The 65,041-nt window shown below is 37.8% G+C and overlaps 7 protein-coding genes across 12 annotated transcripts in view; 5 read left to right on the forward strand and 2 right to left on the reverse strand.

Annotated features, from left to right (window-relative positions):
• Positions 1–1,698: 1,698 nt before the first annotated feature.
• LOC103707044 (large ribosomal subunit protein uL30y) lies at positions 1,699–3,668 on the forward strand. Its single transcript, XM_008791383.4, has 7 exons — positions 1,699–1,851; positions 2,070–2,267; positions 2,363–2,460; positions 2,724–2,781; positions 2,875–2,954; positions 3,052–3,154; positions 3,235–3,668. Exons 2-7 carry the CDS (start codon positions 2,088–2,090, stop codon positions 3,448–3,450), a joined length of 735 nt encoding a protein of 244 aa, XP_008789605.3. The 5' UTR covers positions 1,699–1,851; positions 2,070–2,087; the 3' UTR covers positions 3,451–3,668.
• A 1,836-nt stretch (positions 3,669–5,504) lies between these two features.
• On the reverse strand, positions 5,505–20,541 carry LOC103707043 (mannosyl-oligosaccharide 1,2-alpha-mannosidase MNS1-like). Its single transcript, XM_008791382.5, has 14 exons — positions 20,153–20,541; positions 19,564–19,611; positions 19,178–19,366; positions 18,973–19,085; positions 15,522–15,587; positions 15,141–15,312; positions 13,793–13,882; positions 12,319–12,443; positions 12,028–12,093; positions 11,694–11,802; positions 11,505–11,603; positions 9,234–9,314; positions 8,969–9,139; positions 5,505–6,136 (listed from the first exon to the last, which is right to left on the reverse strand). Exons 1-14 carry the CDS (start codon positions 20,306–20,308, stop codon positions 5,891–5,893), a joined length of 1,731 nt encoding a protein of 576 aa, XP_008789604.1. The 5' UTR covers positions 20,309–20,541; the 3' UTR covers positions 5,505–5,890.
• A 3,131-nt stretch (positions 20,542–23,672) lies between these two features.
• LOC103707042 (GATA transcription factor 20-like) lies at positions 23,673–34,578 on the reverse strand. 6 transcript variants are annotated; one of them, XM_088707398.1, is made up of 8 exons: positions 34,309–34,504; positions 33,759–34,200; positions 33,542–33,628; positions 33,338–33,450; positions 28,943–29,071; positions 28,324–28,429; positions 24,177–24,248; positions 23,673–24,007 (listed from the first exon to the last, which is right to left on the reverse strand). In XM_088707398.1, the coding sequence occupies exons 2-8, from the start codon at positions 34,182–34,184 to the stop codon at positions 23,945–23,947; spliced, it is 996 nt and encodes a 331-aa protein (XP_088563524.1). In that variant the 5' UTR covers positions 34,185–34,200; positions 34,309–34,504; the 3' UTR covers positions 23,673–23,944. The 6 variants fall into 6 exon arrangements, 5 of the variants coding, with proteins under 5 accessions (XP_088563524.1, XP_008789602.3, XP_038983996.2 ...); XM_008791380.6 differs by having other exon boundaries at positions 23,679–24,007; positions 33,759–34,196; positions 34,309–34,568; XR_015971409.2 differs by lacking the exon at positions 28,324–28,429 and having other exon boundaries at positions 23,930–24,007; positions 33,759–34,196; positions 34,309–34,574.
• Positions 34,579–38,301: 3,723 nt separating this feature from the next.
• LOC103707123 (transcription factor bHLH35-like) lies at positions 38,302–39,473 on the forward strand. Its single transcript, XM_088707920.2, has 3 exons — positions 38,302–38,512; positions 38,666–38,978; positions 39,114–39,473. Exons 1-3 carry the CDS (start codon positions 38,438–38,440, stop codon positions 39,323–39,325), a joined length of 600 nt encoding a protein of 199 aa, XP_088564046.1. The 5' UTR covers positions 38,302–38,437; the 3' UTR covers positions 39,326–39,473.
• A 5,895-nt stretch (positions 39,474–45,368) lies between these two features.
• On the forward strand, positions 45,369–50,117 carry LOC103707041 (ubiquitin-conjugating enzyme E2 22-like). The gene is made up of 7 exons (XM_008791377.5): positions 45,369–45,484; positions 48,074–48,236; positions 48,392–48,536; positions 48,625–48,702; positions 48,817–48,929; positions 49,328–49,431; positions 49,640–50,117. Exons 2-7 carry the CDS (start codon positions 48,231–48,233, stop codon positions 49,962–49,964), a joined length of 771 nt encoding a protein of 256 aa, XP_008789599.2. The 5' UTR covers positions 45,369–45,484; positions 48,074–48,230; the 3' UTR covers positions 49,965–50,117.
• Positions 50,118–51,737: 1,620 nt separating this feature from the next.
• On the forward strand, positions 51,738–60,306 carry LOC103707039 (uncharacterized). Its single transcript, XM_039128067.3, has 9 exons — positions 51,738–52,148; positions 53,830–54,030; positions 54,187–54,289; positions 54,373–54,452; positions 54,549–54,626; positions 56,714–56,805; positions 57,623–57,734; positions 57,909–58,034; positions 60,091–60,306. The coding sequence occupies exons 1-9, from the start codon at positions 51,858–51,860 to the stop codon at positions 60,205–60,207; spliced, it is 1,200 nt and encodes a 399-aa protein (XP_038983995.1). The 5' UTR covers positions 51,738–51,857; the 3' UTR covers positions 60,208–60,306.
• Positions 60,307–64,833: 4,527 nt separating this feature from the next.
• LOC103707064 (Kelch repeat-containing F-box family protein) overlaps positions 64,834–65,041 on the forward strand; it is a 7,973-nt gene continuing 7,765 nt past the window's right edge. Inside the window, exon 1 of the mRNA XM_039128066.3 lies at positions 64,834–65,041. This exon is cut by the window's right edge and continues 712 nt beyond it. The gene's annotated coding sequence lies outside the window, so the exon portion shown is untranslated.

Here is a 65,041-nt window from a genome sequence, read left to right on the forward strand (position 1 = left end):
CTGTTTTTCTCTACCAACCAAGTTCTTCACTTCATTCTATCCAAAGCAGATTCTGAAGAGAATCAGTGGTGACAGTCTTATTTAGCCCATCTTTTATGGATTGTGTGGAGGCGCAGGAATGAGTTCTTGTTTCAAGACCAAGATAGAGGGCCTGTGGAGTTTCTTATTACTACATACTGAATGGTTAGTGAACGGTTCAGCTTTATGAATGATAGAAAAGCTCTATGAATGGTTGTCTTATACTGCAGGACTTTGTGGAATCTTGTCAACAAATTCTTGTTCATCGCCAACTTCCATGACCGGCTTTCATTAAAATTAGCTTTGATGGCTCTTTCAATCAGAGCCGTGCAGAGGATTTGTTATTCGCAACAGTTTGGGAAGGATTCTTCTAGCTGGTTCTTGTCCACTTCAAGCTAGCTAGTTCAATTCCTGCTCAGATTGAAGGCAGGAATAGAACATCTTCAGACTCCAGAGCTTCTCTTGACACCACATTTTTAGGAAGGCTAATCACGAAAGAGGCTACTACAACTTAGAGGTGGACAACTAAAACGAATGAGTGTCCTTCAGCTATTGATCGATTGGTGATGGCCGATGCTTCTATCGTAGCGTTTGTTTGACTCTGAACTCTGTTCATGCACAACCAAGAAAAAAAAAAAAACATGCAGCAACAATGATATATAGCATTTGCACACTATTGATAAAAAGTTGAAAATATATAAATATAATTTTAATCATTAAAACAATAAAAAGCCCAATTCTAATCCCTCGCTTGTCTTTAGTTTGATGCCCCCCATCTCTCCCTCTTTTTTCATATCAAGTATGAGTTGAAGACGGAGAGATGGAGATACCAAGAGGAGACATAAAAGATCTTAAGTGGATCGGGCTTAAAGTTATTCTTTTTTAAAATATATATTTTAAAAAAGAATATATTGTGAAATTTTAAGAACTCTTGATTTGTGAACAAACATGATCTGGTTCATAAATTGTACTATATGCTCAACAAGTATGTCCGGCACTAAATACATTTGGATGCATCATGAAAATCAGAATACATGATGGATATCAAATCCTTATTTCAACATGACCCGCATGCATTTAACATAGGTTGTGAGAAAACATCAAATTAATGTGTGTACTCAGCTAGAAGTTCGTGTGAGGACAATATATATAACCGTGTACAGGGATAATCTAAGAATGAGCAAGAACCAATACAAGTGTACGTACAAGTTTTATATAAATATATGCAGGACTAAAAAATTAAATACTAATAAAAAATAGATATAAAATGATAATTATATATATATATATATATATTAGTATAAATATACTATACATATCACATATAAATATAGCCATAAGAGACAATATATAAAATTTTCAACAATAATAAAAAAAATGCTGAACGGACAAAGCAAAAATCTCATAAGATAATATTTGGCATGCATTCTTGATAGTAATGTAGCTGGTCGTACTTACATGAGAGCCGTTTAAACAGCCCACCAACTAAAAAAAGGAAGAAGAAGATGGCCACGACAAAACAAAAAAAAAAAAACCGGCACCCGGATAACCGAACCCTTGGAATCTTGGATCAGGTTGCCACGGCTAGAGCTCGTAACCGTGCCGCGGAATACACTTTCTTACGCTGGCTCGACAGAACATTATATCAGCGCCTTAATGGACGGACCAGATTCTTCTGGGAGCTTTCTCCAAGCACCAACCGTTGGATGCTCGACCCCTTTCGCTCATCCATACCCAAACTTCGAGAACAAAACCCTTGAAAACCAAGAGCCGAGCCGCGTGCCCCCCCGCCTCCTCGCGCTACAACCATTCGTAGATCCAAGAGCTCCAAAGGTAAGCGCCCAGAGGAGAACAAACCCCTCTTCCATTCTAGGGTTTCCATCCGGGTTCGCTTTCCGATCTCCCCCTACAGCGGCGATCGTTTCAATATATCCGAATCTAGGGTTTTGGGAGCCACGGGGAGCAGCGATTTCTTCGTTCTTTTCGTATCTAGGGTTTTGATTGCAGTCTAGAGATTCGCTGATTTGGGTTCTTGTGATCGGGCTTTGTAGAGAGAGGGAGAGAGAGAGATGGCGACGGAGGAAGCGAAGGCGGTGATCCCCGAATCGGTGCTGAAGAAGAGGAAGAGGGAGGAGGAATGGGCGCTAGCGAAGAAGAAGGCGCTCGAGGCCCAGAAGAAGAAGGACCGTGAGAACCGGAAGCTCATCTTTAACAGAGCCCAGCAATATGCCAAGGAGTACGAGACCCAGGTATTCTTTGGAATCAGTACCTCAAGCCATACTTTTAGAGATCCTTAAAATAATTTGATTTGTATATAACATGGGAACTGGTTCTGGTTTGGCAGGAGAAGGAGCTGATCCGTTTGAAGAGAGAGGCGAGGATGAAGGGAGGATTTTATGTTAGCCCCGAATCCAAGCTGCTCTTTATCATACGAATCCGAGGGTAAGCTATTTTCTTCTCATTTAATCATCCATCAATATATTCGACTTTTTTATAAGTTATTGCCGGTCTTGGACTAGAGATACATTAGCTTTGTTTCTTAGGAACCATTCAAGGGATTTTTTTTCTGTTTTCCCTTGGTGTATGCATTCCATTTTCCATCATTGAATTGTTATTTGTTGTGCACCAGATTTTTTAGCTATGCTTAGCAGTAACCGATCATGGTTTGGTGTTTCTTTTTTCCGTTCTTAATCTCATTCATACAGTATCAACGCCATTGACCCGAAAACCCGAAAGATTTTGCAGCTCCTTCGTCTCAGACAGGTAATGGCATCACTGTTTCATGGAAGATGATCATTAAATGTATGTTATGTTTTAAATATTCCTTTGACCTCAGTGATGCTAATTTTGCTGCAGATATTTAATGGAGTGTTCCTTAAAGTTAACAAGGCCACCATCAACATGCTGCGCAGGGTCGAGCCTTATGTCACATATGGGTATCGAATCCTTTCTTCTTCTTTTCTTGGTCTAACTTTAATTATTGTTGTTAATCTTGTGGAGATTGTTTTCACTTAGTGGGAATTAATCTTTTAGGTACCCTAACTTGAAGAGTGTCAGGGAGTTAATCTACAAGAGAGGATATGGGAAGTTGAACAAGCAAAGGATTCCCCTCTCCGACAATTCAATCATTGAACAGGTTTGTTAGGATACTTGTGGTGTTTATTTTTATGTGCTATTAGTGGTTTTATTTATGTGATGTTATTGTTTAATTGTCAGGCCTTGGGGAAGTACGGCATTATTTGCATCGAAGACCTTGTTCATGAGATCATGACTGTTGGGCCACACTTCAAGGAAGCAAACAACTTCCTGTGGCCATTCAAGCTTAAGGCACCCTTGGGTGGCCTGAAGAAGAAGAGGAAGCACTATGTTGAAGGAGGGGATGCTGGAAACCGCGAGGATTACATCAATGAGCTCATCAGAAGGATGAACTAGATATCTGAATGTCGAAATCACTGGATCCTTAGATCCAGCTTTTAGTAGGAATTGGACAACTGGGAACTGGACAAACATGAAAGCTCTGCAATTTTGGTGTTTTGAATCTAGCGTTGGACATGCTTTAATTACTGATGCTTTCCGTATTTTTGTTATTCATGGGATATTTTCTGTTGCATCCGAAGTTATGCTTATTATGAATTTAGTTGGCTGCAAAATTGGATGGTCATGTTTACGGCAGTTGATATAGTTTTTCAACACCTTATGTCCTGCTAGTGTATTGCTTTGTGATTGAAATCATGAATAACAGTGAGAATCGGCATATTGGCTCTAAGAGTAGTACTGAGAACTGGGAAGCATATTGGTGAATACACTTTGAGCTGCTTCTAAAAACTATGACACCAATGCTGTAAGGAAAGGAGTTTTTAAGGTAAAACGTGATTTTCTAGCTAGATACATGGCGTCCATCCATCTTCGTTGGTAAAAAATACGTTTGGCTTCGATTTTTCAATTCAGAATGGGTCAAACTGAAACTCTGAAAGCGACTTTATTCATGAACTTATCCTTGCGCCTGTTGGGACTTTGGGAGCAGAAGATTGGGAAGCCATATTGAACTCTTGGCAGAACTGTTGTCAAGGAATGCTTGGGTATCACTACCACTCTTGTGCAAGCTCTCTAATAGCCTATCTTTTTGAGTTCACAATTTAATTTCTATAAGATTACCTAAAATTGCTCACAATAGCGCATTTTTGTTTCATAATTTAGTCTAAAAGATAACTTTAAAATAGAGTAACATGCACGTCCACTTAAAATCTCTTGTTTTATTCGCTCAGGACAAAAATCTCATTTATATAAAATTATCTCTGCCGAGTTTCCAAGGATATATCGCTCAAGATACGATCAGTCGATCATTTAGAGTTAGTTGGCTTGCATTCTTTTAAGAGATATGCCACCGGTGCATCAATCCAGCAAGGTTTGCAAAAGATTAGGCGAAACTATCTTGCATTCTTTTAAGAGATAAGCCTCGTGGTGACGGAGCTCATCGGACGGCAAATATCCGGTGGAGGGAGCAGTAATCAGTATGAGAAAGACGGTGCTTATTTTAGTGCCCTCACCGAACCACAGAAATCACAAATAATTGAATAATTCTAAATTACCCAAGAATGACTAATAAAATCAATTACCAGGTTAAAAGCAATGAGAATATATTCAAGAATCATTTTTTAAATAATATGGAGATTGTCATGGGAAGCATGTGCGGAAGAAGACACTGCAACCAGTGTATGTATAACAGCATGGGAACATCAGCTCACCAAGGATGGAGCAAAATGCCAAGAAGATGAAATCCAGACCCCTAGAATCTCTGAGCTCGCCTTGTCAAGCTCCCCCTCTCTACATGGATTCTCTGTTGGAAAAAAAATTGGAAAAAAAAAATCTTCCATCAAAGACATGAACTCTGCGCTTCGGTTCAAGACAAGGTGTGCAGATGAGCATGAGCATGCCTTGCCTTTACAGAAAATGGAGTCACAAATAGAATAGACTATAAGCAAGTAGCAACGAATGCGCACGGACTGTATTCGTTGATAAGAGTCACAAGGCCATCTGATAGGAGGTTGTCCTTTTTTCGTTCTTACTTTTCTTTTTTCTTTTAAAGATTCACATTTTAGAAGGATTCTTCATCACGGGGTATAAGAATCTTCTTTATTAACCCCACCAGCCTCTACCACTTTATAGTAACATACCCATTTATTTGAAAGTACTGGATGGCACTTTACATTAAACCTTCCTTTGCCCAACTATAAATTAAACCATCACTAGAACTTGGATTACTCCAAATGAGGCTTCCCTTAATTGAGATTTACAAGGCTCTACGCTGAAACATAAGCTCACAATTTCTTGCTTTTCTCTAGGGAAACTACCGACTCCCTTTCGATTGAATTGTAGGTCTTCTCTCTTATCAAATGAAATAGGAAGCACCTGGCAAAATATTATACAGATCAAGATAGAACCAATAGGAACCAAGCAACCGAAAAGCATTTTCCCAAGTCAGCTAATAACCTGAAACGAAATGCATTCAAATGTAAATTTCGAGCTTAATTATTCTCGTATTTTGTTTGATTTTTATGTCTCTGAATGACAACATGGAATATATAAACGATAAGCATAGAAGAATCTAATGCTTGACCTAAACCTTGCATCAGAAGATTCACTTATCTCCTTCAAATGAAGTTGGACTATAAGCTTGATATCTAGTCATCGAGCATGATGCCATCCTCTTACAGTAAATATAACTATATAGTTACCATGTCCCGTAGCCCCTCATTCACCAGCTAGTTTGTCTTCCCGAGGTTATGGTCTTTGTCAGCTCGAAAACCACCCATCAAGGGGACAAAAACAAGCTAAAATGAAGGGTGCCCCTCAAAATTCTAGATGAAAATGCTCAATTATATCCAGTTCTTCCGTGCTTTCGGCCAAATGGATTGGGTCTTGAATTTGCTTTTCCATCTGCTCTGAGGCTCTCTTCTTTATCATTTCGCGGGATGATCCTCAGAGGATGGGCTTCTGTGTTGAAAACCCATTCATCAAAGGAGATTAATGATGGAGGAGAGAACAGGAGATAGAGATACTTGAGTGTCTCTGCAAGGAAGAAGCTCTGCATCATGTTGTCCTTTGCACCTGTATTAACCTGAAAGACACCAATATCAGAAACTATCTAATTCGATGCAAAAACTTGAACTTATCTCTTTCAGTACTTGTTGCAGTTAGGAAAATTGAGTAGTAATCTCAGTAAATTTTGGTCATGAATTTTTTTTTTTTTGGTGTTAAAGTTTTTCTTAAGCAGCAGCAAAATTAGATTAATAAGATGAATGAGGACGACAATATGATACAAGGGTGCTCTTAAAGCAAGAACTTATAAAAATGAAGCATGAAAAAAAAAATATGCTTATGATGCACCAGTCACTCTCTACCAAATGCAAGCGATGAGACAAAAATAAAATAAAATATAATAAGCCACTAGCTCCACCCCATTCTGACTTTCCCTGAGAGACTTAAGTCTGCGCTTTTGACAAATCAACCATCAAATAGTGACAGGGATCAGGCATCTTATTTGGTCTCACACCTTCAGCAGCTTTCAAGGGAGTCATGACAAGATCAAGGAGTGCCAGAGTAGGTCCAATTCTCTTCCATGTTTCAATTGAAAGTACAGGGATCAGTGAAATGCTGCTTAATCCTAAAATAATCTGCAAGTGCTATCAACCTCCTTCCCTCTTTTAATCAGATTGTCACAAGTGAGGACCTTCCTATGTATGAGAAGTGAGACAAACACCAGGATTTCATCAAGAAAAACCAGTGGATATTAAGCCAGCATCTAAATATCACAATTTAAACCTCATCCTCGAGGTTACTTTAGGAGATCATCCTTTAGCTTCACACCTCCGCAATTTTTACTCATTCTCGTAAGTAAACATGCGGTAGGCTTGTAAGAGCACAAACAGCAACAATGCTCCTCAATCTCCAATTCATCACATTAATTCTAAAAGAAAAGCACCATTACTTTTCAGCCCACAGCAACCATGGAACCCCTCATTAGCAGGAAGAATACATCTTGACAAGCAGTTTCCAGGACATCCACACAAACCTGAAACCTCCAATATTTAATATCACCTAGCAACCTTAAACCCTGGAATACACATTGAAATTATCCAACCTTTGATCTCGTCTTCTACAATGGGGACAATCTAAGTAATTTGCTCCAGACCTGACTCGAAAAACCTAGCCATCAAACACTTACCTCAAAAAAAAAGGAGCCCCACTTGGATTCACCAACATCCACAGTGATGTGCCAAGAAAAGGAATATCCACTTTCCTAGGTTTTGCTCACTCCAAGGTCGCTTTCCTTTTCAGCATTATCGCTCCAGGAACATAACAGAAAATAATGCAATATAATACCGGAAAATTATAATTCACCTTAGAAAATCAGATCCAGCCAGTCAATTGAAATGGTCAAGGTCACACCTTGGTAAATCATGATCATGAGAAAAAACCAGTAGATATTTCCTCAATATACCAAACTAAAATAAATAGAATAAAACTAGGCTGGATACCTTCCATCTCTGCTTAATGCTTTTTAACTGCTCATTTCACTGAGGAAGAAGAATCATCTGATAGAAGTAACTATTATGGGAGTGAGCCATTGAAGTCAGAGTCCGGGTGTGGGCCCGCTTACTAATACTTACTAATAAACAAACCGGATATACTTCATCAAAAAAGAAAAAAAAAACTTATATTTTCACAGAAGGGGGCTTATATAGTGAGGTATCAACATATCTAAACTTAAAAAATATACAATGAAATCAAACTGAAAAGCGCACAGCCAAAAGCAAAAGATTACACAGCATCCAGTGGTCCCAGTAATAGGAATTATGTAGAACAAACAAGTCAACATCATGTCTGGAGCATATGCTATGTAGTTTCAGAGGGTACAGGTTTATTTAGATAACACTATGTCCATGCTAGCTGATTGGATACAGGTGACAGTCATATGATCGCCAGCATTAAACTGGAAAATACAGGTCTCATAAGCCAGGGGATGCCAAGTAGGTTGAATGAGAGACGAGTCCACATGATGATGGCCTGGTCTCCAGATCGCATGAAGCAATCAAGCTAAGTACAAGGTCTACACATCCGATACACCATAAAATCTGCCATCCATCCAGATGTAATTAGAAGAAAATGTTGTGTCCCCAAAAGGTCCTTGAAAAGGCTGTTATCCCTTTTTGTAGGAATCACAAAGGGCAAAATTAAATTTTTTTTTTTGGCCCCAATTAACACGCAGACCCTAGCTCCACAAATCTCAACAAAAAAGAGATTCACCCTCTCCGGGGATGTTCTGGGTTGATATAGTAGCAGACTTAGCTAGGTAACTAGATAAAACCCTAAGTTAGATAACCGGATAAGTACCCATCGTGATTGCTTATAAGTAAGCTCGGCTGATCCATACATTTAAGTAATCAGGCTGGGTAACTATATGCAAGCACACAGCTCATAAAGTCCATCAGATTCATCCTGACGGTTTGAAATAGGCAAACTCTGCAACACAGTTACAGGTCTGGAATGCACTTAGTGGTGCTTGATTTATACAGGAAGCTGGATGTGCGTCCGGACTAATTTCTGGCCATCAACTCAATTGGATTAAGTTCCTCCAAGGTGCAAACCAATCATTTCATGGGATGAGTATAAACCACTGAAATCATTTTAAAGTTTTAAAAAATAGTGTCCACATTTATGAAGTTATAAGGAAGCATAGCAAGTGTCAGGCATATAGATAAAACTCAGCTGCTGGACATATAGCCTAATAAAAATAGACAAGTAATTCACTAGGTCAAAATTCATGTTGAGCGGCCACTCAGTATGGGTGAGTACCATCCAAAAAGAGCACATTTCTTTATGATAAACCATGCCACATCCAATATGAAAGCAGGTAGAATTTATGGCCAATGATAGGATGATTACTTACGTCCCTCAGTCCGACATAACCAGAATCTGTGCGAGAGTTCTTTTCAAATGCCTGGAATATGTTCCAGCCCCAATCTTGGTATGTTTTGTTCCCAGTGAAACGCCAGAGGTACACAAGTGACTCAACAGTCTCTGGTCTCAGTATGTTCCATGATGTGCCAACACTCATGTCCTGTAACGATGTACCAATATTATTAATAAAAAAAGCATCCTATCATGATTCTACTATATAAAAGAAAATATTTAAGGGCATAAAATTGTCTGACCGCTCCATTACGAAAATAATAGTTTTCTCCTGCTAACTTTGTTGGAGTTGATTGGTAGAAATTATAACAAGTCCAAGCAAGCTGCATGAGCAACCCTCTAATTAACGAAATAGTCAAGCCAATAAACTAGATTGAAACTGCAGTAACAGCATAACAAGATGCAGAGACATGCGGACATCACAAAAGGAGTAAAGCAGTGTGGATGAGACAGCTGCATATATGGACTTCTGCAATTGTCAAAAGGCATTCAAGACTCTGCAGATAATGTTTATAAGACCATGTAAATCGAGTACTAAATCCTTCATTGCTTGAATCAAGAGTTAGAATTAAGGTAGATACCAGTGAAGGGGTGCAAAAGTATAGGATCAAAATAAATTAAGAGAAATCGACTAGCAAGCATCTATCTAAAATGAAAGTCAACTTCTAAGATTTTCAATCTTGAGCCATTTCATGTCGCAACTTAAATAAGTTCATAATATGCAGATTCAAGATAATGCTAGTAGAGAATTAGGGTTCATTATAGAAATATATAACAAGAGTCAATGATTCTTTATGAACAAGAAGAATGGAGGCATCTGAAGCAAGGGTGAGAGTAGGATAAGATTGTTAGAGAGAGAGTGTGTGTCAGAAGCAGATTCCAAACAAGGCAAAGCACCTAAGGAGAAGATTTTGGTTACTTAGTTTCAATACAATCACTTCTAACATTTCTAGTTATATCTGCTTGCTGTTCACTTGGTACACTAATTTAGAGGATGAAGATTGTGAAAACCTACCTAATCCTTAGAAAGTATAGGGGGAGATAGGTACATATATTCTAGAAACAATAAAAAGCTACATACAAGAATTTCTCAAAATGCTGATAAATGGCGAAAATAGAGTGGAAATCTCAAGAAAAAAGGTTATTATAAGGCAGAGTTAGCTGAACCATGCTGAATAGGCCGATTCAAGACGTACCAAACCGGACTGGTTGGCTACCAACATGGTTCAACATATCGGTTCAATATAAAGTGCCCTCACCCCACGTTCTTCCTTTGACTCTCCATGTTTGGAAATCCTGGATCTCCAACCCCGGCTGGCTCGATGATACCGATGACAAGGTCCCCTAGGAAAGTCCTCTCTCTCCCTCTCCCTTCCCCCCAACCCCCCCCCCCCCCCCCCCCCCCACCCGCGCGATGAACAACGGCCCTCCATCTCTCTCCCTATCTCTTGGCCTTTCTCTCTCTCCCTCTCTTCCTCCCTCACCCTTTTTTTCTATTCCTCTCTCTCTCTTCCTCCCTCTCCCCCTCCCTGTCCAACTCTCCTAGAACAACACTCCCTGTCCAACTCTCCTAGAACAACACCGTACGAATCTGTACCATGCCAAACTAGTTGCTTGCCAGTACACCATCCAATACCGGTTTGGCTAACCTTGTTATAAGGTATGGATGAGTTGGTATATAAATCAGTAGATTTTCAAGGCAAATAACAAATATAGAGAAGGATTGGCATCTTTCAATTGTTTTATCACAAAGGAGTATTTATCTTCTCTAAAAAGTGTTATGAAAAGCAATGTGCACAATAAGAGAACATATAAATTCAAAATTGAATTTGACCTGATAAGGGTGGTCCAAAATGAACATTGACACAGCTAAAACTGCACTAAAAGGAGAAGCTAGGTTGGGAGTTTCATTGGGAGGTGATGTGGAAACTGGAAAGGCTGATTTAGACCTAATCTAATCAATCAGATACAAGACGTACACAAAATGGAGTTTTAGATTATAAATAAAGCCACAAAGATCAGTTTATGACTCTTCAACAAGACATGAAACAGGTATGCGATGAGTCAGATTCACTTTGTAATGTTAATTATACTGTGGGCAACATTGTGAAACCAGCAGAATGGAGTTCCTTTTTGTTTTCAAGGAGATTTTGGCTACATAACCAATTTACAATTGTTAAGACCAAGTAAATACAGCGAACACAGTGCCAAACTGGTTGGCAAGGTGGAGTCAGAGGTACAAGTAGGAACAATGATAGGAGGACTTCCTCGCCATTGATTTAAAGGGTCTGATCTATAAGGACATATCCCAAGGATTGTACACTAAACGTGATAAGCTGTGAGCTTTTGTATCTTAAAAAAAAACTCAGTAGAATAAATAAATTCCTACACGTCGAAGTTGTTTTAAGTGAACCTTTGTGTATAGTTACTAAATGCACACCATATGGTGGTAAAAAACAGTTAGTAATCAAACAAAGTCCATGTTTGTGCTACCAAGATGATCAAAAGTATACCTCTTCGGCGAGTGATAAAATTTTCTCGGCTTTTTCTGGGCCATAACCAGAAGATCCTAAGGCTAACATGCCTGGAGCAAAACATGCTAGTTCATCCATCTGCAAATATTGAAAACTCAAGCACTTTAAAATACAAATACTGAAATTGCGTCAGAAGGAAAAGCTTATGTTTGGCCAAAATAAAGCTACCTTGTCAGACAGAGAACCACCATTTTTTTCACAAATATACGTGAAAGAAGATGGAGTAGTCTTCCGGATCAAGCTTAACAAGCCTTCCATGGATGTTTCCCACATTTGTCTGTTTTAACATTTAAAAAAAAAACATGGTATTTTGGTTAATTAGGCATTACAATTCCAGGAATGTCATGTAAGAAATAGAAATATCATGTGCAGGATAACATTATATGTCAGTCAAGGATCACGTGCAAGGCTTAAAAATTAAAATGAGGCAGATATTTCGATGCATTTTCCTAACCACAGGGATTATGAGAATTGATGATGAAAAATAATGATATGCTCTAACCTGTAATGCTTCACAGCTTCAGTTTTGTTTCTTTGTATCCAGGCTTTAAGTAAATACTCATAGAAGCTGCAATTTGTTAAAATATTCAAATCAATAACAATCTTACAACGATCAACACTGACAGACAGCTTATACAATAAGTTACAATTAAAACAAGGCATCCAACTATAACCTTGACAAAAAAAGAAGATAGATCATCTGAAACCTAACAGAAATATAAACACAATCATCCCCCGGAAACAAAATCAATAGAAAAGCATGGCCACATCATAGTTAAAAAATTGGGACTACCTATCACCCATAGCACCAAATGTAATCGTTGAGTGTGATGCGGCGCCTGAATGAGGATTTATGAAGATTGGAAGCAAACCATCACCAGGAAATGTCTTCTGAAGTTGTGTGATTACATTCTCCACCTGAAATGACAATGATATTCATAAAGAGATCAAAAAACATGTTGAGATCTTGTTGAATGTCTTTAAATTAAAAGACAACACAAATTATCATAGAAGAGCATGTGTTGGATAGATGGCTTCGCAGAACTATACAGATTTATTAGAAACAAGGCTCTGCAGAGCCCTGATAGCAAAGCATTCTAAAACATAATTATGTATAAATAATTTTTATACTTCACATAGAGAGGATCCAATGCAAATCAAGAACCATAATGCAATTGGCTTAAGCAGCTAGCATGCATAAGGTTAATGCAAGTTTAAACATTCACCCAGGAATCCAGGGCACCGTTTCCCCTATCATGATGTGCCTCCACTACAGACCCCTAAAAGTCAATGGGGGGTATAGTTTTCCTATAATCAGAAAAATAGTTCCACAATACAGAAACTTTTGGGCCATACCTCCTCATTCCAACAGTCAATAAGACTTTTTGAAAACTCTAAGCATCTTACACTGAACATGCAATTTGATTCCTAAGATCATCAAAGATCTTACAAAATTGCCTTTCCTGTTTATAAACTAAAACAAAATAATCCATGATATTATTATAGATACCTGTGACAGGGTCAACATGGACGCAGGCATCAAGTAATGACAGATACAGGCATTTGGCATGTCAGATTCCCAAAAATCCAGATACACCAACACGGGCTTACGCATCTAGCATACGGGCATTCATAAAATTTATCTATCATCAAAGCAATCATAGCCGGGCGCTATCTTCTTTAAGCTGAAATCCGACCTTTATTAGTATGTTAGTACCTACCCCCTTCTAATACTCTTTTAGTCCCCGACATTTTCCCAAAATATGGCTATACAACATATTTTTTGCTCTTAGCAAAATCAACCTCGAACCTTCACCCCAGATGATCAAGATCATCAGAAGCCGCATCTTTTTAATCCAGGTAGTGTTGCTTTGACAATTTCCACAAGGAAGCAAATCTCTAGTCAGATGAAACAATTTAGATGTGTATTCAAAATTTCAAATCTTTTCCTAAGGTCCCCCGATTCGAAAGCCCATATCACTGGATCAGTTATCTTAAGATCTTGCTTTAAAAGGGTGAGGACAGGGTGACAAAGATAGATCTCCACTAATGTGGTTAAGAACAAGTATTACTAGCAGTCACAGACTTATGGACATGAAGAGGCACTACTACAGCAAATCAATGGAATGTCAAGAAAAGTATTGTCAAATATACTAGCGGCCATAATAGCAACCCAGCACATATATGACTTGATCGCTATACATGTCTGCCTCCAAATCTAGTAGCAATAATAACTTACTGGAACCAGCTAGAGCATAAAAAAATACCTTCTGCTGGTATTTAGGGTCTCCCGTCCTCTGGGATAGAGCTATAAATTCAAGCTGCTCAGTGCCAGAATCTGCCAAGACACTGTCTCCCTGCAGGGATGGGGGCACATTAAATAAAATTTGATTCACAGAACTAGCACAATAAAAACTTAAAGAATGATTTGAACAATTGAACAACCATGATTTAAAGTTTTATCAAGTAGGAAATAGCTAGTACAGTCACAAATCTGAATAAGAAAAAAGATATAATATGCAATCATAACCAGGAAAAAGAGAACACAAATGGAAGAAGTTTGTCTTAACAGTCAATAGACATGGCCTAGAATATAACAAAAAAAAGTTTCATTTCGAACATTCAACCAAGAAATAATCTCTGGGCGCCTACCATATGCTAATCATGCTACCAAAACAAGGTTCACATGTGTATTCAGAAATTTGAAGTGGATGATGCTCTTTGCTAATGGTAATCATGGATGTTTTATCAAATCCCTCGAGTATCCACTTCAAATGGCCATCAACAAGGGAAGCTATCTTGCAGGAAACTGTATGTCCCTTAATATTAGAAATAGCCATGATTTGAACAACCATGATTCAAAGTTTTATCAAGTAGGAAATAGCTAGTAAAGTCACAAATCTGAATAAGAGAAGGCTATAATATGCAATTATGACTAGGAAAAAAGAAAACAAATGGAAGAACCGAAGAAGTTTTGTCTTAACAGTTGATAGACATGACCTAGAATATAACAACAAAGAGTTTCATTTCGAACATTCAACCAAGAAATAATCTTTGGGCTCCTATCATTTGCTAAGCATGCTACAAAACAAGGTTCACATGTGTAGTCAGAAATTTGCAGCAGACAATGTTATTTGCTAATGGTAATTATAGATGTTTTATCAAAGCCGTGTAGTATCCACTTCAAATTGGCCGTCGATAAGGGAAGCTGTCTTGCAGGAAAATGTATGTCTTTAATATTAGAAGCAGCCATTTGATTCAAGATTATAGAACAAAATCTAAGGATGAAAATTTGTACTCAACCCTAAAAGCTACAAAATCAAAAAGCTCAGTAACTAAAAAGCAGCATGCATTATCAGATGTACATTGTTATATAACACTAGAAGATTTTATTCTCAAAGTATTTAGAAAATAAAAACAGAAAAAACTAGCTCAGCTAGGCCCAAAGCTTAAGCAATATTCCCATGTCAGACCAATCCTATGACCCGCATGACCACTTATTCAAATTAGACCAAAGTATATGGGACTGAAGGTAAAATTACCCCAACAGAGAGCTTGTAAATAGCAAGTAGAAACAATAAATAGAAAGAAAAAGCAAGGATGTTCATAGATTACCCCAGTCCATCCAGGATTATGTGGGTTGCCATGAGCTAAGTTGATTCTATTATAAGGGATCCCTGAGGGTGTATTCCACGCAGGTAACAACCTATCAGCAATGTCTTTGGCCTTCTCAAGAAATATTTCATCCCCAGAGAGATCATATGCACTGAGTAGTCCACCAACAACTCTGAAATTTAACAAAAACAGACAAAAATATTTAGGAAAACTACCTGAGTAGGCTAAGCTCTCTCTAACCATATGATGATATAATATACATAAATAAGAAACAGACAGCCCCAACACCGAAAACTGTCAGAAGTTTTTAGCATAACTTAATATCTAAGATATTTATGAAATGAAGATGAAGAATCATTAAATTAAACCTTATTACGCCACCTTATGGTTGTCTCAAAGACACTTGCTACGTAGTCCTTGTTGAAATCCAAAGAGTTTGCAACCCATCTGCCATCAAGAAGCAATGAGAACTTAGATAAGCACCATAAACTGCAAAGATGATTATAAAGCAAGATGCACAATCTCTGGTTTGAAGTATGGTATACTTGATATAAAGTCAATGGACACTTAGAATGCATATTGTTAAAAAATTCCGAAAAAGTGATAAAATATCAGCAAATGTATTATGATTATGTTATGGGGCAAATAGACAGGACAGACATGTTTAATTTTTTCATATTTTCATGTTATAATGAGCTGCATGGTAGTGCAAATCATACAGGCATCCAAACATCTAAGAGGATGTTTCTTTAACAGCTCCACAGGTTTTATTCCTCATTAAGAGAGCCAATCTGACTGCACCTTACAAGCTCATGCACACAAATAGACATGAAGCTTTCTGGAGCAGTTTCAACAAAACAAAGTTGCACTTTTCATATACAACAAACCATTCTTATACAACTTACGAACCCAAAATGTTGGGGAAAAAATTTAAGGAAAAAGTTGAAATGGTGGTAGAAATTGCATGTAGTAAAAGAAGTAAAGTGACTTAAGGGCTATACAGCAAGTCTAGCAGAAACAGAGTGGTAAAACTTCGCAGTCCTCAAAAATTTCTATGAATTACTGCCAAAAGGGTTAACAATTTGTAGGGCTGCAAATCAGCTTAGTCATTCATGAACAGTTACAGTTCAGCTTGATAACTGGCTCCTTCATTTGGAACACTAGCTGCACTCAGTCACTCATCTAAGGCCTGCTCATAAATAAGCCAAGCTCGAAAACCAGTCATTTCACATAATTATATATAAGCTTGGGCTGACTCAGCTCAAGATTTGGCTCATTACACATAAGCACCCCCCAAGGACAAGCCAAGCTTTAACACCCTGTGATACAACTGAGTGGAAAAGAAACAGCCCAAATCTCGGCTCAGGCCAGCACTTGTTGAAAAGTCTAAATCTACAGGATGAGCTCCAGTTGGACTACAATAGAATTGTTATGCACAAAAATGTCAAGACTCTCTCTCTCTCACACACACACACACTCTTCCCTTTGTGTGCACATTCTTGTATTCTTATTTTTTTGTACTTTATAAATACATATTTAACCAATATAGAAGGGTCAATGCATGCAATTTTGTACTTCAGGCATTACTATAGAGCTAGTAAACAACCAAATCTTCCCTGTAGGATGGGAAAGGCCAAGAACTGAGACATCACAATTTTCTAAATTTAGAGGTAAGGGGTGAGAAGGATGGTTCTTGCGATTTTTTTTCTTTTTTTGGGGAAGGAATTCTTGTTAATGGTTCGCAACGCCATTTATTCACTGTGGAGACAAAGAATGTCTAAGTTGATTATCACAAACTGTCAGATAAAATGTATTGGAATCGTATTTTTCAGCATGAACAAAGGAAATATAGTTTTAATATAATAGAAAGTTGTTACTTACTATAGCATGAGTTCTTTCAATGGCACCCTTGCTGGATGTAAATATTCCGGCAATGTATATGAATATTATGCGCATGTTGATTAAAATTTTTTAGAAGTGGCAGGTATATGGACCAAAACAGAAGGTTGTCTGCTTAATGCAACAGTAGATAGGCTACTAAATCCCCACAAGCCAGCCAAATTCAAGCCCAAAATCAAATTTTCAAAAAGCATCATGCCATTGTCCTGCCAACCTGGCAATTACATGGTATGTCCATTGTTGTGCCAGTGGTTCGCACAAGCTGGCACTTAGCCATGCCACATGCCAACCCATGCCGACTGGCATGGCCTTGTTTCATATCTTGCCTAAAACAAACAGGATCTTATGGAAATCTCTCTTGCAGCTTGCAATTCTCAGCAATCAGCCAGTAAGTTCCTCTTTTCTAGTCAGTCTAGAATTAATTTAGTGAGAGACTATGACTATATTTATTGTCAGCAAGTTATTGCTAGCTTTTCTTTCTCTTTATTTCCTTTTTTCCTTTTCTCTGGAGATCTGAAGTTATGGTTGTCTTTATTTACTTTTCTGAGAGTCCTATTAGGGATATAATTAGTTGCCGGTTAAGTCAATTATAAGGCGTAAAAGGACAGCTATGAGAGGGAAACAAGATTTCTCTACCGCCCTATTTTTTCATCTACATCCTTTTCTCTTCTAAATCATCATATTTCCCACCTTTTCTCCACTCTCTTTTATTTTCTTTTTTCTCCTCTACTTGGTTCTAAGTGTCATAGCTACACAGATCTGAACTATTTCTACTGTGATTAAGTTCAAACTTGGGGATTGCTACAGAACTATTTCTGCCAAGAACAGCAAGATAAATTCACTGCAGCCTCCATTTGTTACTCAAGCTGAGTCAATTGTAAAGCAAAGTCAGTAACTAGAAGATGATACAACTAACAAAATTTCAATTCTAGAAGTTTGTCATATCATTAACCTCCATTTCACATTAATACCAGTTGAATACATCATTTTACATCACATTTGAAGGCCAGCTAATGTTTCATAGCATGTTATATTCTAGATACATTCAGTTTCATTTGGAAGTGTTGATCATGCAAATCTCTATATGCACAGTACGATTTCCATTTTCTAAATAAAATTGTATTCTCTAGAAAATTGACATTTTCAGAGCTTGGGATGTGATTCGAGGTGGCACTGACTACTGAGACAGAGCAAAAGGATGTCAAAACAGTATAGACAGGACATCCATAAAGTTGACTGGAAGATAGGAGCCTCAGGATTCATAGATCTCTCTACACAGTAGAGACAGAAAATGAGATCAACAAGCATTAAAGAAATAGAGACACAAAATGAGTGCATTTATAAGGTAGATATACAGGCCACATATTACTTTGGCAGGAATTCATAATGTTTTGTCTAGCCCAAGTCTTAGTTCCTCTAGTCCACCAAGAACAGAAAACAACATAAGATTGTTTTCAGCACATGCAACAAATCAATAAGATGCAAAAGTTCATATAAACATATAATATGTTCCCTCATTGGAACGAAACTAGGCCAAGCTATCGGTCCAAAAGCTACTCTCTGAAACTTGACCTTAGTCAAGTCAGGCCATGTATTCCAGATTGGAGATCAGCCCGTCTGACATGTTTTCATATTGCCTACAAAAGCCATAGGCTGCCAAAATATATGGTGATCCCCTACTAATAATGATTTAATTTATATGTTAATCATACACTATAGTATTAATTGCAGATATTGTTAGCAAGAAATCATGCACACAAAACTGAGATGAATTCAAGAAAAGGCTGTGGAGCAGAACTGCAATGAGAACTTTTTTGTGCATGTGCCTGTTGTAAATCAGAAAGAATGTAAGAACAAATTCCATACAAAAGGAAATGTCTGGGCACATGTAATGTGTTAAAGACTATTTTGAAATGTCAAGGTGATAACTCACTCTCTAGCTCTTTGGAATTCATCTTTTAGGCCCATTATGTACAATGTATCAAGAGAGTCAACAAGAGTTGCTCCAAGACCACCGAAACTATTGACGCCATTCTTTGATTGTGGCTGCCCAAAAAAGAAAGAGATTGCATAACGCCAACAGCATCTTTGGATTCAACTAATCAAATTTACGAAAAGCAAATTATAATGTAGCAAACCTGGAGTTCATCTTGGCCCCATGCATACTTTTCATAAGAATTCCATGCATGAAGCATAGCCTCTTTCACCTTTTCTCTACGTTCCTTGTTGATAGGATCAATGTCGACAAAGTCCTTGCTGATTTCTTTATCATTTGCACTAATGAAGCGTTCACCAAAATTTCCCACACTCCCATCTACTTCCCTCAACTATAGGGAAATCAAAAAGTCTCAAGTGAAACTGGAATGCCTTGATACTCAAAAGAACAGTATAAACAATAACAACAACAATTATTTGTTCAAACAGTCTTCATTTACAATTGTTAATCAAAGTGAAATAGCCCAAGAAAAAAAACAGATAAATCAAATTGCTAACAAACTTACAGTGTGATAAGTTATATTTATACCTGGTCTTGCAATCGGCTCAATACTTCTTTCAGTTTTGAAATCTCATCCTGCGCATTAAAGAACTTCACAATCACTTCCTTTCACGAGAAGCATGAAATATGCTATCATATATAAATCTTGCAATGATCTCCTTGAATTATTTCAGTGGAAGTGATAATTAGTATTTTTCAAAACTAAAGAAAACGAACGTAGTACGCTTGAAAGATAATTCCCAACATTCATATACACATAACAACTAGCTAAAGATCCAACTTTTATTTGAATCATTATCCCATCTCTGAACAGATCGAATTTATTGGTCAAAAAAGAAACGTCTTTTAATCAACGCTTAGGGATTATCCCTTCGTCATGCTTTAAACTAATCCGCCTCTTCTGTCACTGACATCTTGCTTAAAAATTATAGAAAAGACGATCAAAATCAATAAGGAGACGATCTTTTAGGCATCTACTACTGGATGACTGATAGGCGAACAGATCTACCACTCGGACACTCCAAAGAAAAAGTCAACGACTTCAAATCGAAATTTCGAAGAAACATGAATAGCGTAGAGAAAAATACAAGAAGGGAAGGACGCGATCGGGGCCTACCTCATGCTCCCGTATTAGGCTTTGCCGATCCCAGACGGCGAAGGTGATGAAAACGAAGGAGATGAAGACGAGGGCCAGCCGCTTCGGCCGCTTCAGGTAGTACGAGGGGTGGACGTACCGCCACCGGCTCGAAGAAGAGGACCGACCCCGGGCCATCGCCTCCCGCCCGCCGGAGCCCTAACGCTAACCGGAACCCTAAAAACCCTTCCCCCCCCTCTCCCTCGCGGACTCTTCTCCTCCGGCAGAACCGAAAAAAGGGCAACGGATCGGCCCCGATTGTCCCGATTTTCGTTTTGAAGTTGCTTGAGGAGACGCCCTCTGGTCATCGTCTCCGGGCCCTTCCCCACCGCCAGCGACCTTTAATAGGTAAACGGTGTGGCCTGGAGCGCGCATAAATTCTTACTATGCGGTATTGATATCTGCCGTTGGCCCCGGGTCGAGGAAACCTATCCACACCGTTGAATTCCTCGCTTGGTCGTGTGGCAGTGTGGCAGTCAGCAATTGGTAGAAAACACGTCGACAGGGAACAGTCTTTACTAGAATCCGGGCGGCATCATGTGTTACGTCAGCAGCGGAGAATGGTTCTATTCTTGGTGATCGTTATAACAGTTTACAACAGCCTAAACAGGAAGGAGAGAGAGAAAAAAATCGTCTCCAAAATTCAGAAAAAAAAATATATATTTATAAATAATTAAAAAAGATTCTATGTAAAAAATACTGTTAGTTGGCACTGAAGCAGAGGGAGAGAGAGCGGATGAAATTAGCAAAGATGGAGGAGGAGAAGATCTAGAATGGGAGGTAGAAGATGGGGAAGGAGAGTGATTGACATGAGGATGGCTGACCTTGACTACTATATTGTGGGTCGGAGCACGAAATAGAGCATCCCTCAAATCTCAATTTTTTTAAGAAATATAACTCTTCGAAATCTTCCAAATTCATATGTGCACAAAATTCGAAAAAAAGCAGAAAAAATCAATTTTTTTTCCTTTTTGGATAGACAATAAGGATCCTTCAAATTCTAATATTTTTTTTAAATATGGCTCTTCAAAATTCTTCAAATGTATTTGATATTTTTCATACATGACAATAGACTAATGTAGTAACAAGAGCACATTCTGATGTCAAAAAGGGAAAATGAATCTGGCAAGCCCGTTCAAGGCAGCCACTAAATCTTATTTATTCTTCTTCACACACGAATATTTACTATCATGGAGATTGAGACAAAAAAAAAAACTTTGCCTGTAGATTAGTATTATGTTTTTTATATTATTTCTTTGATTATTTTTATTATTTTTATATACAATTCTTTTTATTAAATATTAACTTATATTAATTATTTTGATTACTTCTTCAATTATTTCTATTATGGTAAATTTTAGTAAAATATCTGCTAGAATTTAAAAGAGAATAAATGGAAATCTTCTACATCAAATCAACAAGATGTGATATCTTAATATAAACACATATTTTTCCTATCCTATTACAAGTATTCATTGTTATGTTTAACAAATTTTCTTTTCTATTATTATTAATCTTTTTGTTAGTGAGATGTTACAGCAACATCATCAATAATTATTAAATATATTTTACTTATAATATATTTCTCATCTTATTTTAGGTTCTTATTATTCTTCTATTATCATCATATTATAATTCAATTTTTGTTATCTCTCCACGCATCATGCATGCATCATTTTTATTATTTGCTTAAAAAAATCATATCAAATTATGCAATATCCAAATAACAGTTATTGTAACGGCTATTATAATTATTTTTTAATAAAAAATCAGTAATAAAAATAAATTGCACTCTTATTTTTTGATACTTAATAATTTTTTTCCCAAAACATTCATAGTACCACCCAACAGAAAAATGGGACAAAATTTTAAGTTCTAAAGTAATATTTTATATAAAAAAGTACTCTTCTTAGCAACATATTACAATATTATAGTAGCTGTTATAATCCAAAACATGGGTGATGCTCTAAAATCTGTCTTGATTTTATTATCAAATATCCTTCTATCTACCCTCTGAACTTTTCTTTATACTTCTTCTCCATTAAGAGTGAATCTTGGTGGAAAAATAATATCGCTTTATTGTAATATAGGTGTTATGCATTCGCAATATTGAAATAATCGTTGCACATGAGGGATCGGATTGTATACATCTAACTCTGTATTAATTGGTTGCAGACTATACAGCAATTATATTAATATTTATATGATTGCATGTTTTGAAGTCTAGTTTCCAGGCATGGAAGTGTCATTTTAGCTATCATAACATCAAAAGAGCACCTCAGAATAAAACGGCAATGTTTGGTGCTTTTAACTTTTTCAACTGGCCGGTGCCATGTCTTGAAACGGGACAACTTCCACTTCTGACATCACGCCTGTTTTAACCGACACCTTGTATTTGACGTTAGATGTGGGCGCATGCGATGTTTTTGGTGGAAATAAGCTCATAGAAGAATTTCTATGCGGCCATTTGGAAGCATTATGGCCTAACCGTGTCGCTCAAAGTTTCTCTCTACCTTTTTCATAACTTTCATCTCTTCATTCCTTATTTTTTTTGTTGATGCTATTCGGACTTGGGTTATCGGAGCCAACTTTAATCCCATCAGGATTAGAACTCAAACATAGAAAGCCACCTACCATTTGGGATAGATTGCTGAGCAACACTCAGAGAGGAAGGACGACTCAATGACCGATGAGTTAGGCATAGGCTTTTAGTCCTAAACCAGTCACGGTTCGCTTGAGGTTGGGCCTAAGTATTTCACTCTTAAATAGAAAATATTTGACAGTCTACATGCTAATCAAACTGACGTTGAGTTGTATAAAAACAATTCATATCTAACTTAAAAAAAAGTCCAGGTTTTGCCTGAATAAAGTTCGTATCATAAATATAGTTCATAGTACATGTCATCATTCCTGTCAGCATCCTATATCAATCTCTCAAAACAACCCTAAACTCACATGTTATGAGTTTTCTTACCATATGTAGCCAAAAGATCTTCCAACCTTCGCACTAACTCGAAAGATATCGATAGTAGATCAGCTTCACCAAACCACAAATTTACCCATGACAAGCAGCTTTTCGTTTTTGGTCCCAGACATGAAGCATGATTTACCATGCATGAAGAGTTAGCTGTCATCCACCTCCAATGAATTAAATCACTCAGCAACAAACGCCATCACCAATGGTGAGGGATCCAAAGTAAATGCTTCAAGTGAAAACAGATTGCTAGCCCAGTTAAGCGAATGATTCTTGAGAAAAATTCCAATGGACTACTTACAGTCAGAAAATCTACTGACTGGTATCTGTACCTTTCAAAAAATTATCAGGCACTTCCATAAGTCCTTGATGATGCAAGCCCGAAAATCATGCAAGCTAATAAATTCGAGGCTTTATTCCCTATTAAACAAGGTACCACATAATATCCTTTGTGAAATATGGCAATAGTATAGCAATCCGCCAAGTTAATGAATGAAATCACAGATTCAGTACATCAGTTTTGAACTAGAGATGAACACGGTGAAGTTTCGCATATCAGTTTGACTAAATTAGATGAGCGACTGTGACTCTTCCCATGATGATTAAATTGCAATAAATGTAGCAGTCTTAAGGATTGCCAAAAAGAAAGAAAAATTCTTTATCAAATACTCTAATAATATTGTACATACATGTATGATAATATTCTACGCTCTTGAGAAGCTATTAAGGGGGATGAGTTCCCCACTACAATTCAACTCTCCCTATTGGAATCCCTAACGCCAAAAGCACAGGACCTCCCATTATGAGTCATGACCGTTGGCAGTGATCACAAGGGGTTGTGCAGCTCCTGATTCAGCAGGATTCTGGAGAGGAAAAAAAGTCAGTTCAGATAAATGAAACAGGAAAATCAAACGAATTCAAGAATATAGAACAAGTGATTCTGAAAATAGGGAGCATGTCAAACAGATAAAGGATTACAGAAAGAAGTAAATTTGCAAATTTGCCTTCTTACAGCGACAATAAACAGCTTACCCCTTCTCTTGGTTCTGATAAGGCATTTGGAATGGCTGCTGGTGGATTTTTGGAAAGATCCCTCATTGTTCCCTGCATGTCCCCAAAAAGTGCATAAGTTATATACCCAAACTAAACATAATTATAAACAGTCAATGACTCTATATAATGTAGTTTAGTCTAGCATACAGAAAAATTCAGGTCTCCCTGCTATGACACTCAATGTAATAGTAGCACTTCATTTAAAAGATTCCAAATTTTGAAAATGGGTTAGCCCGACTTTTGTCAACTGTAAGTAGGGAAAACAACCCCAAGCAGGCAAAAAAGGCCTTACACCTACCAGCTGCATCAATTTATCAAGAACCTGTCAGATGCCAGCTGCTACATAAACTATCCAGGAGAAAGGTGTCATAGAATACTTTTGAATCCTTGTAGATGAAAAATCCTGCTTTTACAGGAAAGAACAACAATCTAACAAAAATATCTAAGATTCCAGTATGACCACGTAGTCTTTAGCTATCAATGACCCATTTATGTAGCACATATAAGAAACCGGATATGTATTTTAAGAAACAGTAAAGAGACATTTTTGAAACATAGATGGCCTTGACAGGTTTCTATAAATTTGAATTTCAAGGGACCAATTAAGCTATATGACCTGTTTCTTATTTTAGTTAAAATATGCCGTGTTTTGGCATTATAGTCATGGATGTTTGACAGATTTTTGTGTTTCTTTTCGAACAATTAATATTATTTGATAAGAAACATATAATTTCTCGGTTTTCACCTAGTAATATTTGACAAATCGCATATTGACTCTACTACTACCTGTCTAGATCCAATAAGATATCCATGGATATTAGGCATAGGTACTGCCAAAGTTCGCCATCTCGGTACCGGACTCCGTACCGGTACCACAATAGTACTATATCCGTATGGTATGGTATGGGATCCTTTCGGCGTACTAAATATTTCTATGCATCCGTACCTGGTACCGATACTGAACCGGTACGGTATGCCCCGTACTATCCGGTTCAGGCCGGTACGACAAACCATGGATACCGCTAATAGAAACGCTGGGTGAATGAGGATCCATAAAGGCGACCTCAAATAGTTGGCAAAACTGCACAAAGGTTGACGGCAATAGTTATGGTTCTAATATAAATTAAAAACATACATAAGCATGCATATTATCTTTTCCAAATATATATATAGCACGCTAACACATCATATTTATGAAGTTTGCAGAATCCAGAACTTTGTGCAGTCGAAAGAGTCAAAAGGGAAACCCCTACCAGTTTCAGCCAACACTGATATCAGAAGATCTACTGCTGCTAGTAAAAGGCCTAGAACTATCCTCCCAAAGGTGCTTCACTTAGAAAAAATCTCTCCGTTATTCTTCAAATAATATAACAAGGATGTTCATTGTAATCAACAGCGATTGTACCAAGTGGGGGAATCAATCAACCTGCAGAATATTATAGGCAATCCAGTGGGTTGTTCGTATAAGGGAGGCAACCATTTGATGATCTTATCAAGAAAACTTATCAAATAATTCATCAACGGGTATGGGCATACACAGTGAATATCTGAGGGTGCTCCAGTAATGAGAGGTACTTCAATTTATGTTGAAGGTTACAAGAATGGAGGGAAAACCGAAGACTGAAGATAACATGGATGGAGGTTGTGAGGAAAGACATGGAGAATCTTAGAAGTGACACCAGAGATGAATTCTTGGCACATGAAGATCCAAAAACCAACCTCAATAGTTGGGAAAGGCTGGACAGTTATGGTTATGGTTATTTTAATCAATAAAACTAAAGATTTTTTGCCACCGATATATGATTCTTTGTACTTCTGCAGATGTAAAAAGGGGAATTCCAGGCAGGAAGTAAAATAAGCAGCCCCAGGTACCCTACACTTCAATGAATGTCTATCACAGCTCTGCCCGTATGACTAATACAATAAGCTCTTAATAAATGCAAAGATTAAGACTCCAGGCTTGGCCAAACAACATTATAACATAAGAAGCCAGATCTGACAGAGAACTAGCTTGTTCTATCACACCTTGCAAAATAAGAAAATTGTAGCACGATCCATGTGCACCACATACTAATTCTTCTTTTTTTTCTTTGAGGGAAAAGCACTATGTATTAGCTCAAAAAAGATATTTGTGGTTACATAAAGAGGATGCCACATGCACTAGAAAAGAAGGTTGCCAATACTACAAAAGCAAAACTGACTAGACACTCATAAACAACAGCATATAGAGGGAACCAACAGGATGGCTTCTGTACTCAAGTCCAGTTGTGCGAGAACTGATTGAACAGCACATACAAGCTTGTTAAAAATAAATTTTCACATTCACTGTCATAACCTACATGACAAGATTGGAATGGCTTTTTAGGTTTTATCTTAAGTTCCTCTCTTGCCTAAAGTTGTACTAGCCAAGAATTGGTTCTCGAGGGTTAACGTTAGGTTGCCATCTGGCCTCGAAGATCTGCTCAATCCTTCCATAGAGCCCTCTTGATTTGAAGTTGTGCTCCATAGCTGACCCATTTTTATGGGAATGGCTTAGATGATGCTGATGACAATGATAACAACAATGACAACTCCAAATAATATTATCAAACTGATGACCATATTACATCTAACACCAATATGCATGTCTTGCTCATAACGCTGACCATCATATAACTTAATTTATAAGCAAGGCATATAAAACTTATTATATGATAATGATTTCAACCAACCAACTGATCAACCTGAGAACATCTAAGTCGTGCACCTCTTCAATCCCACAAGTAATGCAAGTGATACATGTTAATAACTATATTTTTCAAAAGGACCATATGAATTCAATAAGTGATGACAACTTCTACAAACTTAGCTTATGATATGATAAAATCCCTGATCACCCTAACAAGCAATCATGGTACATGCACAGCCAGGAATTACACATTGGAAAACCAAAATAAGTAATATCCTATATCACCGCCTACTATCTCCACGTTAGAGCTAGAAACTTGCTGGGTCAGGTCAGGCCATCGCCTTGCTAGCCCTGTGAAGAAAAAAAAAATTGCACTCTGCGTCAAGCTTAAGCTCAACAATATCATACAAGGTCCAACAACAGCCCGATATTGGAGCTCAAATCTGAGCCCAACTCCAAATCAAGCCAAAGCAAGCTCAACCGGAATTGAGCCTAATCTAGTTGGAGAGCGTGGAAGTGGAGGAAGACAAGAGTGAGGAAGGTAGAGAGAAGGAGGGGAAGAGGGTTAGGGTTTCAAAAGAGCGAAGGTGGAGAAGTTGGAGGTCGTGGGGAGGTGGTAACGGTAAGAGGGCAAAAAAGAGAAGGAAGAGGGTTAAGAAGAAGAGAGAGGCAAGGAAGGAGAAGAGGAAGAGGAAGAAGGAGGGTGGACTGGATGAAGGAGAGGGAGTAATGGGAGCAGTGTGAGAAGACGAGAAGGGAGGTGGTAGCAGAGTGACAATGCTCAGAGGGGGTGAAGGGGAAGGTGGCGACAATGGAGGAGGAAGACGAGGTGGAGGGAAAGGCGACATTGGAGGAGGAAGAGGCAAGGGATGGGGATGGGCATGGTAGGAAGAGTTAAGACCGAGCACAGGGGTGCGAGGTGAGGAAATTGGGGCACGCTACAGAGGTGGAGGGAAAGGAAACTAGGGCATGTTCAAGGTCAAGGGTTAAGAAACTAGAACATGGGCTTAGGTAAGGGTCTAGGTCAGGCTTTAGGTTGGGGGGTGGATTTGGGCTTTGAGTTGGACTTCGAACTCGAGCTTTGAGCTGGGCTTCCGACTCAGACTTGGGTTTCAAGCCAGCCTCAAGTTGTGCCAAGCTTTGCCCATAACCAGCCTTGAAACTCTTTTAGACTTTGGATTCCATGACTAGGCCCAAACCCATATCCTTTTAGGCCAAGCCCAAAGCTCATCTCGAAGCCAGAACAGCCTAGGCCCATAAGTAGAACACTTAGTGACACTAATATGCCAATCCAAAAGCTGGTCTAGAAGACGCACTCAAAAGCTCTTTCCGCATCTTGCAACAATCAAAAAGATCTAAAAAAAACATAGTAACATTAAAGCAAAAAGGAAAATAGGAAGCTAGCTTTAAAATAATTACACAGCAAAACAAACATAGAACAAAGTTCGGAATATCAACCTTATTTGCCCACACCAGACCACATGCATTACATAAGGTCCTCGGTCCATCAGGCCCACGGCGCATCATTGGTGTAGATTTTGCACTAATGCCACAATGATGGCATCTGATTATGTTCAGAAAAAAACATCAAGATCAGATCTTGAAAGAATAACACTGTTTTTGATGCACTAAATCTAAAGGAATAGCAATTAAAGCATCTCCATGTTCAGATATTATATCAAAACAACCCATGCATATATAACCCAAGGGTAAATATAAGAATTCAAGCACATAGAACATCTATTTAATTAAACAAATAAAGAAGTCATTAAAAAGCTCAAAACAGAAGGACCATGAATCAGGATGGCATTTCATCAGCAGGAGATGAAACGTCATCCAATGGCAAGATTGATATCAGATGCGCTGGCAAGTCTAGCCTAGCATCCTCAAGCAAACAGATTAGTGTTTAGTTATCTTCATCAATGGATACTTGCCCAAGGAAGCTCACAGATACAACATAATTATGGTATCTGCCCAAGTATACAAATATGCCTCCTAGTTTGGCCATATCCATGATGCTGAGCACTTTAACTGAAGAACAATCTAGTCAAAGATGCAGGATTTTTCAAAAGCTTACGCAGATGCTGCTGGCGGCCGATTCTCCGGTGAACCCCATTGTTGGGCAGTATCCCAACTGGTAACGCCAGATGATGAATCTTCAGGCTTTGGTTTGGACGATATGAACTGACCCTTGTTTCGTTGCATTCTGTAATCAATTAGAAAAAGAAGCTTTCACAATAGCAAATGAATGGTAATATCAAAAGACATCCAAAGCATGCCCAAAGCTTTCACAATAGAAAATGAATAGCAATATCAAAGGTCGTCAAGAGCATGCCCAGTGCGCTTAGTTATGTAATAGCAAGAAAATGTAAATTTAAACTATCCCCTAAAAAGAATAAGATTTTTTGATGTAACAAATAAGGCATGGACAATAGTAGAATATAATTGCTAGAAAAGGAACACAAAGAGAACTAAAAAAAATAAATCTGTAATGCCTTGTGAAAAAAGGGTCAAAATCAGTACACATTGATCTTTTTAAAAATAACCAAATGAGTGATTTACTTCGATTGTGATTTTTAATGTTGGTAATTATAATGGGATATAAATTATTAGTTTTTGAAGAAGATAAGGCATTAGGTTCGGTGTCCTTTTGGCATTTCTTTTTTCTGCATCTCGCAAAAAAGTTTTTAACATTTTTCTATCAAACTCCTTTCACCATATCATGATTAAAAGTTAAGATTTCTCTGACAACCATTATTTCTAGAATCATATATACATGTTTGCTTGAAAGGTTCCACTTATCAACTTCTTCATGCAAAAATCGAATCCACTGCATAAGATCATAAGATTATCAAAGGTCAACAAACCTAACAACATGAGAAGAAACATCACGACACTAACTTCCATTTGATAAGAACATCACTAGTAAAAAATGACCAAGACGAAAAGCAAAGTTTGCACAAAAGCAGGCATCTTTAACAGAATCTACTGCAACAAAAAAGCATGAAACATAGCATACCACATGATCTGCTGAATTCAACTATCCAAAGACTTGGATTTGTCACACTAGAACAGGAATATTCCTAAGAAAAGCTTTTAGAGTCCTACCATTTCAGAATTTTATATGATGCAGGATTTTTTTTAACTTGCAGTTTTCCAAAGTTAGAGTGCTTTCAGGCATACAAAGGTAGATTGGATATTTCATTTTATTTATTTATCTTTTAGACCCCATAATTGGATTCCTGGTCAAAGTATGTTTCCTACTCAAAATCAAATTCCTTGGTAAATTAGGACCCACGGATGATTTCTTTTTGACTCAAATATCTTGAAGCAACCAAGCTTCTAACTTTATTTTTTTTATAATTTTTGGATTTATTTTAATGGCAATATTTTTAATAAGTCTCCAAGTGCCTTTTTATAGATTATTTGTGTCTAGAAATTATACCAATGTAAAGGTTTGGTTTGGGAAGGTTTTGAAGCCTATGGAAACATGATCCTGCTGTATTCACGGCTGTCTATAAAGAGCTCGATAGTAATCCAACTTTGCAAACTAACATTTGATTATCTTTTGTTAGAAGTGCAAGAATAGTTCCTATCTTATAATCAATTTCATATAAGAATGAAATCGGCAATTTAAGATTTTTTTGCTCTTAGTTGAGTATTGCTGGTGAAATGCCAATATTTTTATCTGGCAAAGCAAATCCATGAAAGTATCTCCTTTAGAAACTAGCAAAAATATAATTTCCAAAAGAAACAGTGATAAAACTTCTTGAGTAGGTAAAACTATTGCAATTTCACTAGTTAGAATTATTGCAATTTCAGCATCTTTGAGCAATCATGTTCCAGAACAATATCAACATATTGATAATTAAGAATATGAAGCATTGATAAATGAAGGTAGAAAATGACATAGAAATAGAAAGGTGCTCAGGGGAACAATGCAGCCAGTTAGGTGAAGGGTTATGAAAATGGATAACAGGACTCATTAGGACCAGGGTGAAAAGGTGCCCAAAAGACACAACATAGAGGTATATGGCTTATCATTGCATAAAGTGTAATGCAAACAGATTCAATGCTAATTCACGCATAACTTTACTATGCATTGTTCCTTGCTTTTATACCTACCAAACTTAGAACCCAGGGCTCCAAGGCTGCAAATAAGGCAATTCAAGCCTTGGCTATTTAGCCATGGCTCAATTATATCAGAACAATTTACAAACCTTGGTTCAAGCTTCAGCTAACTCACCTGTAGCGATACGCAGGTCAGTGGGACAAGCGAAAGAGACAAATCTAGCTTATGCTTTGCAAGCCAAACATTTTCTGGGTTGAAGTTGTTTATACACCAAGCCTTAAATGTCCCTAGAGCTTCACATATTTTCTACTTGGAAGAGTATGAATGAGATATCTATCAAGCCCAAGGTTCGCGGTACCGATGGTACCGACGTACCGGTCGGCTCCGGTAACGGTACGGTACCGGTGCCGAACCGAGCCGAACCGATACCGTACCGATGGGGCACATTCGGCCTGGTTTCGACCCCATTGTCGTTTTTTTTTTTTTGGAGTTCTTTCACTTTTGGATATTTTTTTGATGTTTTTATGTTTAGGTTTAAGGTTAAAAGTAGATGATGCAACTTATTACTTCCAAATGATTCAAATAATGAGATGAAGAACATAAAATATTTTCAAATTAAGATACAATCAATTACATACATTTAAAGCACTCTCAAATATCTAAAATCGGGTTGAGAGGCACTTTGAAAAGTGCCCCAGTGTGGCACTTTTGAAAGTGCCAGCCTCTGGCCAGCGCTGTGGCATTTTCAAAGTGCCACAGCGCTGGCACTATTTTTCAGAAGCGAACCGGTGCGAACCGGCTCGGTTCGCACCGGTTCGAGCTCATACCGGTGCGAACCGAGCGGTTCGCACCGGTACGAGGCTCAAACCAAACGGTTCCGACCCATATTGGGTCGGAACCGTTTTATACCCCTGTACCGGACCGGTGCGGCTCGGTACCGGTCCGGTACGGGCTGAACCGACCGGTACAGGTCGGTTCAGCAGACCTTGATCAAGCCTAACAAGTTCATGAAGATCTCAGTGCATTTGCAGCCCCAGGGCCAAATCTTTTATGAAATGGCCAGTGTCTCTAATATATAGAAAGGGAAGGCCAGTTGTTAAGAGAAGTTCATTTTTCCTCAACTGACCCCTCTTTTAATCTCTCCACTGTTTGCCAGTGCTTTGTGTGCAATTAAAACTTGTATATGCAAATCCGTAAACAGATCCTTCCAAATCCTACCACTAGACTCCCTGAACATCAACCAACTAATTAATGTAACCCAATTATTTTCCATGTTAACCTTGGCCAAGTATACAAGACCCCTGCTTTTTTAAAATTTTGGAATTGCAATATACTCTCATGAAAGAAAGAACCATCTAAGCCAAAAGTCAAATCCACTCAATTCTTAAGTAGTCCTTGTTTGTCCCCAATTTCCCAGATTTTTCTTGAAAATTTTTGACAATATCACCTAAACGTTAGAAGCCTCAATACCCCCATGCTATCAAGACCATAAATTTGCTAAACCATCTACCCAGAGATATGACATAATATCAAAAAGAAATTTGGATGCATCTTCTAATTTTTTAACATGTTTTTTACACCTAATTGCACATTAACCCACATCCTTCTTCATCTTTTTTTTTTTTGGAGGATTGGAGGAGGGGGGGGGGGGGGGGGGGGGGGGGGGGGGAAGCTGGGGGCGTGCAGGGGTGCATGTGTTTTCTTCCTTCAATATTGTCAAAAATTCTATCAGGTCTCCTGATGAAGACATGGAAGATCAAGATAAACACATGGGGTATTGGGTCTTGCAATTTTTTTCCTCACAAAGTTTAGGGTTTGCACTTCGACACTCTATCAAAATTTTCAAGACCTAACTTCTAGCTGAACCAAAAGACGCATGTGATGGTGATTTAAAAGACAATGACCAACAATCTTTAACTCGCATCAATCCAAAGTCAGACATGTAAAGGTATGGGATTCCCAATAACTAGCAAAACGTTTAAAAAGCACCGAGATGTTCTTTCCATATTTGTCCTTATTCTTGGCAATCACTTGTTCACCTAATGCCAACCATCATTCTCCTCCATCAAAGCTCCAAACAGCATACATGTTCATATATGACATCATTATATCAAGACATATTCTTCAAAATAATAAAATGCTACTAGACATATTTGTTGACAGCTATTGCTGGTAGATGGCTTCTCATAATTTTATATAATCAAATTGTTAGTCAATCACTTACTAATAAATAATTGGTAAACCATGTATTATATCACAAGCTCAGTATCAATAGGTACCTGATTGCAGATGAGAAATTTTCATTCATAATTGAAAATCTCAGCTTATAAAGATCTTACATGATTGACAAATACCCTACAAAATCAAAGCAGTGCTGATATCAGATGATCGTCCTCATACCTTAGGGCAACCTCTTTGCGAACATTGTATCGTATTCTCTTGTCAAAGTTCCGCTCTTTCCTCTTCTCACGAAACCTCATCAGCGATGCAACTCTGTGAGGGAAGTTTATGCGCTGCGGAACATGGAAAGCAAAAACTGGCAATCAAGAACTTTGAAAGGATTGGTAGTATAACAAATGATAAGCTTGTCGAAGAAATGAATACCCTGTTATGCAAATTGGAAGATGATGGAAAAGAATTTAGAGCAGTGTTCATCTCACGCCCCCCCAGTAACAAGAGCACGGCCTGAACCTGAATTTTTGTATACAAACAGGAAGTCAGTACATAGCGTGGGATATCAAAAGGGTACCCAATTCGGAAATGTTTGATCTTTAGAAACGAAAAGATGAGTTTAGAACATCAAATGTGGTAAAAATGTCACCTTTTCGGGGGAGACGGAGTCGAAGACATAGACCTCACCCTGGAACGAGAGTGTGAGCTGGTTGCCACCGACTTGAGGGGCGATCACCGCTTGAGGATCCCCTAGATTGCCTGGATCGGCCTGCCCATCGGCCTCCATCCCTTCGTCGTCCGCGGCCACATCCCGATCCTCCTCCATCCCATGTCCGCCTCCGACGACGACGCCGCCGTGGTGCTCCGCCTCCTCGTACTCCTGAAAAACCTGCGCATCGGTGGCGGCGACTAACTGCGACTCTCCGCCGCGACCACGGCCATCGTCGATCTGCGCCGGCATCGCCACGACCGCGAGGACCTGGTGGGCGGCCGCCGGCTTATGGATGTGGTAGCCCGGGAAGCGGCCGCCGTCAGCCAGCTTCACGTCCACTGGTGGGTTAGGGTTTTCGCTCATCCCTAAATCACTCTATCTTCCCTCTCAATCCCTCCCCCAGTTTAGAAACTTTTATATAAAAAATGCACAAAAAATCAACAAAAAGACACAAGAGTGATTCAAAAAAGCAGGACCATTGGTGGACCTTTTTATATATTTGGATATGGATTGATTTCTTGGAGATCAAAAGATCAACGCAATTCTTCTCCAAATCGCATTCGATCGAAGGATTCCCGGTAGGGTTCAAGGAAAAAGCCGATGCAGAAACCCTAGATTCGCGACGAGTGATCGGATCCCGTAATCGGCGACCAGGGAACCCAATAATTAGGGGGATTGAAGAGAGAGAGAGAAAAACAGGAGAGCATGAGAATGTCATATGAAGGTGTGCTTATAAAAATTTGTATGCGATTGATACGATCCACCGTTCTGTTTCCTGAAACCAGATCTTGCTCGCCCGCCTGCGGGAAATATCGAATGTCAAATAGCTCAAATGAGATGGACACATAAAACTTTATATGCGTAGTAGAAGATCTGCCGTCCATGGATTTCATAGAAAGATCTCAGCAGATCATTTTAGTGAGGGTCCTTCTCTCGGGAGATATGGGTAACCATGAACGGTGGATCTGAGATGTCCCGCATAACAATTATATTAGCTATCTATAGGAACCCTCTCATATAAGCATTGACCTAAACGTCACGACGTCACCGTCCGTAATCATGGAACCTGGGCTGGAGCTACATGTGGTTGCTAGCATTGCGGAAAAAGAGATTAAAAAAAAAGTGGTCAACCAAAAAAAATCAAAAAAGTAATAAAAAATATTTTTATTATGAAAATAACTTTTTCATATTCTATAGAAAAGAAAGATTCAGATACGATAAAATTATTTTTCTATAAGCTAAAAATTACGATAATTTTTATTTTTTTTAAAAAATACTATTAAGCCATCTTGGGTCAAATTTTGTCTCTCCAAACGGTTCGGAATATATGCAGCCACCTCATATGATTAACGATATTTTGAACTCAAAATATTATGGTGCCAATATTCTAAAAATAATTATTATAATATTACGAGAAAGAATGACTATAAAATTGTTCATAATAATATTACTGATATATCTCTTGATTCAAGCATTTCTAATTTATAAACTAGATTGAGCAATAAAACTCCAGTGCAGTCATTCATATCTCAACATTCTCTTGATACTATAGATGTTAATGTCTGAAATATTCTAATTAAAAATATTATATCTAATTTTAAGAGCATAACATATATTTTATGTAATTTTTATAGAAAAATAGATGCTTAGCTAAATGCAAATTACTTCAAAAATATGTCTTTTATGTCATTGTCATATAGTCAATTAAATATGAGAAAAATATTTTTTAGATATCATATATTTAAGCATTTTTTTTGGAAAAAAATATATTTTAGTGAAATATTTTTTTTAAGAACCAAATAAATACTTAAATACGGATAATTCACTATCTGGTTTTATAAGCCGTCATGCTATGGAAGGGTGAGGCATTGGCTACGTACGCTCCATGCACGGACGGCCAGTTGTATTTTAAGAGAAATCGGACGGTAGACTTAGAGGTCTCATAGGTACAAATATGAGTGCCCGTGCTTCCGGTCCGATTAACGCCAGCTCTGAGGTCATAATTTTAAAAATATAACCTTGGGACTCTAGTTTCTCATGAAGCCATCGAATGATGTGACGAAACGCCATTGTTGGGTATTGCATGTTACCACCCGCGTAGAATCATTTCTCTGCGTTATTTTCTGTGGGTCTCTCGATGGACGGTGGCCCGTTGAATGGGGATGGTCAAGCACGTTTATGGCGAAGGGAACAGGTATTGACTTCGGATGAGAACTAGTTTGAGCGCACAATGATCAGGTTGGCTGGTTTCGAAGGGCGAATAGAGCAGCAAATTGAATCACCTTTTTTGTTAGAACTTCAGCGAAATGATGGGAGCAGATATACTCTGTCTTTTTTATTATTATTTTTTTATTTGGTGGGCTGGAGCTGCATAGAATGCAGTTTTTTTTTTTTTTTTTTTTTTTTTTTTTTTTTTTTGCTAATGCGGGTGGATCAGACCTGACGAGACCGGATACACCCAATAAAGTCAGAAAATAAAATACCTCGGAGTGCCAAAGGCAACTCCCCATCGCCACTCCATAAGGTACCTCCGGAGTGAGAAGCTACATACGTAGCTACCCAATCCGCAGCACCATTACCTTCACGGTAAATATGCTTGGCCCGAAAGGCCCATCCATCCCTCGCCATAACCCAAATGTCACGGAGCAAGAGATGGTCACACCCGCCACGCCTTGGACCCCCCTGGATCCAACTGACAATGGTGGCTGAGTCACCCTCTAGGATAATGGACCTAGCCCGTAAGACACACCGGGCATGGCGAAGGCCTGCCCAGGCTGCTGTCAGCTCCGCGCTGAGAACTGAAGTGTCAAATAACTGACTGCCACCGGCAGCCACAACCCTGGCACACGGGTCCCGGATAACAAAACCCGCGCCTCCCCGCGTGCCACCATCCAAAACAGACCCATCAAAGTTGACCTTGAGGAAACTCGGGGGTGGGGGCTCCCAGGTGAAAAACACCGTACGAGAGGCTGCCGAAGCAGAGTGGGAACCCCAGGTGTCCCGAGCTATCAAGGTCCCTCCAACAGGGATAGTGTAACACAGCTCCGCCGCCTGAGCGCGGGCACTCTCGACAATAAATCGCGGCGACATACGTCGTTCGCTGAAGGTACGAGCATTCCTGGCCAACCAGATCTGGTAGGCAATACAGGTAGCTCGGACAGCCTCCTGACGCAACACCAAGGACTTCGATCCCTGACGCATGGCCTGTAAGAACAGGTCCCTACATCGCCATACCACCGGTGGAACCCCTGCCAACCGCCAAGTGCCCCTAGCCCATGTGCACCGAAACAGGGCATGGTCCACCGTCTCGGCCACACCACAAGCCCCACACACCAATGGGATCCTCACTCCTCGGCCTGCGAGTATAGCTCTCATAGGAAGACGGTCCCAGGCCACCTTCCAGAGGAACAACGCGACCCTCGGGTGGAGCCCCAATTGCCAGATCCAGGCAAAATCCGGGCCAGGCTCATAATCATAGAATGCAGTTTTACCACACCAAAAAAAAAACAATGATGGTCATCCCGACATGAGGTTAGCGTGACGTCAGCCATGACGCACTTCGTAGATTGCCACCCCTGACCAACGAAGAGCTAAAGGAGATGGCCCGCAAGCTAGTTATGGGCAATATAGAGCCAACAAGGCAACAACCTGCCTCTCTTTTAACCAAAAAAAAAAACACCCTGCCTCTCTCTCTCTCTCTCTCTCTCTCTCTCTCTCTCTGCAATTGAATGCATATCGAAAGGGATGTCATGCATGGAGAGTGAATACAAAAACTACCGGGAGACCAAAACATTCTTTGAGGCAGAGAAGCTACCCAGGTACTTCAGAAGCATCCCTTTTCCCCCTTTTTTTGTCCTTCTTTGCCTCGTGGTCTCCTCCGAAAGAGCCAAGCTCTCTTGGAGTAGCTCCTGGCCTCTTCAAATTATACGCGAACGTCATATTGGGTTGTAGCTTTTTTTTTTAAGATGATCTCACTCCTTGGTAAATAGTTCTTTTACACCTAATAAAAGCCGGGTGGCTTTCTTAGCCTCCTTTATCATCAAAAAAAAAAAAAAAAAAGCTTTTTAAGATCAGTGCAGATTTCACCTCCATCATGCAAGTGGGTTGGTTGGAAACAAAATATGGTTGTGTGTGTAATTGTTAATCTAACTGTACTTGGGATGGTGTTTTAGGATATTTCGTGTTGCTATTGTGATCTAGTTCTTGTTGGAGCTTTGTTGTCCCTATCCCACCCAAATCCAATTAGGCTTGGTTTCATGTGACGAGCTGGCATTGCTCCACCCCTGGCTTTCTTGCACAGCCTGTTAAGAGGCATCGTTGAGTTTGCTCCGAAAGGTTTTTCTCACGAAGATGGTCGGTTCAGAAAGAACCATCCTTGAGCTTCCTGGTGTCCATTTTTTTCCCTTCATTTCTGAAGGTTTCGGAAGTTGTTAAACTTGCTCCACTCGTTTGGATATGTCTTCTCACTTCGTCTGATATCCTTCTGTATGCTTTTCCCCCTCTTCTCTTCTCCCATGGGTCTTTTTAATGTAAGCAGCTGGATAATTGGTGAAGCCAGTTCTTAGTACAACTCTTCGAGCTCCTCCCTGTCTTCCACGCCCTTTAAGTACGTTGTGATGGAGAGGATCAGGAGGCAGAAGCTGAAGGAAAGGCTTTACGCTCTTCGAAGTGTCGTCCCGAACATTACAAAGGTAAGCTGGAAACTAAAAGATAAATGAAGAAGGAAAATAATTAATCAGCGGTGTTATAACAAATAAGATGCATGCAATGGACTCATTTATTGATCAGACCTGATCTCATTTCTTATGTATGGATTAATTCATGGGTGGATGCATGGAGTTTAGATGGACAAGGCATCGATCATCAAGGACGCAATTGACTACATTCAAGAGCTTCAGGAGCTAGAGAGGAAGTTACTGTCGGAGATATCAGATCTCGAGGTGTCAAATGCGTTTCTAGAAATTATTCACGATATCAAGCAGGATGATGTGTACCATACGCAGAGGAAGGGAAAGAGAACTTTGCGGAATCCGCCTCTTGCTCCGGGGTCACCATTCATGCCCTCCATCGAAGTTTTGGAAGTATGTTTTGCTTGGGTCTCTGTTGTTTACTTTCCTACGTTAACTTGTTGCATGGAATTGAATAAAAAAAAAACTTGTTGCATGGAGTTTTGATCATATTTTTCAGCAAGAGGAGACGAGGGATTGAAAGGCACTGTTTTCATTTACTCTTTTAAAGATGGTTGAAATTTATCTGCTTATGTTTTGATATTGCAGCTAAGGGTGTCTGCAGTGGACAATAAAACTCTGGTTGTAAACTTCACTTGCAAAAAGAAGACGACGGATACCCTAACTAAGATGTGTGAAGTATTTGAGTCTCTTATCCTCAAGATCATCACAGCCAATATCGCCTCTAACTCTGGGAGCCTGTCATATACGCTGTTTGTTGAGGTGCTCTCTTCCACTCTTTTAAAGATCTGTCCACCGTTGTTAATTACTTTGTAACTAATATGACATTGCTGAGTTACTTTTCCATGAGCAGTATTTATCTATAAAATAAGCCGCAACACTTATCCACATATGAGATAAGTAAATTGGCTTTCCATCAGCTGTAAAGTGGCCATATTTTTTTTCCTAAAATATCTCTTTCTTTAGGTATTTTCGAGATTGGTATGGCATCTTTTTCAGGTTGACTGGTGGAACTATTCGATCTTATTTTATGTGATAGGACATGACTTGTGATATCTGATGTAGGGTACCTCATGATGTTTACTAATTTAGGCACTCATATTTACTTTGGACTTAAATTATTGCTGTTTATATATTAGTATTGATGTTTTGCAGATAAATCTGATGACTGCATTATATCATGTTGCCTTTGCTGGCTGTGATAAATTCAAGCAACTTTTTTTTATCTTACCCGTGTTTAATTGAAAGCAATTTTTGACTGTTTTGATATGCTGTTATATCATTTAGCTCTTTCAATTTTATATAGACTGAAAATCTAGTTAGGTATAAAAAAATTGGCTTCAATCACAAGGAGCTGTATCGAATCTGGAAGATTAAATAATATTATGAAAAAGATGGATAAATTTTTGAATCTTATCCGAATATTAGTAATGCAAGAGAATATAAATGATAGATTCTAGAGCCACTTTCTAATACATAAAAAAAATATAAATAAATTATTTTTTAAGTGTTATTTGGTAGAACTGATCATTATAAATTAGATAGATTTTGAGTCTAAACTATATTTATTTTGGTCGGTTGAATCTATTTAAAATTTGATATTTTTAAAGCATCATCTCTATCTGACACTCGCAAGGTGGTACTTAATTTGCTTAACCTTTCAACTTGATGTCGTGCGGATCAAGCGGTGCAAAATAATTATTTGACAGGAAGTAAGACTCTTAGAATAATTGAAAGAATTGACGCTGACATAAATGAATCAGCCGTGCCACGCTCACCGTCAAATAGTTATTAATTCTTTTTATGAAGATTATACGTATAATGACGTTAATTTTCATTAAAAAATACCGGAAAACTTGAAAATAACTCCTCGCATCGACGTGATCCAGTCCATTAAAAAAATAAAAATTATGGTTCTTGACGTACAGGTGGAAACCCATGGCTAGTTGGCATTGGAGAAATTATTCTCTACACTGTATGCACGAGGTGGCCATACAAGTAGGCAGCAATGACTGCTGGTTTCTATAGGTACTGTTCATCAAGCATGCATCTTAAATTTCGATGCACCACCACAAAAACCAATGGCTATGATTCACTACATGCATAATCATGTTCGTGCACACTATGTAGGTAATAATTTTTCTTCACATTGTCTTTATTTTTTGAAAATAAAATTTTTAGTTAGATCAAATCTACTGCTAAGCTGATGAATCAATCCAACAAAAAGGAACATGATGCATGTGTATCATTTTTTTTATTTACTTTCATGCATGTTGCTTAATGGTTGAACTGGCCCAACAGCTGATCAATGGCGGACCATGTCCAACTAATAATTTCTACTTTTGAAGAGCATTTTGTATCCGTCATAATTAGATCTTGACATTCTTTGGTGCTTAATCCACACAGTTGTGCTGAAACAATATGGAAGAACACTTCTGTTATTGCATCACTCTCATGACACAACGCATATCTTAAGCCATATTTATAAACTACCTACGTTACTTAAACCTAACAAATTATTTCTATCCTTAGACTACCTATGTTATTAAGGTGCTATTTTAATTTTGATTTCATAGTTTACTAATTTGAGCCATTGGTGACTTGGTGTTCAGAGTGATGACATAGACAGTGCTGGGCTGAAGGGCAAGATTGAAGCAGCCATTGCAGAAGTTGATGTTCCAACAAATCCCATGAGTTTCCATTGAAGTTGATCTCCTAAAGTTGCTTGTAACTTTCAAATTTCTATTCTGGTTATAATTATCTAGATCCAAATAATTGGAATGCACTATCAAAGACTCCAACGTAGCAGGACTAGAGTGAATTCTATACAGCAGAGGGGGCAAATTGTCAATATTTTATTAAATTTGTTTTTCTTAGTATAATATATAGTAATTGTTAATTATTAATTCAAAGAAGAAAATATGAAACCTTATTTTTATGGATAAAATGAACCTATATTTGCATTGAAAAATTTTGAATCTCGGATAATTGCTATTAAAAAAATGGGGAAAAAAGCGACATGACACATAGAGGAGTCACCATCCGCCAAAATATTGTTGAGACTTGAGAGAGAGAGAGAGAGAGAGATTAGTTTCACAATTTAGACATGCATTAATTTGAACTTTGGTCGCGGATTTTAGCACACTAGGCCGATTGATTAGCGAATGAGCAGTAGAATCCAAGGCAAAGAAAATAATAGATGATAGAGAGAGAGAGAGAGAGAGAGAGAGAGAGAGAATTTGACAAAGCAAAGAAAGGAGACGTTTCGCAACTCAGATGCAACATGGTTTGGTTGGATTTCTTTTAATGTTGTTCAAGGGAACATAGAGTCCTTCAACCAGCAGGAGTCTGGATGAACAAACAAAAATTGTGATTATTAGCAAATAATTTTTTATTAAAAATAATGATTAAATAATAGATTAAAAAGTAGTAGAAGTGACTAAAACAAAAACAAAAAAAAATATGGTGTCCGTGTTGGGTGGAGTGCTTCAGAAGCTTTTTCGAAGCATTTTTTATTCATTTCGATTTTGATCTTTCTGCACCATATTTAGAATTTTAGGTCCACCCCATTCTGCGATCCAAAATGTCTAGCAAATTCTTGACTCCTCGTATACAATGGGATTTCACACCTGGTGAATCTTTTAATCTGCCTCGTCTAAAACTATAGAATGTTCTGGCAAATTAGGACCTTCGCTTGGAATAGGAGATGTCATCAAAAAGGGACCCTAGGATTTACAGAGTGATTTGTTTTAAAGGGGTTCTTGCAAAGTCCGGGTGTCATGGCCCTCTCAAGACGCCCTTCTTATCCAAGACCTTTGTTTATTGAATAGAAAGGTGTAATCATAGAGAAATTTTTCAATAAAATGAATAAAAATCATAGGAGTTGGGATATTTGATTATTTGTACAGATATATGTTTAATCCCATATCAACTATGCACTAGGTAGGTTTTGAGTATTTATATAAGACCAAGAGATCCAAATAACATCTTTTGATTACGTTTTTTAGATGTTCTTAGTGGTGTTAGAGCAAACCCAGCATATGGTCCATGTCGACTAAAAGATACTTTAGCAATATATATTCGTGAAGTCATTTCTTTCTTCTTGGGCAAAAGATTTAATTTATCAATACTATATCATGTGGAACCATATTAGATGTCTCAAAACGGATTCTTTCTCAATCCCTTTCGCTAGCGCTGTCTCTTTGATATTTAGAAAAATTCCATGCATGCACATGTCCCTATGTTCCATGCAAATCTGATTATATCCTGATGCTCTTTGGGAGCAATTACTAAATTAGACAAGCAGGGAACTTAATTAGGAGAAGCCTCCTCTACATCATGGCGTTTAATCTAGTATAAACCAATGAACCTGCCCCTTTTCTTTATCATTCAATAATATATAGATAGCCCACCCACCTATATTTTCCCAATTAGTTCCGTTGTTCTTGTACATGGTTATTGGATAACCGTGGGCCTCACTTAAAAATGAACAACCACACATTATTTTGAAATATAGCTGAAGATATATCCATACGTGACCAAGCTGCTACGAAAGAAGGTCGAATTGAGTAGTGAAACTAATTTTTCAAATTTGTGTTACCTCCAAAAAAAAAACTTGGTTTTTTAATAATAACATAAACAATATTATATAAAAAAATTCAGGCATTACACCACATAAACAAATGACCTAATACTCTACAGAGGTTATGTTAGGTGGCCTTCTCTCCCTCCCTTCCTCCTCTCAATATAGAGAAGTGTTAATATATGTTCCATTTTGACAAAATTGTATACCGGAAAAATGAGCCAAAATTATTGCCAACTTGGACACTATTAGAATTGTCATATTTTGATGAGACAGATAACTTGTTGAGGTCGGCGGTGATATGGTGAGTAGCATTAATATCAGAATATCAGGTACTATCATCAGTGAGTGAGGGAGAGATAGCCATAGCTACAAGTTTCTCTAGAGGATGGCGACTTTGATATGCATAGTTCATGTGATGATAGCAATCACTAGCAATATGTCCAAACTTTATTGCAGATTTGACAGGTTGGGCAAGTAGATTGTGAAGAACGACCATGTGAGAAAAAGAAATGAGCAGGCTTATTAGGAAAGGGAAGAATGCCATTACTTGAAGGATAATTGGGACATCGACTATTGTTATGATGCCGATTATTCCCACGGTGAGTAGAACCATGACCTAGATTGAATATTTTGGTAGGTCTTGAGGCAATAAATGCAATAATAGAATGCATGGAGCCCTCTTTCGCAAGACTAATTTTCTCATAGATTAATAAGGTATGGAGTTCTTCAAAAGAAAGAAAAACTGGTGCGAGCAGAAATCCAAATTGAAGAAAAGAATGAGGGATATGATGGAGGAAATCCATCTAGGATATAGATGAGCAAATCACCATCACTTACTGGTGATCCACATGCAGCTAACTTGTCAGCAAGAACTTTGAATTGTTGGAGATAACCCTGCATAGAGGATGATCCCTTTTTGATATGATGAAATTGCCGTTTCATAGTTATGATATAAGAAGGAGCAAGGGAGGCAAAGCGATAAGAGAGAGTATCCCAAGCTTGCTTAGCTAAGGTGACGCCAACTATATAAGGCAATGCTAATTCGGATAATGTAGCATTGATCCAAGAAAGTAGCATTCGATCACGTTCATACCATGAAGCATAGGTTAGATGCGTTGGAAAAGGTGGTAAAAATGAGCCATCAATGAAGAATATAAGCTTATGTTTCCATAAAATTGGTTCAAAGCGAGACTTCCAAAGAAGAGTTGGTGCCATCAAGTTTAATTGGGACTAGATTTGAGATATTGGAGATTACAAGGGATGTAATTGGAGAGGATTCAAATTCGGGTGAAGAATATGATGTTGCTAATATTATTGGGATGGAAATTTCTAATATGAGAAGAATGTTAGGTTTGCAAGAGGAAGACAGTGATGCCAAGATGGGCTCTGATACCTTGAAAGAAACATAATGTGATGACTGAAATCCAACTTGATTAGTAGGTTTTTCTTTGAATTTGTATTGAATATATATAGGATATATAATAGTAATTATAGGAAAAAATTAGAAGAAAATTACAGCAGCAATTTAAATTTGAATAGAGAGAATAGGAAAGAAATAATGAGAGATTACAATAATAATTTGAATTCAGAAATTAAATTTAAATGGAAAGAAATTATGGTATGTTTTTTCTATCCATTCCGATCATGACTTCAGTTGGGAATAACCACAAAGTTTGAAAAATAAGGACTGGGGACGCATATTTTACCCATCAATGGGGAAATTCTGGACAATGACGGTAGCGATAACCATGCCCCCGTAGCCCCTCCAAACACCGGATTTAAAATAGAGCTCGCCAGCTGGCACCCGCAACGGCTACCTGCCCAATCGCGATCCCCGCGGTCGGCAATGGGGGTCATGTGCGGGCCCCCTCCCCAGTCATTCTGACTCCAAGCGTCAACGGTTCAAAGGAAGGGGTAATTCTGTCAACTGAAATCTCGTTAGAACACAACCCTTTCGTTCTCGTAAATTATCACACAGCTTCAGAATACTCAATCGTAATTACACCACTGGCATTTAGGGTATTTTCGTCTATATGCAAATTATAGATTTCGAATCCGGACGAAGTTACGAGAATAGCTTCATTTAATTTTCGTAACGCGATACAAACAAGGGTGTGTTGGTCATTGAGAACAAACGGAGGAGCGGATCTTGTGATTTGCAAGGAAGAGTAGGGGCATTACCGTCATATTGGAGTCCCTAGATCCGCTGCTCGATGGACGCCCACCGCTACAAATACGTGTTAGCTGAAAGGGAACCTCTCCCTCTCTCCCCCCCCCCCCCCCACCCCACCAAAACCCTCGGAGTCTTCTTTCCCCCGATCATTGTGATCTCGCTTTTCGGATCCAAAGAAGCCAGATTCTGAGATCATTTGGCTCTCATTCTCTTTGAGGTAAGCGATCTGTTCTTCTTTCTATTTTTCTCTTGCTTTGATCGATCGAAATTTCTTTGCTTCGATTTCTTGGGACCCGTTGGTTCTTTGATGAGATTTTCTTTTGTTTTGTCAGAAAGCCTTTGGAAAAAAAATAGTTTTTATCCCATAATCTTGTTCTCGGGATGTTCGGGAAAACACGGTCTTTAGTTATTTGGGCTTCTGATCTCCATCTGTTTGAGTCAGTTGTGATTCTTTTATTATATTTGGAATCATGTGCAAGGTTTTGGCTTTGTTTGGTCCGTATGTGGTATTGGTTTCTAATTAGGCGTTCTAGTTCTTAGTTTTGATTGGTTGATATTTGATTCTTTCTTCTCGGATGATACATTTCTTTCCTTTCTTGCCCTTTCTTTTGATACTCAGGAACATGCTAGGGTTCTTGTCTTTCAGTTCCTTTAGCTTCTTGAACCGTGGTTCATTTGATAGACTGATTTGGTTTTGTCACATCTTACCATATTCTTAAATCATCTTTTTGTCGGTTAATTTTTCAATGTAGATTGGAAAAATTCTTGGGCTAGGTGTGCATGATTTTTATGAACTCCCAAGAGAGTATACTAAAATTTCATGTCTTTTAAAGTCGGCTTGCTGCGTTACCTGGGGAGAATCAGTACTCATCATGACTTATTTGTGGATGATGTCATAGTGGAGATCGAGCGTGAAGTATAAAGGTTAAAAGGACTAGTTTAACCATCTGTACAATCTTCTTGGGGAATTCTATGTAGCTGCTCATGGTGAGGTGTGTGGGTGTGGGCTATGATAGCATCCAAGTCTCCTCTGCATAAGGTTTTATTTATCACATCTTGTCTAGCTTGCGAGGGGCAAAGCTTCCTCCTATTTTGGGCTGTGAATCCAAAGAAGATTTTTGCGAGTGATTTCCCTAAAGGACATAACTTATTAAATCCCCTTTAACTTTTCTATAAGTTTAAGAGGAATTAATAGTTTGCTAAATTTTTCTTAGATAACCTTCTTGCAGTCTGTGTGGTATGGTTTTTTGTTATTACTAGTTGGCATGAAAATTTAGGAAACTACATACCGATGGGAGGGATTTGAAGAGTCTTCTTTTCCTTTTTCCCTAAAAAAAATTGGCGAAGAGTTAACATGTTTACTCTGAGGAGATGTGTGAAATTATGGGTGGAGAGAAACAAGCAGCACAGAAGACATGTCCCTTGTTGGTGGAAACTTTTCTGCATGTATGATGCTATTGGAAGGAGTATATTTGTTTGGGAGTGAGAGATTTGAGTAGAGTAAGCAATCTTTCACAGGCAACATTTTCCCCCTTTTTGTTGGCTTGACTCCTTATCAGATGTATCCAGTTGAAGTTGGGTGTCAATTAATAGAAAGCTTACATTGAGTTGGTAACCAGGTGGGGGGTTCTTCCAACTGGTTCATTTGCTAGCAAACAACACTCCAGCCTGAAGCTTTTACCTTCTTCCATCTCGTCTCTGGATGATGTTCCATGTTCAAAAGTGAGTAGTTTTTTCCCCAACTGTTTTACATCAGCGAATTCAGTGGTGCTTCCATTGTTATTAAAAAACGGTTCATGCGGTTCTGTCTTAACATTCCATGTTGAAAGCCTAATTGCTTTCTAGACACGACCCTCTCAATTGTCTCTATGCAAATATAAGATGTTTCAGGTGGATTTGTCTTTCACATAAAGTTTGCTTGTTCCCAATCAAAAGAGAAAATCTTGTTGGTTGTTTGCAGCAAATATCATTGTTCTGCAATTAGTGGGAAACCTTCTTTGAAGGCCAACTCTCACATACTATTCATACCCATGCTGACAGGTTTTCCAAAAGTACGATATTTTGTTATAAATGTGTAATACTTAGAAAGGAATGCTCATTAATTATCAAACATAGATTTCTATGTGTGTAACTGGAAAATCAATTATTTGATGTTGTACATAAGCTTTAAAATTGTTCAATCTAAGTTATCAACAAGCGTAGTGCTTATTGATGTATATGTTTGTTGCCATCCATAAATGGAAACACCTTAATATTAGATGTTGTTTTGTTTCCTTCTTGGCTCTGCATTTCATACCCTAGCTACGGTATGTTGAGACAAGTTACTTTTTGACTTGCTCTGGCAGTACGGATATTTATTATTTTGTATATATTTGCTACCTTTTCAGAGTTATCTTATGCATTTCCTGCACTCTTCTTGATGCATATGGAAGCCTATTCTACAACCTACAATCATGTACATAACAAGAAAATGGTATTATGATAACCACGTGTTAAAGATGTTGAAAATCTGTTCACTAGCTTGATTATATGCTAAGATATTTACATGGAATATTATTTCATGGAACTTATTTATATGCTAAGATATATCATGTGGTCCATCAAGTATTTTCTTTCTTTTCCTTTTGGTTCTTGCAGTATATGACTGTACCAAAACCCCTTAGTCGGTTTAAATCCTGTGATTCCATTGTCTTCATGATATCTATCAAAGCCATCACATTATTTGCTAACCTGAACTTATATTTGCTCATTTCTTTTCATATATACTTGAATAATCAAGCCAATGCTTATTATTTTGTTTCTGCAGGCTTGTGTGGATTGATTTGGAGATCTGTTGGTGATATTTATCACTGAACCATCGTCTTTGTTAGAGCATTCTGAAACATTGAATAGTTGTCGTAACCTGATTTCTCTTCACGGCAGAAAAACAGAAACAACTTATTTCCCCGAGACTTCTTTTTGTAATGATGGTAATCTTATTGAAAATGATTTTAATTTGTTCGATACTTTGCAGTACCTTTTAAATATTTATGCAATCAAAAAATCTGATTTTATTTTTAGTTATGTGCACCATCTTGTAATTCAAGCTTATTTTAATTAAGGAAAATGCTCATTACTTTTTCAGGCAACAAATGAAAATCTTCCACCTAATGTCATCAGACAACTCGCTAAAGAACTGAAGAATCTTGATGAAACACCGCCGGAAGGCATTGAAGTGGTTGTAAATGATGATGACTTCTCTACCATTTTTGCTGATATTGAGGGTCCTGGTGGGTTTCTGATTTTATTTTTCAGCATGCTTATTGCCATGGAAGTAATGTTTGATGACTTTATGCTAACTGGACCTGCTTGATGCAGCTGGAACTCCATATGAGAATGGTATATTCCGCATGAAGCTCATATTATCTCACGACTTCCCTCAATTGCCTCCAAAAGGTCTTTCCTTATGCCATCAATTTATAGTTGAATTCTGCGGTCTCTATTTTGTATTATTACATGATATGACTTCTCAGTATGTGGAGTGGTAATCATTCACTTTGATATTTGTAGGCTACTTTCTGACTAAAATCTTTCATCCAAACATTGCAACAAATGGTGAGATTTGTGTGAACACACTAAAGAAGGACTGGAATCCAAATCTTGGTTTACGCCATGTTTTGCTTGTAAGTTCATAGGTTGCTATCCCTCCTTCATGTTTTATTTTAACTATTCCAGCATGTCAATTTTTCAGAATTCCATTGGAAGTTAGGATGGTAAGTGCTATTTTTTTCTCATTCCAATACCACCTTCACAAGCTAGTAGGTATTTTATTGGAACTGATTCTTGGAGATTTGCATGTTTTTTGTGTGCCTGAGCTAGATATGTTGCCCCCATTATCTATTAATTCAGAACTCATACTTTATTTTTATGATCATATTTTGTTTGATTATACTCAGTATGTTAATCATTGTGCTGATTGCTTGATGAATTTAATATGATGAGCTCCTTCAGTTGGCAAAGCAAGTTAATCTGAGCATATTAATGATTTAACCAATGTGGTTCATATTAACACTGCTGGCAGGTGGTCAGATGTCTGCTGATCGAACCATTTCCTGAATCTGCACTTAATGAACAGGCTGGTAAGATGTTGCTCGAAAATTATGAGGAGTATGCAAGGCATGCCAGGTCAGCTCCCCCCCCCCCCCACCCAAAAAAAAAATAAAAAAAAAAAAGAACACATGCCCTCTTTTTGGAGTTAGATGTACTATTATTTTCAGCTGATGATATATCATGGTTTTACATTACGAAGTTTGTCTCATCTGTTATGGGCTAGTGTTTGATAATTGATATGGAGGGAGGAACTCACGGTGGATTTTTATGACACATTTTGCAGGTTGTACACTGGAATTCATGCTTTCAAACATAAACCAAAATCTAAGACTGGAGCAATCTCGGAATCTACCACGGCTCTTAATGTGGATATGAAAAATGTGGTTTCAAGTGACAAGGTGCTGCTACCTCCTACTCCTTTGACTGCTGCTAACACAGCCTCCAAAGTATTAGCAGCAAATGGCCAGGATCAGAATGTTGTCGATCCTGTAATGGAGCCTGCCACCGGGACATCAGCAATTCCAAAGAAGGAAGGAGCTGTCACCACAAAAGTTCAGGTGGATAAAAAGAAGATGGATGCAAGGAAGAAGAGTTTGAAGAGGTTGTAAGGAAAGGGAGGAAGGTACTGGATTAACGGGTAGAATTTGAGTGTAAAGGACACAATCTATGGGAATTACATGAAAGAATTTGTAATATGAACTTTTTTGGACTTTTTTTTGTTTGTGTTGGGGGGATAGTCTCATTGGATCTCATTCTTTTAACTTCCCTTAGTGCAATCACTCAAATCATTGTGGGAATAGCGGTTCGTATTTTAGATTCTTAGATATTGTTCTTATGTTCTCTTTATTTTTTTGATAAAAAATAATAGATTATTAAGAATTTTGAAATTGGGGTTGTAAGTGTTTTACTTTCATTAACAATGAACAAAACTATTACAGAATCTTCTATTTGTACTAATGAGATTCAATCATCAAACTCTGGTTGAATTTCTATTCTAATTAAAAAAAGAAATGTGGAAAGCCTGGTAAAGTACATTTTACTTTTTTTTGACTAATGTATTTAAGTCTACTGTATAAAGCCTTTATTTATAATAGTGAGATTTGCTTTTTTTTTTTTTCAGAAATTGGTTGAAATAAAAATTTTCAAATTTAGATATGAGCTAGATTTGGACTTTTATATCAATTTTGTTTGTATCATATTTTAACTTTCTCCTTGAATGGAAGCTATGGCCTTTCAAACTTTTGGTCCATGGATCAATTGGATGTGGCAGATCCCTATCTCGACTTTGAACATAAGAAACTTATGACTAAGGAGTTACAATTTTTTTTTAAAATATATGTTTTATGCATTTGATATATGTAAGGATATAAACTTGCTAGTTGTTATCAGCTAATATTCCTACATACAATGGAATTGTTGTCGTCTTGTTTTAACGCAAATAAATCTAAAGTTAAATGACCAGTTACTAAATGTCACACACAATTACTAAATTGATATATATGGATCAATTGTGTTGCCTTACAATTTCTGTCACGCCCTGAATCTATAATACTGTCAGAAAATTTATTACAACCTCAATATTATTAAATAATAATGGTCTCAATTCATAACAAGTAATAAATTTTGCCTCTTCTTAAATTAACAAATAATGAGTTTTTATATTCTTCCTCTTAAAAAAATTTATCCTCAAAATTAACATACTTAAGCTTTAAAAAATTGAAAATACTCAATTCTTATCTTATCCTCAAACTCTTAAGTAGTTTCCAAAATTGTAAAATAAATCCAAACCTAAGTCCTCCACCCATCGCACTTTCGTGACGCAAATATGATAAAAATCTACTGAAATATTTCATTTCGCAAAATAATTTTCGAATTCATGAAACTCTAAAATTGGTCAAATTTCATAAATTATAACCCAAACACAAATTGTCTATTGAAAATCAAACCCTATAGTTTATTTCTGATGTGTCAGAAAGTATGCAGCTATATTATGTAGCTGATTCAGATGTTGGGTTCGGAGCATGGGAACTTCGGACGTCCGGAGACAAAATAATTTCTAAATCCTAGCATGTTGATCAACTAAAAAGGCATCGATGACAGTCTTGCACAATTCCACATGATTAAATGCATCCACCACTTTTGCATGCAGGCCTAAATACACCAAAATTCCAAACAAGAATTAAAAAGTATCACATGCTGCTGGCATGCCGGCACCGCACTCGCACGTGCTGGCAACCAGACAGGGAGAAAACAAGACCGTTGTGGTTGACAGGCGGGACCCACGTAATTCAGATTCGGAAGGATCCCTTCCTTTCCGCATAGAACAATCCTATGCGACTAAATCGTGTACGTATAATATATCTAGATCTATATATATCGTGACTCCCCCTCCTTGTCCCCCCCTCCCCACCCTTCTCTCTCTTTCCAACCTACGTACGCTAAATAGCGAATCTTTCCGCACTCCGCCGTCCCCCAATCCTTCGTCTTCTAGGGTTTCCGCCATGGAGGCCCTCTCGAGTTCTACTGTTCCCTGCAGGGTTGTCAAAGCTGTTTCGGCCCGCCAGCCGACGAGCCCTGCTCTATCCAAGATCCCTACTTTTCGATTGGGATGCGCAAGAACCGGCGAAAAGTTTGAATCTTCGCGGCTGTGGAGGGCTCAATCGAGTGCTCAGAGGTCTGGGTGGTTATTGCGAACCGCTGCCCATGACGTTTCTTGGGGTACTGGGGAAGAGGATGGGGCATCCGCTAGTGGGTTGAGCTCTGTTGCGGATGAGGACTCATCTTGTTTTGAGGTTGTTTCCTTTCCCGTTGTTGGATTTTATGCATGACTAAATGTTTGAATTCTTTTTCTTGTGTTTGGAGTTCATATATTCGTTTTGAACACATTCTTTGATGGATAATAAGGCCCGTTTTTGTTGTTCAGAAAATTAAGGCGTGGGGTAATATTAGTCTTAGCTTGAAGAGCATCCGGGTGGAGAAAGAATGGATGTTATTTCCTCTTTCTTTCTATTTTTATGACTATTTTATCTTAATTAAAGAAAATAGAAGGCACTTCTTCCTTTAAAATACCAATTTTACATTCATAACCAATATCAGGGACTTAACCAGTTACAGTCTTGCGTACCAAGGGCAGCACGACAGCTCATCTATCACAATCCCAACTCAATCTTGTAAGTTTATGAATATTGTATCTCTGGAAATCTCATAAGCCTGTGATAATTGGACAAGGCAAACACGGAGTTGGTTTCTTGATTTTGTTATTATCTCCATGCACCTTGCATCACTTCCGAAAGCTAAGCTTTTCGTCATCTTTGTAGAACAAACCATCGTGTTGATTTTTCTCTAATCTCCATAAACATTAAACATGTAAAAGAAGTCACAGATTCCTCTGCTTTAGAATATACAATTAGAGAAGAATCGATATCATTGATTCAATTCTAGGTGTGACAGTTGTCCTGCATCTAACTTGACCATTGGTTCATCTTTTTCTATAATTACACTGAAAACAGATTTCAATTATTAAGATCCAAAAATTGGAACTTTCTGATTGCTCTCATGTTTATGGCTTTACTAGTTCCACTGGAACCTAAACTTGACCTGCTTCTGCTCTTATATTATACTTCTGAAGAGTGTGTTTCTCATTGTGTTTGCTTGCTGATTATTTCTTTATCCAATACTTGAAGTTCTTTTAGCTGAGTTGGGGGATCAAGTTCTTAAAGTCCAGCTCATTAAAGTTCAATCATCACACTGGCTGGGTTTACCCCTGCATACATAACATGTTGTGCTTTTATCTTGTTCTTGACTCTCACATTAATTTTAGTTTTATTATATGTGAGCAATAGCTCCGACATTGTTGGTCTTTTTGTGTAATTATGAATTGATTGAGGTGTTTCAAAGTCGAAAGGAGTAAAAACTTGTTCAAGATCACAAGATAAAGGTTTGAGCTGATAGCGTAGGAGCTATGCTGTTTTCTATATGGATAAAGCTAAGCATCCTACATTATGAGGAGTTTTCCCTCCTTTCAATTCAATCATCTACTAGGAATTAAAAAACTATCTTGATGGATCCTCTTGCATTTTTAGAAGTAATTTAAAAACATAATTCTCCGTAGTTACTGGGAATTACTAGAATCAGATGAAAACAAAGGTGGAAGTGGAATAGTGTATCTAATCTGACCTGCTCAAAACACCCATGTCTAGTGGGGGTTAAGCTGTTAGATTCTCTTTTTTGGCATTGAGAATTGTAAAAATGTGCATTATTGATCACCAAGTGACTTATTTCAATTCACCATCTACAAACATGATAAATGATTTCCGCATTACTATTGGTCTTTCTTGAATTTGAGGGTCCGTCAAGCAATATGAGAGATAGGTCGTTACTATTCTGGTTAAAACAGCTTAAAAAATTTCTCCCTGTTTTGTTCAGTGAATCTACTAAAGAACTGTCCCGATGCCTCCTTCAATATCTTTGTAGGGTAACTTGGTTCAGAATGGCAGCCATGCAAGTGGCATCACTGAGTTATCAGAGATGGTAGCACCTGCCACTTTTGGAAGCGGGGCAGGTGGATCTAAAGCTGGGCTTTTCAGAACACCCATTTCTGGTGGCGTACAAAGTGCAACCTCTGTTCACGATTTACCTCGACCAGCCTTGGCTGTCCGCAATCTAATGGAGCAGGTAAGCTTTGATCTAAAGCAAGGATAATGAACCTTGTTGTACCGAATCAAATAATTCTTTCTTTCTCGTCTTTATTCTATACTGTGATCTTATTAATCTTATGAATACCTTGAAACTCTATGCTCTGCTGCTGTTATTCTGTGTCGATAAATCAAGGCCAGATTTGCTGATCTCTGCACTTTAATGTCTCGGATGCATCATCATCGTGCGGGATACCCATTTGGTTCATTAGTTGATTTTGCGACTGATTCAATGGGCCGTAAGTAAGCTAATTATTTTCTGCAAGCTCATCCAAGGTGCGTTTGCTTCATGGGTGTAATTTTTGCTTCCAACTTTGCACAGATCCTATTTTTTCACTCTCTCCATTAGCCATCCACACACGTAATCTCTTGGCTGATTCAAGATGTACAGTTGTTATACAGGTGCAATTTAGCTTTGTGCTTATAATTATCATCTTAGGAGTACTAGAAGAACAATCTTTTGTTTTTCACTCTGCTGAAAGCTACTTTGATTCACAGATACCTGGATGGAGTGGGCTATCAAATGCACGTGTGACAATATTTGGGGATATCTTCCCACTTCCTGCTGATAAACAGGTTCTTTCCAAGTTGTATTTGTATTTTCCTGACCATTCCATTTTTATGCAAACTCTTCACTACTTTATCAATAAAAAACCTATATTTGATGTATCCCCTTTTAATTTCAACTATTTATGTGCTCAAACAAACATCTTAATCCCAATATGTTCTTTATCAGAACTAGTGTACAGGAATGTACACCTGCATATTTTAGGAAGAAATTGAGGTCAGTCGACAATTTAAATTCATTTGGAAGGAGATAGGTCTTTTGAAGGTTAAGTGTAGGAGCATTAATTAAACAATTAGACATGGAATTTTATTTTTAATATCTATGATAACATCCACCTGAAAAAAATCGCTCCTTTTAATATAGTACAGGTCGTGGTCTATGAAATCGGTATTAGAAATCATATTGATACGACACGGTATGCATTCTGTACCGACAAAGGTTTTTAGTTCCTTTTTTTTCACTCTTAATCATGGTACTGTCCGAAATCGGATGGTATGGGATGGTTCCGTTCGGTTCCAACCAGTATGAACTAGTTCAGTTTATACACCGAATTGAACCTTGATACTGTACTAGTACCTTGCCAATATGGTCCAATGCGGTTGGTACAGAGCAGTTCAAGGTGGCATGGTAGACATTATAGGTATAAACTCACATGGATTCATCAACCATCAATACCTATAAGGAATTGTAAGTTAGTCAACCAACTTCATATAGATCATTGATATGTTGGGTTGGACTCATCTTGAGTTAGAAACGAGTACATTAAACTAAAGATGTGTCGCATTCGTAGAAAGTAAAGGGGAAAGGAAAATGCTTGTGATCATGTGGACACGTTCAGTTAGTCTAGAACTCCAATGAGGGGTCTTAGGTGCAGTGACTTTCTTAATGTTTGCACCAATGGTTGGAAACTTTTCCTGCTCTTGGTACCACTTCAGGATGCTTCATAGATCTCCATGATCAAACCTAGTCTGAAAATCTAATAAATAGTTAATTTGTTCTCCTTTCTTTATCTTTCCATATTAGTTAAACTAACACCATCAAGCTAACTTACAGTTTTATTATTTTTTTTTTTTTGAGTATGTAGAAAATTGATCAAGTGATCAAGCTTTCTGTATCTTATCATTTTATACGACTGTCGTTATTCTAAAGCAGCGCCTGAATCTGCTCTTTCTTTAATACCCTATCATGTAAATCTAAGACTGAATCTCATATTCAGTTATCAGATACTAGAGGAAACTTGAGGCTTGGGTTAAAAGCAATGAACAGTATTTCATAGGCATACCATTCCAAAGAAGTTGGTTTTTGAAAGGTTCTTAAGGTGCATCAGGACTCACTAACCTTTTATTTGTTGACTGTGGTGTCTATATGAACGGAATTTACAAAATCTAACCTCCTAAGAAAAGAAAATCAGCTCTCCTGCCTAGGCCAACACTAAAAGGGTAATCACTACACAGATCAAAGGCGATGATCCAACCCCTACCCTGTGGGTATGATATACCAAACCTCTGAAAAATTAACCTTCCACTGACCATGTTGTTCATTTTATCCAAATTCCAAAATGAAGGAAATAGGGAATAAGAACTTTCAAATCTTTAAGTTATCTGTTCCAAACAGACCCCATTTACCTGATAACTGTGGACTGATTCTTGCTTTGCAATTTATCCTCTGAAAAATTCGTGCAGACAAGCTATTGACGTTGAACCATTTGGCTTCAGTTGCACATTTTCTATCATCAGCAAGAAAATGTTAGGAGAAACTACTTAGATCATCTGCTCATGCCTGTAAACAGCTTCATCATTTTGACGTACTCGAATGGCCTCATCCTTGGACTCCTTTCATTATCTGCTCCTTGTAAGTTGCAACTAACTGAAATGTTTTGAAGGAAACTAGTTGGATCAGCACATTCTCTTCCTTCAGGAAAAAAAGAGCACATGCAACCATTTCTTTTAGAATTGTCAGCAAGTTTTTCATAAAGTTTTCAATTGTAACATACTTATTAGCTCCTGTTGATACTTATTGGTGAATAGATTTCTTTACCCTGTCAGACAAATGTTTCATGGATGTTTTTTTAAAAAGGAATTTTTACCAAGTTCAGGAATGGGCTCGTCAGCAGTTTAAAGCAAAACACCAACAATGGGCGTCTCAACAGTGGGGCAACTTTTACTATTATAGGATGGACAACATTAGGTTTGTCTATGAGCTTCAGTTTCTGCCAAAGTTTGATCTTGCACCTGAACAAGAATCTGATAATACCTGTTATGAATTTCAGATTTTCACACATATTGCTTATAACATGTATACGCCGCACTTAAACAAGAACCATTGCTTTTACCTATTTGACAAAACAATATATGTACTTAGGTGAACTTGGAGCTCGCAACTGTCTCTCTCTTGTAGGTTTTGGTGTCAAGACTATACATGAGGATGATGTATGCATGAGAACGTGCCTCTAACTCTGCATGTATCACAAAGAACAAATGCCATTGAGGACAATGGGAAATTTAAAAAGGACGAAAAAGAAGTGCAAAAAGGCTGCAATCAAGGACAAAAAAAATTGCTTTGTAAACAGTGGTACTGAACAAATGGCATCAAGGACTTCTAAAAACACAAAAGGGTAAAGGAAAAGAACAAGAACATTGGTAATTAAGAATAAACATGCAATTTATTATCTATATGATGGGCTGGGTTTGAAGAAGACAGGAATGGGCAAACCAGAAATATAAATCAATTAATATAGAATATGATTTTTGTGGAAAGATGAGGAAGATAAAGTAAATGGAATAGCTATTTCTTGAAGTTGTTAAATTTCTTTGCCATTGTTTCTGTTTTATGAATACTTGTTATTTTTGTTATACTTCTGTTAGTATTCTTCTTGACCAACTAATGATCAACATTGTTATTGCTCATAATCACTTATTTGATAGCAAATGATATTATCTTATTAACTAACAAGAAACATATGCTGTTATATACATGGAATTGATCAATACTTGCATATCACCAGCGACATATATTTCATTGGAGGGTTTGGCACTGTTGCATGGGTAGATGTCAAGGAATACGAGGCCCTTCTACCTGATAAGATTGCGGTTGATGGTGGAGAACAAAATTTGAAGGTGTGCTTTGATTGCTATATTTGCTGCATTCAACACATCAATTTAGTTTAATTTCTTTTGATCACTGTTATATTTAAATATTGCAATCTGATCAGAGGTTCCAGGAGTGTCAAATATTTAAAGATTTTCCTTTTAATTATCTGCATGATGAATTTTTCCCCTTTTCTCCCAAAGGAACTGAATGCGATGTTCTCAAAATCACTCAAAGAAATAATATCAACTGAAATGGAGATAGATGATGCTGCTTTCATATCAGTAGACAGCAAAGGCACTGATATCCGGGTTCGGCAAGGTGCACAGGTATCATAAGGTTGCAGCATATGCTTGCAATTAATTTAGCTTTGGACTTGTTTCCTATAGCTGGCTCTGAGAGCTTTCAGAGAGTTAGCCAAAAGGATGGCTGCTTATATATTCAATATATGCATTTCTCATAATTTTCATATAGGTTAAAAATTTCATCCTCCAAGCATGAATTTGCCAATACTTTGTGCCCAGCATGTTTGAGAATCAAAGTGCTTTGATTCTTATGATCAGTAAATTAATGTGCTCGCTAAGTGATCCATGCAAAAATGCTCCTCATTTTCTGCCATGATGAACCATGCAAGAAATTCTGTAGTGTTGTAAAAATGTCATGACTAACAAAAACAGCTGTGCCCCCTTGTTATCCTTTTCTGGCCTAGGAGGGTTCAAAATGAGATTGTCCTTATCCAATTAATCCCGATCTTGGTTCCTAACTTATTCAACTGCATACAAAATAAGTGTGTTTATCTTTGCATGTCCTCTAAAGTGGCTAATCAAAATCAAACAACAAAATTGGCTCCGACCTTTCCAAATTCATGTGCCCAATTCGGATCTGAAGGTATGGGTTTGTTCAGATGTAATTTACATCTGTATGTCAGTTTGAATGGCAAATAAAGAGCACCTTCTTTTGAACATTTTGCAGACTAAATTTTGAAAGCTAAGAAAATACAGACATAATGGCATGCATCTTAATTTATTAATTTTTTATGTCATGTGAAGCTGTTTGATTCAAAATATTGTTTCTTATTTCTTCTCTCGCATCATGGCTTCTCTAAAAAATTGGTTTGCATGCATCTTGAAAGTTTTGTTCAAGTCCAGTGGAATCTCTTAAACAAATTGATTGTAGAGTTGACCTTATGTGCTCTTCAAGCTTCGCTTATATTCTCCCAATGACATGTCTTTAACTGCTGCTTCAGAACAGCTAAGAATCTTGTTTCATGGTCTTTCTGTAACCCTGGATGTGCAGGCTTTCATCAATCTGACCTGTAATTTGTAAAGCTTGACATTCTTGTTGTTGCTGCTCTTCTTTGAATTTTATGACTTCCAAATATTTGATCTTACCTAGTATCATGGTAACGAGCATTTTGTAATGAAATAGGACGTGTTTTCCCAAATTGAGAGTTTACATGAGTGCTAAACTATTAATGTCGACTCCTTTTTTTTTTTTTTTTGCATGAGAGAGAGAGAATTTAAGTCCACTAGACCCTCTTAAACAGATAGATTTAGAGCTGGCCTTATGCGCTTTTCAAGCTTGGATGGTGCTCTCTCATTGTCATGTCTTTGACTGCTGCCATGGAACGGTCAGGAATCTTGTTTTATAATCTGTTGGAGCATGCATCTGCTCTACATGTGCAGCTTTTGTCAAGAATCTGACTTCAATATATAATGGCTGAGGATCTTGTTGTTGCTCTTCTTTGAAACTTTATGACCTCCAGCCGTTAGTTTTTACATAGTGTTATGGTTACTAGCATTCTCTGATGAATTAGGATGCATTTTCCCAAAATTGAGAGTTTGCAGGAATTCATTGTAGAGTTGGCCTTATGTGCTCTTCAAGCTTGGCTTCTGCTCTCTCACTGTTGTGTTTGACTGCTGCCATGGAACGACTAAGAATCTTGTTTTATAATCTTTCTGTTGGAGCATGACATGTCTAATGATCTACCCTAGATGCGCAGGTTTTGTCAAGAATCTGACTTGTAATTTGTAACGGCTAAGGGACTTGCCGTTGCTTTTTGAAATTTTATGACCCCCAGGCGCTAGTTCTTACCCGGTATTATAGTAACTAGCGTTCTGTAATGAAACAGGATGTGTTTTCGCCAAACTGAGAGTTTACCTGAGTTTGAAACTATCTACATCTACTCTAGGTTTCTATTTTTTCCCCCTCTTTTGTTGAGAGATTTTTCTTTCTAACATATGTTTGTGAGTGCCTCATTATAGTATTTATCAGTTTGAATATCTATTTCTACAATGTTCTATTTATCCATTTATGGGTAATATGGGTAGACATTATCATACTATGTACTATGCTTGCTGAGAACATCTCCTTTCCTTGGTGCAGTTCAACATTCAAAGGCTATCATTTAAAGTGGAACATGGAGTTCAGACTCTGGATGAAGCCAAGGCAGCACTTCAAAGGATAATTGATGAGCATTCAAGATCACATAACAGGAGTTAAAATGTTTTAACTTCTTTACCATTTTTATGTGATAATTATCATTAAAAATATATTTTTATCTACGAAACAAGGAATACAAATGATGATTTCTTGAACTTATTTTTAACTGTTTCTCTTCATGAAACCCTCATGGACCGATTGACTTGGATTTTTTTTCTTGAAACCAACCAGTGAATGGGTTGTGCAGGGCTGATAGTGAAATATGTGGCTTCCAGGATGTTTGTACTTGTATCTAAATTGAAACAGACTATAAGCTTTCATCACCACCAGCCAAAATTTACATGACATCTTATTCTTCCATCATCTTTAGACCTACAATGAATCAATGTCGAGCCTTACTGATGCCTAATTTTGATTCAGGGGTCTAATGAATGCCGGCATTACATAAAAGACATTTGAGCTTATTGCTTATTTAGAGATTTGTCTATATATATATATATATATATATATATATATATATATAAAAGAAATAATTTTCTAATCCGCTGACTAATCCGCGAATAGGTGTAATTTTCTATTTGTAAGCGACCGGGCCATTCAAAATTTTGGAATTGTCGTACAAGTCCAAACTTCCGCGATTGCTTTATCCTCCCATGTCTCCTGAGTCCGAGTTGGGCACTGGGCCGGGCCGCCCACGGCCTGGCACGAAGCGGGCCGTGCCACGCTAGCTACAGTACCGGGCCGTGCCTGGCACGGCCCATTTAAGGGGGCCGTGCTGGGTCACGGGTTTCTGGCCTGCGGGCCGAGCCCGGCACGGCCCGCTTCGGGCCTGGGCCGGCACGGCCCGCTCTTGGCCCGCGGGCCATGCCGTGCTTGGCCCGCGGGCCAGCCCGACACGGCCCATAAGGGCTTGGGCCGGGCCAGGCACGGCCCGTCTCCATAAAAATTAATGCTTCATAAATTTTTTTAATAAATTAATAAATATTGAAAACTAAGGATTTATTAATATAAAGCCACCTTAATGGTGGGGGGTTTGGCATAGACTCCTACTAGTTTATTAATTTAAATCAAAATGGTACATGAAGGGAGGTTTGGACCTTGGTCTGACCTCCAGAATACAATAAGAAAGGGCCGAGGTTTGGACCTTGGTTTGACCTCCAGAATACAATAAAAATGTACAATTATAAAAAATTAAGAAATCTTACTAATCATCAGTGATTCAGTGAATCAGTATTCACTCTTCAGTAGTGTTTGTATCATCATCATCAGAGGATGTTGTATTATGTCCACCTTTATCTTGAAGTCTTGCCTCAGCATCCAACCAATCTTTGAAGCAGAGAAGCATCTCCACCGTTTCGCCCGTCATCCTACTTCTCTTTTCGTCAAGAACACGCCGACCTGCACTAAAAGCGGATTCCGATGCTACCGTGGACATTGGCACAGCTAAAATATCACGTGCAATTGCAGACATAACACGATATTGATTTTTAACACTCTTCCACCAAGATAATACATCTAGATTCTCTATTTGATTTTCATCATATGCAGACTGAAGATCATTTCGTAAATAAAATTCTAGTTCACTACTTAAAGATGAAGAAGATGAAGATAAACTTGAAGCATGTGTGTGTTTTCTCTGTGCAATGAATGAAAAAATAGATGACGAACGAGAACTACTAGAAGAAGAAATAGAGCTTTGTACGGAAAATCTAGATCCACGAATTTTTTCATCATATATAGCATAAATATCATAAAGAAGTTGTTTTACCTCATTTTTAGCAGGTTCAGGATCTTGATTCATATTTTCACAGTATGCATCAAGTAAAATTAGCACGCCATTCAATTTAACTCTTGGATCAAATATAGCAGCTAAGTTATGCATTGGACATATCTTGTCCCAATACTCATTCCATTTAGATTCCATTTGGTCAATAATAGGCATTAAAACATCATCATATCTATGTTCTGCAAATTTTTGACTAATTATATATGCTTGTTGTAAAAATGAACATGAAGTTGGATAATAAATACCAGAAAGAACATTGGTAGCATTATAAAAACTAAGCAAAAAATCTTCCAAAATTTTTTCTTTATTCCAATCAGTTTCAGTCAATGTAAAGCCTAATCCACGATCATTAATATATGCACTTAATAAGTTTTTATATGGGTATGCATCATGTATCATGCTATATGTTGAGTTCCAACGAGTAATTACATCAAGTTTAAATTTTTTAAAACGTTTACCATGATTTATACATAGTTCCTTAAATTCTTGAAGTCTTGATCTTGAAGCATGAATAAAAGAAACTGCATTTCTAATTTTTGAAATCACATCTTGAATCATGCCCATGCCAGCTTGAACAGAAAGATTTAAGATATGACATGCACATCTAATATGCAATAAATTTCCATCTAACATGGGATGCAATGAGTCTTTTAATAATGTAACAGCAGAATTATTATTAGATGCATTATCAAAAGTAATAGACATAATTTTATCATTAATATTATATGAACATGCAGTTTGATAAATGACATTTGAAATTTGTTGCCCAGAATGTGGAAAATCAAAAGCACGAAAAGCAAGAATACGTTTATTTAATTGCCAATCATTATCAATATAATGAGCAGTAATGGCAATAAAACAATTACTACCTACAGATGCTGACCAAATATCAGAAGTTAATGAAATTTTTACATTTAAAGTAGAAAGTGTTTCAATTAAACTTTGTCTCATTGCTAAAAAGTTAGTCATAGCTACTCTTCTAAATGTACGCCTACTAGTTCTTTTGTAAGCAGGTTGTAGGTTTAATTGAACATATTCTTCAAAATTAAAAGATTCACATAAACTAAAAGGTAATTCATCCTTAACTATCCATTTTACAAGTGCTTTTCTTTGATTTTCATGATTATATGCAAAATTACCTACAAGTAATCCCCCTTGTATATTAAGGGTACTTTGAGTTTGAGCATGAAAATCATGCATCCTATGACTCTCTTGATGTCTTTTTAAATGCCCTGTTCCCCCACTACTACTACAACTATAAAGTTTGGCACATTTTTTACATTTAGCTTTCCAAACTCCATCAACCATAACTCTATCAAATTCATTCCATACAGCACTAGTCCTCTTACGAGAAGAGGTTTGATCTTCACTCGGTTCACTAGTTCTAGAGGAACTAGGAACATGGGGTTGGAGATTAGTTTCTTCTCCCTCAGAAACAGGAGGAATGCCAAAATGACTTTCCTCAAAAGAGACATATCTAAATTAATGAATTCAAAAAGTAAAAACTAACCACAAGGAGGAATTGAGTAGAGGGTCGGAGGGCAGAGGCAGAGCCGAGATTCTGAGCTTCCTCTTGTGCTCTCAACAGGAGTGACCTTCTCTTCTCAACAGGAACCTCCTCTTGTGTAGCACTTGAACACTTGCTAAATGTAAACTAAAAATTAAATTGCTAGAAGAGCACTTTAGAAGAGAGAAATAATAATAGTAGAGAAGGAGAGAATAGTTGGTTTGGTGTGGTGAGAATGAGAGAGGAAAGGGCTATTTATAGAAGCCCAAAATTTTTTTTTTCTCAAAATACCCCTCAATTTAGCCGTTTTTGGACTGTTGGGAGGGGCAATTTTGGAAATTTCCCAAAATAGCCGTTGGAAACGGCTATTTTTCTCCCCCCCTCTCCAGACGGGCCGTGCCCGGCACGGCCCGGCCCGTCTCGTGCCGTGCCCGGCCCGGCCCGCCAATAGACGGGCCTGAGGCCGGGCCGGGCTTCCGTTCTGTGCTGAACGGGTCGGGCCAGGCACGGCCCGCTTCATAAACGGGCCGGGCCAGGCACGGCCCGTTTAGACCTCGGGCCCGGTGGGCCTGGGCCGGGCCGGCCCGGCACGGCCCGATGCCCAAGTCTAGTCCGAGCTATGCGTCAGCTTGATAGTATTATCCTCAGGGCCCACAACCCAAATCCGGTCGGCCAAGTGTCACCACCACCACTTTGCGGCTCTTCATTTTACCCGCAGGCCGTACTTTTTCTAGAACTTTCCTCTACTCTCCTTTTGCTGCTGCCGCCGTTCTCCACTAGCCAGCTTTGTTGGATACTTAGGAATTCTTAACAGATTTTTTTAGAGGCTAATTTGATTTGTGGGAAGCATATTTCCTTCTACAAATATAATTTTTAAAAAATAAATTTTTAGAAAAAATATATTTAGAAAAGTATTTTTGATATGTTTGGTTGATCATTGAAAAGTGGCAGACTTTCAAAATGCTTATGTTTGGTTGACTATTTACCTTTTTTTTTTTTAGTTATGTATAATTTTTATTATATATTTAATAAAAATTAGATTTTTAATATTTTTTTAATGTTGAAAGATTTTTTTAGAAAGAAATAAAAATAGAGTAATTCCTACCTCAGGAAAAAGTAATTTTTTCATATTTCTAATGAAATTTTTTTTTTATGAAATGTGAAAATCATATTTCTATGAAAATATAAATTTTTCGTCCCTCTTTTTTGAAAACTCCAACCAAATAAAAAGCATCTCATTACTTTTTCATTGATCTTGCCTCTCTTTCTTTCTTTCTTTCTTCTTTTTTTATTTTTTTATTTTTTATTTTTTTTTTTTTGGGACCAAACGAGCTCCTAGATTTTTTTTTTTTTTTTTTCCCTAACAAGTAGTACAACCATCTCCCTCACTGTTCTACGCGCTCTTATTCTTCTTCCGATATTCTCCCATCTCCCTCACCATTATGTTCTCTCTGACCACCATCTCTTTCTAGCTTTCTCCCCATCTTTGTCTCCTTCCCTTGCGAATTGTCATGTTACCACCCCACTCACGCATTCTCTCCATAGTCCAAAAACTCCAGAGTGCTCCATTTCAAACCTCTCCATCATTGCACATTTATGCC

This window comes from Phoenix dactylifera, chromosome 11, assembly GCF_051530095.1.
Source record: "Phoenix dactylifera cultivar Ajwa chromosome 11, Ajwa_hap1_PhDact_Kaust_v1.1, whole genome shotgun sequence".
Lineage (NCBI taxonomy): Eukaryota > Viridiplantae > Streptophyta > Magnoliopsida > Arecales > Arecaceae > Phoenix > Phoenix dactylifera.

Coding starts and splice junctions, on each gene's coding strand:
- LOC103707123 (XM_088707920.2), top strand. CDS start 38,438: ATGGAGAGGATCAGGAGGCAGAAGCTGAAGGAAAGGCTTTACGCTCTT. Junction 38,513..38,665: donor TCGTCCCGAACATTACAAAG/GTAAGCTGGAAA, acceptor CATGGAGTTTAG/ATGGACAAGGCATCGATCAT. Junction 38,979..39,113: donor ATTGAATAAAAAAAAAACTT/GTTGCATGGAGT, acceptor GGGTGTCTGCAG/TGGACAATAAAACTCTGGTT.
- LOC103707039 (XM_039128067.3), top strand. CDS start 51,858: ATGGAGGCCCTCTCGAGTTCTACTGTTCCCTGCAGGGTTGTCAAAGCT. Junction 54,453..54,548: donor GATGTACAGTTGTTATACAG/GTGCAATTTAGC, acceptor TTTGATTCACAG/ATACCTGGATGGAGTGGGCT. Junction 56,806..57,622: donor TATAGGATGGACAACATTAG/GTTTGTCTATGA, acceptor GCATATCACCAG/CGACATATATTTCATTGGAG.
- LOC103707042 (XM_039128068.3), bottom strand. CDS start 34,539: ATGACATTCTCATGCTCTCCTGTTTTTCTCTCTCTCTCTTCAATCCCC. Junction 33,451..33,541: donor CTTCCAATTTGCATAACAGG/GTATTCATTTCT, acceptor CATGTTCCGCAG/CGCATAAACTTCCCTCACAG. Junction 29,072..33,337: donor CGCAAAGAGGTTGCCCTAAG/GTATGAGGACGA, acceptor AATTGATTACAG/AATGCAACGAAACAAGGGTC.
- LOC103707043 (XM_008791382.5), bottom strand. CDS start 20,308: ATGGCCCGGGGTCGGTCCTCTTCTTCGAGCCGGTGGCGGTACGTCCAC. Junction 15,313..15,521: donor GTCTTTGAGACAACCATAAG/GTGGCGTAATAA, acceptor GTTAAATTTCAG/AGTTGTTGGTGGACTACTCA. Junction 12,094..12,318: donor TTTGGTGCTATGGGTGATAG/GTAGTCCCAATT, acceptor AACAAATTGCAG/CTTCTATGAGTATTTACTTA.
- LOC103707044 (XM_008791383.4), top strand. CDS start 2,088: ATGGCGACGGAGGAAGCGAAGGCGGTGATCCCCGAATCGGTGCTGAAG. Junction 2,782..2,874: donor AGCTCCTTCGTCTCAGACAG/GTAATGGCATCA, acceptor ATTTTGCTGCAG/ATATTTAATGGAGTGTTCCT. Junction 2,955..3,051: donor GAGCCTTATGTCACATATGG/GTATCGAATCCT, acceptor TTAATCTTTTAG/GTACCCTAACTTGAAGAGTG.
- LOC103707041 (XM_008791377.5), top strand. Junction 48,703..48,816: donor CCCTCAATTGCCTCCAAAAG/GTCTTTCCTTAT, acceptor TGATATTTGTAG/GCTACTTTCTGACTAAAATC. Junction 49,432..49,639: donor GAGTATGCAAGGCATGCCAG/GTCAGCTCCCCC, acceptor CACATTTTGCAG/GTTGTACACTGGAATTCATG.